Below are 72,089 nucleotides of genomic sequence, written 5' to 3'. Positions count from 1 at the left end.
TAATCCATGTCATAATGAAAAAAATAGACCATAACACCAATACATAACAACAATAGCATAATGTGATTTACTAGTAGCAACAACAATGATCAATCTCCATAGCAGCAACATCATATATCCATTCACTCTGAAACAACAACAACAAATACATATCTCCATAATGTACTCTCCAATAGAAAGAAACATATAGAACACCAAAAACAATGCAACATATCTATGAAGTATACATGGAAGCAACAAATCCATGATGACAGATCGATAGTATGACCAACCATACTCCACTGAAAGCAATCATATCCATGGTTGAATATAAGCTAAAGCACATAACTGCCAATGCCTGCTTGCCACATGCAAAAGGCTACTCCACATGGACCACGGACTATGACCCAATGATATGAAACAAAATACATGTCCCCATAGGCTTATTACATGACTACAAGGATGATAATACATGGATGTACAATTACATCAATAAGCCCATATATGGCTGAACTATGGTTCACATGACTCTCTCTCAATGCATGCATGAATCGTAGAAATCCTCTCTATGATAAGTATGAGATTATACATGAATAATACATGAAATACATGAATGTAACAACACTACTAACAACCCATACAAAAACTTTACTAACTCTCATGACTCATTATGCAACATATGCCAAACAATGGCTCTCAATACAACTCTCTCATGAATGCGTGTCTAATATAGTATCAAGTGCATAAAGCATATGATAAGCAACATCATAAAATAGCAACATATATCATCATCATGAATACCAATTATCCCTCTATATAAATATATGACAACAACAATAACCATCATATGGAGCATGATAACTAAACTATTAGTAGCAATAAGAAAATGATGTAATGATAACAACAACATCACATAAACAACTATAAATATCATCCACCATCATACTACTCCATAGCGACATCAAATGCAAAATATCACCATCACACCAATCTCCATGGCACCAACACATGCATAAAAATCATCAACCCAAAATGCATGATGCAAGCCACCTTCATGTCAACTCAAATATGCAACATATAATCTATGCATGATGAAAACATAAACATCTGCAACTGATAAATACATAGCATGAGATGTATAACCAACCCCTCCAAGAAACCATAATGCCATCAAAATATTGGGAGCATATAAAGTGCTCCCCCTGAATATGTACCATCTCTCCTCCTGATCACACCTCAACAAAAACATCAATAGTAAAAATAAAATCCATCATCATGAAACAAACATGATCAAAGAGATAACCATCACAAATAACTACATGCAAAAACAAAGAGTGCCATATACTCCCCCTGAGCCTATGAAGGCTTCACATCAATTTTGAAGTCTAAAATATATGATCTCTTCTACTCTAAATCTAATGAAGAAGATTACTCCCTTGGTCTCTTCTTACTCTTCACTCTACCCTTCAACACATACACATTGTCTGGGGCCGTGACTCCTCTTGCAATTACTCTCTTTGATCCTTCTATCGTGATGAAGCAACATTTGGAGTTTAAGACCACTTCCTTACCTCCATCAACCATTTGGATCACACGTAGAATGTTGTTATTAAGACCCTCAATGAGCCATACATGTTCAACATTGGTTGTCTTTTCACAAAGTTTGGCCTTGCCACTTCCCAAAACTCTTGTTGGTTCACTTCCTTCAAAAGCAACATAACCACTTTTGAATTTATTCAAGAAGTGAAGTTTTCTCTTATCTCCTGACATATTATGAGAGAATCCACTATCTATATACCATTTTAACCCTCGTCAAGTGAGCAAAGAGTAATACCACATTTTCCTAACAGTTCTTCCTTTTTCTTCCACAAAGCTCCGGATGGGTTCATTTGTTGTGCATGTTTCTTTCGCTGCTTCTTATGTATTGATGGTCTCATGGATCTTAGCATTAGGAAATCCTTGGCCATGCATCCAAGTTTGTGACACATATAACATTCTACATGACCAAGATAAGAAGCCAAAGGATCTGAATTGTTGTTGTTGATGCTAGATTTCCATATTCTAGTTCCAGTTCTACAATCAATGGCTTTATGCCAAAAATTTTTACATGCATAACATATACCACTAAACAAACTTGTATACCTAAAAGAAGATCCCATTCTTTTCTGTCCAAACTACTACATGGATGTGTCTAATTTTCTCCTACAAAAAGTTGCTTTCTCCTAGAAACTCTGATTTCTCCTTTGCATTCTGCTACTATCAAGTCTGGAGCATATGATTTTCTTGGCATAGAATATCCTTTCAAAACTCTTCCTTGGTGTTGATGAAATTGCTTCCTCTTTTCTCCAAAATTTTCATGGCTACTCACAAATTTCATTGTAGTATTCTTTGAATTTATCTTCTTAATTTTTCCAACATTTGAATTTGCATCTCCTCTTTGAAGGTTAGAGCTAGATTTTCTCACTTCTATGTTTCTCTTAACCTTCCCAAGCTACTAGTATTTCTCTTTAATTTGCTTTCTCATTCTTTCTACTGCATTTTCAAGTGCCTAAACATAATATTTATTTTCCTTTTCTTGTTGCATATTACATCTTCATTTATTTTTGAATCCTCTAGGTGGGTTCTCAAGGTAGTGAGATCCTCCTTGAGATTTTTCTCCTTCTCATCACAAATCTGCAACACTTTTTTATAATCTCTACATGCAGCGGTTAGTTTATATACTTGAGCAGATAATTCCTTGATCACAACCATTGTTGACTCATATTCAACATCAATGACAACAATATCCTTCTCATCATCAACCTCAAAAGAATCCTCAGAATTATGATTAAAAAATTCCTTCAAAATATTACCTCGTGACACATCTAATTAAGAATTTGTAGCTTCTTTTAGAATGGACTAATTTTCTTCCTTCTTCAAATTATTTGGCTTTTGAGACATTCTTCTCTTAATTTTGGCCATGATCCACGATCTACTCTCCAAGTGGTTAAGATTCACAAAAGAGCACTAGATCTAATACCAATTGTTGGAAATATATTCATTACTGGGGGTTGGGGGGGGGTTGAATCAATAATGGTGGCCTTTGTATCAATTTTCACCAATTTTTAACTTTTTCCTCAAAGTCTATTATCCATGCACATTCACAATATTAACTCATCAAAATGTATTAGCAACAATAAACTAAAACCATAATCACCATGTGAAATATCAACACATGCAAACACAAGAACACAAGTGTTTCTGATGGAAACCATTTCGGGAGAAAACCACCCTGCTACTACCGTGTTTCTCAATTCTTTTTATTAGTATGTTAAGAAAATTGTACATGGATTAGCTACACCCATAACTGGAAGACTTGGATTACTCTACAGTATGTTGGCATCTATCAATTCATAAATCTGTTTCTCTTGGATCTACAGACTATCATCTGCTAGAAGCTTCCATGACCAATGATCCTCTCCCAATCACCAATGGGCTGTCCAACTCCTATTGGATGGAGAAAAGTCTTCCTACTACTGAATCAACTAAATCACTATCTCTACTAAAGCCTCCACGCCTTCACTTCCTCCATGCGAACCACGTTTCATAAATGTTTTATACTGGGTTCTCAATTCTCTCAACAGGAGAAACCCAACAACACCATTGTTTTGCACACAAAAAATGAATGAAAATCTGACCCAGAGGGGGAATTTCTTCGCTCCAACTCACACCAAAATAATTTTCACAAACACATCTCAAAGCTCCCAAATTTCTGCCACAACCAACACATAAAATCTAAATCTTCTAATCAGCTCTATCTCTGATTTATGGTCACAAAACTATGATATATCTCTGCATAAATTATGTGAGCAATTGCTACATACTCTGCAAACTCAAAATTCCCTCACAATGGCATACTCAATCACTCTCCAAGAAACCAACCAAATGAAATCAAATCCTTCTTATATTTAACATTCTGTGAGATGATTAACTCCATAAATGCAACAAGTTATGGAAGACTCAAAAAATCTGGTTGAGGAATACTTATTGACCAAATAAATCACTATTCACTAGCCCTTTGATATATTCAACCTTTATCAACTTCTAGAGTGTCCACAATTTTTTTCCGACCATATGCCAAAAAATCCCAATCAATAACATTGCCACAACACCAAAATTTGCTGAGTAGCACGAGGAATGCAGAGCAAACCTCATGAAATCCCTTAGTTTCTCCCTTATTACCATCCTATGAGTGATTGGATCTACAACCACTCCCTTTGGCCTGCCTCCATGTGACTGGCACTCTCTAACCTCTCGCTTGACCCATCATGCATGAGACTCAGGCTAAGGAGACTCAAAATCATGATTCTTCAGCTCAGAACTTGCCTCAACTTCTTCCAGAGCTTGAAAAACTTCTGTAGGACCTATATAAGTATCTGGAACCTCTTAAAAAATCCTACAAATCACTGCAACATCACCAACATCATCACAAGTCAAACTAGGTTGACTAGGATGCCAACCAACAACCAACCTAAGCATCTAAGCCATCAAACTATTCTTCAACATCTCTGCCATCAATATGTAGCTCTAGAACCTGTCAAACATCCTCCAACATCTGCACAACCATCACAAGCATCCACAGAGACATGTATATCCTCTCCAAGCCCAAGGTACAACATGTCAACATAAGAGACCTAATCCAAGACATGGAGACCATGGAGACCTAATCAACAAGGCTCCTCAACACTAAATCTTGAAGCAACAATCACCATCTGTATGCAACAACATGATCATGAAGATTGTCATTATGGGAAGACCTCCAATATAATGCAAACACACCATCATCATACCAAGGACCATCTATGCTCATCTCCAAGCTAGTCCATGCTAGTAGACATGAGGACCATCTACCATATATCCATCATCATGTTAATCATCAAACACCTTAACCATCTACAACCACACATACATATGCATATCCAACACACCTGCATCCCAAGAAACCAGGTTGATATTAATGACAATCAAACACACATCTACAACAATACATCACACATCGATTCCAGCACTATTGTCATCTCAATGAAATCTATCCCCCTAGTACAAGTTAAATAGATCATCAAGAGGAGAAATTAGAAAATCAAGACATAAGAGAACCATATGTATTGCAAGAAGGTAGTTATGAAGGAAAAAATTATGGTGCAAGGTAGTTCAGAAGGAAAAAATGATGGTGAGTTATTTTTTAGCTATGTTTTAGATGGAACTTTATGTTAGCCATGCATATTTGAATAGTCAAAGATGATGATTGTGATAGAATGATGCTCCTTGAAGCTGCACTTGATTCATTCCTAGCTATAATAGAAACATTTGACTCCTAAAATTGACAAACTAATATTTATAAACAAAGATAAAGAGAAGTTATTGTAGATCTTTGATGTCAAGGAGTTTTAGTTGAAAGAAGAAATCATCATCTTGAAGACTTAGTTAGAAGAGGAAAAAATGGTTGTGTTAGGAATTTGGCATTGTCTGAATGGTTGGTGACACTTGGTATGATTGGAATTGATGTCAACTTTATTTGCATTGATGTGCATGGTGTTTCAAGTTCAGGGGGAGTCCCACGTTTGCTACAATATCCTATAGAGAATCATCATAGTAGTAGGCTTATTGTAGAAGCCTTAATATTATGACTATGATGGTTGGGAGTCCCATACTTTGCAAGATATTTTTCCTCAGAAGATTAGTTGAGAGGCTCTTTGAAATGACATAGATGTATAGTGTTGTCAAAGATATTTCCAACATATTGAATTTTGAAAATGGCCTCTTGGATCGAGAAATATTGTTGGTCAAAGTTTTCAAATAAGAATGTCAACAAACATGGTTCCATGGCTCAAGGTTGCAGATAACCTTCGTGTGAAATATCTTTGTTAAAGAAAGTTTGGACTTAGCCATTTTTGAAGTAGGGTCGGGTTGTGCAGCAAATTTACTAAGTTAGAGGTTGGTCCGTGCAATGGATTTTGGCAAGATAAAAAATACCAACCCTTGACCCCCGACATATGTGGGACTAGCTACCAAGTCAAGTCCATGACTAGTTGGTAGTTGGCCAAGTCGAGACCAGTCAAAGGTCAGGCCATGTAGCAGATTTTGGGAGGAGAACAAAGCCCCCCTAACCCCTGACCTAGGTGGGACCCAATACAGGCAAAAAAATAGTAGAGGTGACATAGATGGAAGAGTGTGATTGACTTGTGGCGATGTGTTGACAACAATGTGGAATATGACATCAACATGACGTGGCAGTACAAAGGACATGTGGCAGGAAAAATCAACATTTTTGGGTGGCATAATGGGCCAAATCTAGGTGACATGTGTCACCATATAGAAGGTGCCACATGGCCCAGATGATGCCAACATAACATAAGTTAATGATGTGGTAGAACCCTGACGTTTGTGCTAAGGGGTTGTTTTGGGAAGTTTCTCTTGTGTATTTGTTTTTCGACATTGAATGAATAGATGAGACAAAAAAATGAAAAAGGAACCAAGTTAGGCCTACAGGTGAATCGAACGTCTGAGTTAGTCAGGCCTACAAGTAAGTTGGGAGTTGAGGGAAATGTAGGTTCATAAGTAGGTCAAGCGGGCTGACTCACAACCTCATAACTGACATTGAAAGGTGTACGTAGGATTAATTTTTGTAGTGTTTTTCAATGTTAAATATTTATCAAGCCTCCAAGTCTAGTTGTGAAGTCAGAGGAAAACATAGATGCATAACAAGTGAAGTGAGTTGACCCATGATCTTCCAACCCCCTGACCAACATTGAAAGGCATGCTTAAGAGTTAGTTTCGCATGGTCTTCCTGTGTTATTGGTGAGTCGTGACTTCACTAACTATGGCATAGGAGTAGAGCTATTTCCAGTATTAACGACGATCGTAGTTGACAAAGACAAAACAATGAGGACCATGACTTGCAGATCTAATTTACTCAAATGAAGCAATCTGCACCTAATATTTCCAGCATTTTATGAAGAATTCAATGGAAAATATGGCTGGGTGTAGAGGAGATGATTACAAAACAAGAATGCCATACCTGAGGTACAAGTTGATCATTGTGGTCAGTTTTTAAGAATGGAACAACTCATTGGAGTGCATGATTTGACTGAGAATTAATTCTCAACATAGGGAAACACTAAGAAGCCCATTCTCTGCATTAAATTATATAACGCTCAATCAAGGAAATAAGGACCATGACCTACAGTATATTAATGGATTCTGGCACAGTCAAACTTGAGTTCTCCTCATGCAACAAAGAGATAAATGAGAGAATGAACCTAAGAGTAATGGATATTAAATCAATCTCAGAAAATCCATGTTGTGTGTACAAGAAAAAATGAATGGAGGAAATTGTTGAGTATGCAGGTGGATTGAGAATTAATTCTCAGCATGGAAAGACTGCTAGAGCCCATTCTCAAATTTAATACAGTTGTAGTGGATGAGTATTTGGATGTAGAAATATAATGGAGAACCTTACAGGAGTATGCAGTCGAGTAGAGTGCAGCACAGAGCGAATCTTGTTGAAGGACCACAAACATTGTGTGTGAATTATAGTACAAATTGCATCCATCCCTGAGTGACATTTGAACAAAATAAAGGATTGTTGTAGTGTAATGTGGGGGAAGCATCTTTGTTTCCAGTAAGTTGAGTGGAGAGCTTTGAGTGGGTGTGTGCTAATAAGAAGACGCCAAGTGTGTCTGGGCTACTAAGAAGAGGCTGATAGTGATTGTGCATATGTAGAGGGAGAAGAGAAAAGATATCCATGTGAGAGTGTATGTTGCTACAGAGTGGAAAAAGTGCAGTGAGGGTTGCGTATTAGTGAATGTTATTGAGCAGAATAGTGGGTTACTATAAAGTGAAAAAAGGATAGAGAATTTTGCGTGGGACAAAGGAAGAGGTTAAAAACGAGATGAAATCATGCAGAGTGGCTGCCAAGTACATACACCTCAGCTTGGTTATTGGATTTGTAATAAGTCCCCACAAGAATTTGTCCATAATTAATCCTTTAGTATTTAGAAGAATCCCTTCCCTTCCTACCACCCATTAGGTTGTGTTTTGAAGCCCCATCAAATTGAAGAATCTGTGATTCAGATTTTGGCTTCCATTTTACAAATTATTGCGGAGAGAGGCATAGTAACCATTCAGGGATAGACTTTTTCTGATATGAAGAAAGGGGACTGGAAAGGGGAGAGACCCATGGAGAGAGCCATTGTCATTCTAAAGAATCTAAGGAGTGATCCAAAGATGATGGATTAAATTCATAATAGAAGGAGAGGGACTTTAAGGAAGTATGTCTTGTGGGTACTGATACTGAATCAAAAGTGGAATTTTTCTTGGATAGCCATATCTGTTGACGTAGGTATTTGGGGAGAGTAATCTAGATTTATTTAAGAGATGATTTTGTCCTAAGGGAGCTCGAGTAGGATTTTTTCCATGATGAGAAGAGGGATTGGATTTTAGAGGGCCCATGGATTCTGGGGAAGAGAGGTGTAAATGAAACAATCCACACTGATAGGGTGAAAGGACATGAAAGAAAAATATGGTGGAAATATTCTTCTAATTTTTCATAGAGAAGACATCTTCAAGGCCCAACAATTTCTCATTTTTTAAGATTTTCTACTCTTAAATTTTTCTTGTGCAATAAGAACAGAAAAAAGGAATTCAACTTTGGGATTTCATTAGATTTCCATATCTTGCTCCAAATTGAGGATTTCGCTAGAAGCTAAGATTGGAACATGAGCGTTTTATAGCCTTATCTAACAGAGAATGAAGAATATTTTCAACCCCTTTTGTCCATGGATGCTTGATTGAGGGGAGAACTTCTAGTGATATTACTCTTCATAATTTCTCTAGCAGGCTCGATAAAGTTCAGAATCTCTTCTAATTTCCAATCCCTCTAGATGCCATTCTCATTCCAATGCGAAAGATGAGCTAGAGTGACTATTACCACCTGCTTTAGATGATTGTGCAATAGTCATAGGGAGTCTTCCTAACACAGAGGTTGACATCCCAGAATTGAGTTTTCCCATAGATTGATATTACTCCCATAGCCTAGAAACCAAAAAATATGATCGCTAATTAATGTAGAGGAGGAGATGATCAATCTCCAAATCGTGGATCCTTGAAGGTGCATTTTGTCCAATTGAGTGGTGTTGTACCCTTATAGATATTTGACTAGAAAAACTTGAACCTACCACACATATGGTTGGGTTTCTAACCTTTAGAAAAGCTTGGCCTCCATTTCAATATTTACCAAGGAGGGTTCCCATATTTCATGAAGCCTCGATGCTCTGATAGTGTGCCAATTCAGCAAGTGGAAATTTTTGGTGTCTATTTTACCTCTTTCCTGTAATATCTTCCTGAGATAATTTATTGTCTGGTTGAGTGCATACTTTGGTAGTAATAAAGTGGAAAATTGATAGATAGGAATGACAAAAGGGACTGCCTTTACAAGGACTGTTTGAACTTCCACATTAAGCCAACTAGCCCCCCAATTTCCCAATTTGGTTTTCACCTTATCTAGAATGTTCTGCCTAGTTTTAGGTGATGTTTTCTTGAGATAAATGGAACCCCAAGATATTTAAATTAATTCTATTCTCCATAAAATTTGTAGCCCAACATTTCTCCAATTTTATTTTCCTTATAGGTTTGTGTGTTGCAAGTAAATATTTGACTTTTTAGGTAATTTGTTAGACCCCTAGAGGCTGAAAGAAACCTATCTAATGTGGATTTGAACCTTTTTGCTATTAGCAAAGGTGTCCCCTTCCCCCACCCAAACATGATAGTGTCATCCAAAATTTTTCCATGATTGATGCTTCTTATTCCTACTGAGAATGTCATGCTTCGAAGGCACGAAGATGATATTTCATATTATAGATATCGGATAATGGAGTTCGCTAAAATGATATATAAAAATGGGGAGAGAGGTAAACCTTTCCTTAGAGCTCTAGATGCTTTGAAGAAGTTAGCCACTCTTCCATTTATTAAGGGAAAAATCCATGGGAAAGATATGCATAATGCCACCCACTAGATAAATGTTTCACCAAAACCCATTTTCCTCATGACTTCAAACAAGAAAGCATGATGCACTCAATCAAATGCATTAGCCATTTCTAGTTTAATTATCATGCCCCGATCTCATAGTCTCTAACTAGAATCCATCGCTTCTTGAATCAATATAATATTATAAAAAATTTCCCTTCTTCGAATCAAACCCAACTTGGTTAATGGAGATCAAATGAGGAATGAATTTTTTAAGACAAGAGGCCATGATTTTTTAGATAATCTTATATGATATCTTGCAAAGAGAAATCAGGCAGAAGTGGGAGAACGAGGAGGGATTAGTCTCCTTGGGAATTTGGATTAGAAATGAGGAGTTCATTCTGCCACCCATGAATAGAAATTTGAGGAATTATATGATCATTATACAAAGGTATTAGCTGAGGATATCCTAGAAAAAATTATAGAAGATTGTAGAAAATCCATCGAGACCCAGGGCCTTGTCTGGACCGAGAGAGAAAACAACTTTCTTGATTTCTTCTGTTGTAGGTGGAGATGTGAGCTGCACATTCATATCCTCATTGATAATCATGGGAACATGTTATAGCATATAATCCTTGTTATCCGAAGCTCTAGGATAGCCTTCTTGGTACAATTCGTTGAAGTGAGAAGTGGAAACATATTTTATGTCTTGGAAATACAAGATTTTCTACCCTTGAAATTGAATTTCCGAGATGTTTTTTTTCTTTTCTATAAATTTTTCTTGCTTGTAGAAAAAATTAGTGTTTTTGTCTCTAGTTTGGAGCCAAACATTGCGAGATTCGAGCCTCCAAAATTATTCCTCTCTCCTTAGTAACTAATGATAGTCTTTGAATGTTTCAACTTTGTTGTACATATAAAATCTTATGATCGAGTCATTTTATATTTTCTCTTGAGTTGAGATCAATTTCTGCTCTATTTCCACTATACTTTCTTGACTCTTGGTCTTACATTCCTCCAACCACTTTTTTATGCAATTTTTAAGTGTTTTACTTTAGATTCCCAAACCACTATTGGAATACCATTCACCCAACTTGACTAGGAATCCTTAAGTGGATCAGTAATCTCTGAAGTGTGGAGCCAAAGAGGGGAGAAAAAAAAGTGAATGGGTTGATAATTCATGGGGGTGAGATAGAGATATGTTGGCTTGTTGGGGCCTGACCTAGGTTCAGAGTTAATTAGCCAAACAAATCCCTGTACTACTGGCCCTTTCGGCAATAGTTCATGGAGCATAGACTGAGGTCTCACCCAAAGTAGTATGGGGGGTGCTGGAACTAGGTTTCCGCACCCTTGAGATGTCTGAGAGGTTGAACTGGTCCAACTGTCCCTTCATGCAAGTTGCCTTGCGCACTTTCCAAGCCTTCACGCCCTAATATAATTGCCTTCGCTTAGCCCTAACTAGGGGTTGTGGAGCTTCTGCGCTGCTGGAGCAGTGCTATGTGCTATTATCCTAAGTCACACCTGAGATCTTACTTATCTTCCTATGCTTGGGCAATTATCTTCATGTAAATAAATGTATTATGTTATATTTATTTATATAACACATTCATATGAGTCTATGTAGCAAATAAATAGTTTACTTGCAATTTAAATCCAATCACATATTAAAACAGGAAAATATACATAGAAATATGGGAAACTTCTCTTTATTAATTCTTCCACCGGTTACAGACTTGACCTTCCCTACGCACTCAGCTACAGGGTTCTGTGCACTCAGTTGTGGACTACTAGGCCTCTGCGCACTTAGTTGCAGAGTCTTCTCCTACTCTAGGACCCAAAGACACACCTTACACTTCGACTCAGTCTCTTAGACTCCTCATGCTTCCATTCTATTAGTTATACTCTACTCTACACTAAGAGCCTTGCTCTATTTATACAATCCCATGGTCTACGGACCATGGGTAGGTCTATCAAGTTGACATTACATTAAAAAAACAAGGGTGAACAACCTTGTGACTCTATTATGACTTCGTTCTCCGCACCCATAATTCACGGAGCTTTTACAAAATATTTGGTCAAAACCTGGGCTTTAAGCCCCAAAACATGCCTTGGGGGGATTCCATGCCCAATAGGCCCCCAACACAAACATCGTGACTCACCCTCGAGTCACTTTGTCGGCGCAGAGATCTTTGTGCAGAGTCCCTCCAACTCTGTCTGAACTATTGCAAGGTCAGCAACGCACTGAGCAGCTGCCTGCTGGATCTCCTATACACATTTTTTCGAGACCGCGGTGTCATAAATTCTTCCTTGCATCTGTGACTGTGTTCCTTGCATTTGTGCCCTACCGCAACCACCTATTCTTTTAGTGCTTTGGCATGTTGCATCTGCGTGAGACTCTGAGTGAGGGCTAATCTGTGCAGTTCCTTTCACGCTATCATACTGCTACTGGAGTGCTCATGCCTTTGTCTCTAAGTGCTAGATGTTGGGGTCCTCCTGCAAATTCGCGAGGGCCTCAAAGGACTCCTCCAACATTCTGGTGCAGTCTCGCACTGCACTACCAATTTCATCCAGTCTCGTTGTAATAGCGCTGGCACACTGTTCTCTGACTTCTGGAGGGGTGGATGACTGTGCCTTTAACCACAGCTCGGCGATCTGAAGGTTCAACTCTAGCTAAACCTTTGTCATTTCCTCCCACGCCTCGTGCACCCATGTTGCTAGCTTGTGGATGCGTGCCTCTGCTAGTGTGTATGATGGGATGGCCAGCTCAGGGACGCTTTGACAAACTTCGTCCAGTACTTGTACCAGCTCTTGATTCTGTGACACCACTTTGTCACGTTGCAAGCTCAGCTGTTCCATGTTGATTTTCTGCTCGCTTAGTACTTGCAGCGCGCAACTCTCCCTAGCCCACAGTTCTGCAGTAATCCCATCGTGTAGAACGTATAATGTCTCCCGCGGGAGTTTAGCCATGTTGATGTCGATACCCTTCAATGCACTAATTGTAGGCCTGTCAGCCTCATTTGTTGTCACCAGTGCCCCTTCCGATAACACTATTGTATTTGTCACCTGGGCGCACAACATCTGCTTTGCTGTAGTTGTCCCAACTACAAGGCTGGTAGAAAGGGTACCAGCCTGAGGAGTGCACACCTGCAACTTCTGCAGTTGCGCTTTAAGGGCCCCCAACACAATTTGGTTCTCCTACATAAAATTTTGGAGGGCCTTGGAGGTGACATCACGCAGTGTCTCATCGATGTCGTGCAGATCATCCTCAGTAAGGGTGATCGGGTCAGTAGACAACTTCGATGCCTTGACCTTCTTGCGTGTTCCTATTCACTCAGTTGGGTGCTGGCACTTCAACTGTGTTGACGTGGTTTGTGGGTTTGCACCTCCCTCTTCTTCCTCTACTTCCTGCCCATCTGAAGGCGACTTTTGGCCCTCATGCGCCTTCACGGCTGCCTCCTGCGCTGCTGCTGCTGCCTTTTTCTGTTCAACTATTGTTTGTGCAGTGTCCTGTGCCTCTTGTGCTTCTGCTGCTGCTGCCTCCTTCTTTCTCTTTTCTGCCAACTGTGCCATGTGCAGTTTGGCCTTCTCTTTCTTCCTTTGCGCCACAGACTTCTCCATTGCTGCGATGTCTGGAGCGCGCCACTCCAGCAGCCATCTCTCCAATTCATTAAATATTACATCGTCTGTGACCACAAAGGGTAGCTCTATCCATATCTTGGCCGAGTCCTTGTGCGCTTTGATGTATATGCTGTGGAGGTCTGCCTTAAACTCTGCAAAACTTTGCAGGCTATTGTAGACAAAGGGTGACAACAGCGGCTTGCGGTTGATCCCCATTCTGAGGTTCCTCTCCATGCACACCCAGAATATCTTACTTTCGCAGATCCTAATTGCATCATTTGTGGCCCAAAGTGAAGCGTACTTAACGGCCTCTCGAAGATCCCTGTCAATTGTGGGGAATTGACTGTCCTCCGACAATTCCCCTGCCATGAGCACTATGGACAGTAGAAGCCATGCATAGTGGAATCTTTTGCCTTGTTCCTAAGCTTCTCGACAATTCTCCAAGAATTCGTTGTAGAGGAACTCGAACCAGTTAAACAGGATCCTCTCCGCGCACTGCTAAGCAAGTGTTACCATTGGCGCAGGTACCTCGTCCGCGCGGCACTTGCACATAACCTTTCCTACCATAATTTGGGTTACCACTCTTACTTCTTTGTCGTTGATGATGGATATGGCATAGCCCCTCTTTTTCTTTCCAAGTTTATACTTTTTCTTCATGGACTCCGAAATGGCCAAGTCACTGCTTTTCCCCTTTGAGATATCCACGAGGTCCTCTCCTTTGCATGGAAGCCGAGTGGTGTGATGAATCAAATGCTCCATGATGGATATGGGCTCCTCTAGCCACAAACACCCACCATACACCAGGCATAGCAGCTGCCTGATGAGGAAAGTTGTTATGGGGGCGTGGTGGAAATGTGACACCCAAAGAAGGTTTAGTAGCCCTACCTTTTCCACTTCGCGCAACCACTTTCGTGGCTCTAATTCTTTAACCCCCACCACGGTGTTTTGCTTAGGATTCATAAGCTACATAGTATCTAGGTGAGGGAACTTCTCGTGGTCAGCGAGATCCCAATCTTCAAATTTTAAACTAGGCACCCATCCCAGGTGGAGCAACGCTCTATGCTATTCCCCTAAGTCGCACCTGAGATCTTACTTATCTTCCCATGCTTACGCAATTATCTTAGCATAAATAGATGTCTTACATTATATTTGTTTATATAACACATCCATATGAGTTCGCGCAGAAAATAAACAATACACTTGAAATTTAAATCAAATCACATATTAAAGATAGAAAAGATACATATAAATATGGTACACTTCTCTTTATTAATTCTTCCAATGGTTATAGACTCGACCTTCCCTGCACACTCAATTGCAGGGGTCTGCGCACTCAGCTGCAGAGCATTCTCCTACTCTATGACCCAAAGACACACTTTACACTTCGAATCAGTCTCTTAGACTCATCATCCTTCCATTCTATTCGTTATCCTCTACTCTACACTTATAGCCTTGCTCTATTTATACAATCCAAGCTGACATTACATTACAAAAACAAGGGCAGACAACCCTATGACTCTATTATGGCTTTGAACTCCGCGCCCATAATTCGTAGATCTTTTACAAAATATTTGGTCGAAACTTGGGCTTTAAGCCCCAAAACATGCCTTTGGGGGATTCCATGCCCAACATGGCCCCAACAAAAACATCATGAATCGTCCTCAAGTCACTCTTTCGGCGCGGAGATCTTTGCATGGAGTCCCTCCAACTCTATCTGAACTGCTGCAAGGTCAGCAACACACTGAGCAGCTGCTTGCTAGATCTCCTGTACACATTATTCTGAGACCTGGCAATGAAACCATTTGTTGGATTGTTGGGGCCTTACCCAGGTTCAGAGTTAATTAGCCAAACAAATCCCTATACTACTAGCCCTTTCGGTAATAGTCTGCGAAGCGCAGACTGAGGTCTCACCCGAAGTAGTATGGGGGGGTGTTGGAACTAGGTTTCCGCACCCTTGAGATGTCTGAGAGGTTGAACTAGTCCAACTATTAGTCCCTTCGTGCAGCCCTAACTAGGGCCTGTGGAGCTTCCACGCTGCTGGAGCAGCGCTTTGTGTTATTCCCGTAAGTCACACTTACGATCTTACTTATCTTTCTATGCTTGGGCAATTATCTCCGCATAAATAGATGTCTTACATTATATTTATTTATATAACACATCCATATGAGTTCGCGCAACAAATAAACAATATACTTGCAATTTAAATCCAATCACATATTAAAATAGGAAAAGATATATAGAAATATGGTAAACTTCTCTTTATTAATTCTTCCACTGGTTACAGACTCGACCTTCCCTACACACTCAGCTGGAGGGGTCCACGCACTTAGCTGTGAACTACTAGGCCTCTGCACACTCAGCTGCAGAGCCTTCTCCTACTCTATGACCCAAAGACACACCTTACACTTCGACTTAGTCTCTTAGACTCCTCATGCTTCCATTCTATTAGTTATACTCTGCTCTACACTTAGAGCCTTGCTCTATTTATACAATCCCATGGTCTGCGGACCATGGGTAGGTATATCAAGCCAACATTACATTACAAAAACAAGGGCGAACAACCCTATGACTCTATTGTGAATTCGCACTCCGTGCCCATAATTCGTAGAGATTTTACAAAATATTTGGTCAAAGCTTGGGCTTTAAGCCCCAAAACATGCCTTGGTGGGATTCCATGCCCAAAAAAATATGAATAGGGCATTGATCAGATCCATTCCAGGGAAAGATAAAGGATTGGGGAGGCAAGTTCATGGAAAGAAAATTATCATATACTAGAAGAAATCCAAATGAACAGTAATATGATTGATGAGGCTCATCACTGGGTAAATATATGGACCTTAATACACCTCCAAGCTCACTGAATTCAACTCTTCTCATAATTCCTTACATGTTTTAATTATATTTTTCTTAATGAGATGAGTAAAATTAAGATGTTATGTCTAGTGGTCTAATGTGCATTAATTGTAGGTTTTTGGGAGAAAATTATGGAAATTATGGCTAATTAAGGTGCAAGAACTCGAATGAGAAAAGAAGGAGAGATTATAGGAGATGGATCTTCCTCATTAAATCCTAACTCATTCGAATATCCTTCAATCAAATTACACTAGCTCAGAGTTGCAAGTAGTCGAGTCATGAAGATCATTGGCAGCAGAGCCAGTGATAGTTAAAGAACCAATTCATCTTGGGATTGGGAGCCAAGCCTTCCTATATTTAAGGAAATTGTTGGAAACTTCAGTTGTATAAATAATAAGGCCTAGAGCCTCATTATGATTCATATTTTTTATGCAAGATAACTAAGCACTTTCGAGTTGAAGGATTATGCCAAAACACTATTATGTATTTTTTGATATGTTAATGAAAATGATCATTTCCTTGATCCAACATTGAGTTGAATCAGAGGGCTGAAGATCTTGGGTTAGGGTCCAACCCTAGCAATAGAGGTTTCTCTTACTGTACTTTTATGCTTAGGTTATTTCATAGATTACTTGTTGAATTAATTTTGGCATTGTTTCCTTGCAAGTATTAGTGAATTTGATTAGTTTTCTTCCATTTGTGCATAGATTTAGTAGTAGCTTTAGAGAGATAAAGGAATACCAAAAAGGCTAATAATAGGTGGTTCTTGCCTCACTCCTCCCTTTAGGGACCATGGTTTGAAGGCAAAACTCCCATTCAGCCCCAAAAAGACAGAATTATGATTTCTTATGAAATTTAGGGTTTTCTGCTAATTAGGCTAGCATCTTTCAGTTTTCAAGGATAGGTTGCAGTTGTTATTTTTGATATCTCCATCTTGGTATTAGATTTCATGGTGTTTCACAATAGGATGTAAGTATTTCCATGCATGAACTAGGCAAATGAATGATGAATTTCTGTTTTCTTATGTTGATGTAGATCTTTCTTGTTTTTACATGATTTATGGGTAAATGCCAGTGATATGTGTATTGCAAGAGTCTCAAGAGTGTAGGAAGAATATCATGTCAGCATCCCCAGCCTAACCTCATCCATCCATAATCACCAAAAGCCACTAAGTCCATAAACCGAGTTATCTTTTCATAATACCAACTTGCCATGCTTGTTGAGCAAATCCAACCATCCTATAAACTTTGGTTTGAGTTCTAAGGAAGTCCTAGCCACTTCCTTACCTTAGTCCTTCCATAACTCACCTTCCCTAAGCCCTATACCACTGTCTAAATCACTCCTTTTGCTTTTAGACTGATCCTGTAGGAATACAGGGGATCCTGTAGGTGCATTAGGAAATCTTGTAGTGTAGTGGCCTATTTTGAGGCCGATTTGTGAAAAATGCATCAAGAAAGATAGGAGAAGACCCTTGCTTGCCTCTCAAGCCATATGACCTTTCACAACCATCTCTCTCCACACCTAACCCACCTTCCATACAATCAAGAAGAATTAGCATTCATATTTTCACAAAAAGGACAAAAAGAAAAGGTTGATGTGTTCATTCATATAAACAGTAGTAAAGTGTTTGATTAGATCAGATTGCATGCTTATGATAGTTTGGGTTCCACATGTGTTAGTTTAGAATTCTTCTGAAGCAAGATCTATTAACAGATAGCTAGATGAGTGGTGTGTTTTAATAATTTCTTTTAGTCTTTCATTATTGTAGTAGATAATATTTCAATTCTCTTAATTAGGGAAAATTTCCCCTTTCTCCATTGGTAATCAAACTTCTTCTAAATCAATCGAAGGTTGGTTTGAGAAACCCTAGTGGTCTATCGCCAGCTTGGCAGTGACAAATAGTGGATCCATTGCATCTATTTGTGTATACAACACTGTCACCTCCAAGTTTGTACAAATCCCGGGTTGATAAAGTAAATTTGGTAGCCCCAGGATTTGCAACATTCTTTCTACAATATTGGTGCTCATCACTTTTTGGTGTTGTTTTCAGGGAGGTCTGAGTAGATGTGATTTCTGCTTTCTTTCTTCCATTTCTTATCTCTTTCATTATGCTATTAGCTTCATTTTTTCAAAATTGGTTGTAAGTTGGTTTGCTTTCCTTTCCATTTTGCAAGTGAGTTCATTCATCAATTAGCTTCAATTCAGTTTGTCATTTCAATTATGCAATTAGTCTTAAAGCTTGAAGAAAAAAACAAAATAAAAACACTTCTTTCATGCCTCATAGGAATAGGGATAACTTAGGAAAGTTTCTACCAAATACCCCAACCACTTCAAATAACCAACTTTCCCTCTTCTTTAGTGGCTGTGAATTGGAGGACTCCTTAAGAGAACAACCATAGATTTTTGAAGAGCCTATAGGGGAAGAAGAAGAAGAAGAATTCATTCCAACTGACCTCATGGATGAAAATAGAAATGACAGAGGAGATAGAGAAATAATTGAGGGTGCTTTTCCCATCATAGAAATTAATGGGGATGCCAAGATGAAAAACATAAACCCCTATTCTCTTCCTCACTTCCATGGCCTAACCTCAGAAGATCCACATACTTTCTTGTTTGAGTTTGCTATCATATGCAGAACTTATGATTACACCACTAATGAGCAGAAGTTGAAATTATTCCCATCCACTCTCAAGGATGCAACTCTGCGGTGGTTCATGGGTCTACGTGGGGATAGTATCACCACCTGGGCTCAAATGCAGCAAGCTTTCAACAACAAGTATAGGGACTACTGCAGGTCCAAAGACACTAAAGAGGAAATTTTTAGAATGACAAAAGGGCTAGGTGCACACTTGATCCTGAGTCACTTAAGCTAGTCCTACTTAGGGGGGTCAGGGAATATCTTCTGGATACCCTAAACCTGCTATCAGGAGGGGACATCTACCAGCTACCCTATGAAGATATCAAGAATATCTTTAAGAACCATTCTAGGGCATTTAGGAAAAAGGGTAGGGGTAGTTAGACAGTGGCCAACTCATCCTCTTCCAACACATCTATAAAAGGTGAAATTGGAAACATGTTGGAAGATTTTAAGAGCGAAATTCTGCACACCCTTGCCATACATATGGACACTATGAAAATCAAGAGAAAGTAGGAGGAAGTAGAGAGAGAATTAGCCATCTTCTTCCCTAGATGCACAAGGAGGCACCCTAGCAATGAATGTCCATTAAACCCGATAGAAATATGCTCGATCCGTGAAGAAAACCACTCATAGACAAGTGCCCTTCTCTACCTGGACTAAAAGATGTGTATCAGGGAACTAAAGGGGTGAATGAATAGCTCTGTTACATAAATCAAAGAAGGCCTCATGGGCCTCAACCGTACCAACAGGGCATGCAAGGGTCATCCTATGAATATTACAACCCTAGCCAAAACACATTCATTCCCCCTTGGAGGGCCCCTACTCATCCCTCCTGGTCTACACCTTCTCCCTGGTCTTTTGCACGTCAATACCATCACCAGCAGACCAACCAACCATTTTAGCCATATAATCCTCCATAGCCTTAGTGGAATGCACCACCCTAGGGGTGGAGGCCCCCATACAACAATGCTCCAGCTTTATTGCCTTCACCTCCTACTCAACCACAACTTTTACACCCTACTCCACCTAAACAACCTCATATGCCATCCCAACCAAATCTAAACCCGAACAACAGACAGACACAGCGGGTCTATAGTGGAGAGACATCCTACCCTGCTTATGCTGTGGAAATTTAGGAAATCAACCTAAGGTCTAGGAGGGTACTCCCCGACAACCAACCTCATTATCTACCTAGGGAGAATGAGTAGGAAAGAGAGGAACAAATTCCTAGAGTGAATGCACCACCCTTTCCTGAAATATTAACTCAGTCAGTCCAACCTCCCCTAAAGGAGAATGAACTTTTGGGTGAATTGAAAAATCTATGTGTCAAAATTCTACTTCTCCAAGCCATTAAGGATGTACCTATTTATAGCAAAATGATTAAAGAGAAGTGTTTCAAACATCTAGGGAGGCAAAAGAGAGACAACCCTAACATTCATGTCATTGGATAACTGTTCGACTTAATGCTGGGGTAGGTAATTTTCCCAAAGTATCTATATATTGGAAGCCCTGTAGTAGATGTGCACACCAATCACACCATTTTTCCACACACCTTGATTGATCTTGAGGCTGCCATTAATGTGATGACTAAGGGCACCATGCTCAAGCTGAAGCTCCAAGGTTCATTAAGAAAGACAATGACAATCTTGCAGTTTGCAGACCGATCCACAGTAGCCCTTGAGGGGATTGTTGAGGATGTGATGGTCTCCATTGACTCTTGGGAGTATCCTCTAGACTTCCTAGTTCTCCAGCCTAAGGCCAAGTTCAATGGTTATCTTCTCATACTTGGGAGGCCTTGGTTAGCCACTGCCGATGCCTACACTAGCTGCAGGGCTGGAAACATGACTATAAAAAATGGGCATCTATCCAAGCAATTGGTCTTGTACCCTTCTACTCAGCTATCTTTAGAACATGATTTACCTTTATGTCTAGAAGAGGAGGAAGAAGATGAAGTCTACTCCGCCCAACTCTATACCCTAGAAACTGCCAAGGGAGGAGGACAACCTGATGAAGATGATTTGATTGAACACATCCTCCAAAATCCAACTCCCAAAACCTTATCTTTAGAAGAATTAGTGAAGGAAACCAAGAGCAACCATCAGATTAATATATTCTTAGCTGATTCAAACCCTACTCGTGTCAAGACAATAGAATTTGGCCCTGAAAGAACTCTGAAAATCAACCCCTATCTTTCTGTACACCAAGAAGAATAGTTATGTAACATGCTAAGGGAGCATTTGGATGCCTTTGCTTGGAATTACAAAGTTATGAAGGGAGTGCACCCCTTGGTGTGTACTCATCACATTTATATCAAAGAAGGTTGGAAACCAGTCCGACAACTGCAAAGGAGAATGAATCCAGCTCTCAAGGATATAATCAAAGAAGAATTGCAAAAGCTATTGGATGTAGGATTCATTTACCCTATCTCAGACAGCGAGTGGGTGTCTCATTTGGTGCTGGTCCCAAATAAAAATGGGAAGTGGAGGATTTGTGTTGATTACAGAGAGTTAAATAAAGAAACAAAGAAGGACCATTTTCCTCTACCTTTTATTGACCAAGTGTTAGATGGCTTGGTAGGGAAATTTTTTTTTCTCTTTCTTAGATGGGTTCAATGGGTACAATCAAATCCAGATTAGCCTAGAGGACCAGGCTAAAACCACCTTCACCTGTCCTTGGGATAATTTCACTTATTGGGTCCTTCCTTTTAGTCTATGCAATTCCCTTGCCACTTTCCAGAGGGCAATCCTGAGTATCTTTGCCAAGCTAGTCCATGATGTAGTAGAAATTTATATGGATGACTTTACACCCTATGGGTGTGATTTCTAGGAGGCCCTCTCTAACTTGGGTAAGGTTCTAAACAAATGCATTGAAATGAAGTTGTCCCTAAGTCTTAAAAAATGTGAGTTCTTGATGACTGCAGGGACTGTTCTAGGTCACTCAATATCCCAGGAAGGACTGCAGGTAGACCCAAATAAGATAGCCATCATCAAAAGGGTCCCAAATCCACAAAAACAGAGGGATGTTAGAGGCCTTTTAGGTTTAGTCAGATACTATAAAATATTTATAAAAGATTTCAGCAGGTTAGCTTCTCCTTTATTTGAGTTATTGGCCAAAGACTCTGAATTTTTATGGTTAGAAAGTTGTCAAGAAGCCTTGGACACCCTAAAGGATAAGTTAACTGCTACACCTATTCTCTGAGGCCCAAATTGGGATCTTCCTTTCCATATACATGATGATGCCTCTCACAAAGCCATAGGAGTAGCTCTGGGCCAGATAGATGACAAGCTAACTTATTCCATTTACTTAATCAATAAGAATCTGTCAAAAGCTGAGCTGAACTACACAATGATTGAAGAAGAGCTCCTAGCTGTTGTGCATTCATTGAATAAATTTAGGCATTACATTACTGGTTACCAAACATTTTTACATACTAACCATGCTACAACTAAATACTTGATGAATAAATCTGATGTAAATGCCCAAATTATTAGATGGTTACTTTTATTGCAACAATTTTATTTAACAATTATTAATAAGCCTAGCAAGGAGAATGCTGTTGCAATTTTTTTATCTAGACTAACTTTGGCTGTAGGGGAGGAAGGAAAGGTTGATGATTAGTTACCAAATGAACACTTATTCACCATTTCAGTTCTCTCTCCATGGTTTGCTGACATATAAAATTACTTGGTGTCTGCACAGTTTCCACCAAATTTGTCCTCCAAGGAAAAAAGTAAGATCGTAAGGAAGAGTGCCCAATTCACTTGGATTGCGGGAAATTTCTTCAAGCTAGGCCCGGATCAAATTATGAGAAGATGTGTCAGGGAGGAGGAAGTGTTTGACATCTTTCTGACCTGTCATGATGGGCCTTGTGGAGGTCACTTTGCAACCAAAAGAATAACATTCAAGGTACTACAAGCTGGTTATTATTGGCCCATTTCTTCACCAAGATGTGAGGAGGTATACCAATCAGTGTGATCGGTGCCAAAGGATGGGGAAACCTACCCCAAGGGATGAAATGCCTCTGCAACCTCAAGTGACTTTCGAGCCATTTTACAAGTGGGGCATGGATTTCATTGGGCCCATTGACCCTCCATCTAGACAGAAGCAATACATCATTGTGTGCACTGACTATTTAACCAAGTGGTCTGAAGCAAAGGCCATCAAAGCAACAATAGAAGAAAAGGTGGATGAATTCTTAAGAGAAAATGTCTTTTATAAGTTTGGGTACCCTAGAGAATTGGTCACTGATTAAGACAGTGAATTAACATCTCACATGATTGAGAATTTGTTAAGCCAGCACAAGATCAAGCACAGAACATCCACTCATTACCACCCACAGGCTAATGGGCAAGTGGAGGTAACCAATAGAGCGCTGGAAGGAATTCTGACCAAAGTGATTAGAAACAATAGAAAGGATTGGGAAGATAGATTAGTTGAGGCCACTTGGGTCTACAATACCACCACGGGTTCACTCCTTATGAGTTGGTATATGGGAAGAAAGCCCTACCGTCCATTGAATTTGAATACAAAACCTTAAGAATAACAGCACAACTGGATCTATATCTCACCAGGGCACAACAATAAAGATTGCTCCAGCTGAATGGGTTAGATGAATTTAGGATGCAGGCCCTCCTACACACAGAGGTGACTCAAGTTGAAAGGAAAATTTGGCATGATAAGAATATAAGGGACAAACAGTTTCAAGAAGGTGATTGGGATTTTTTGTATGATTCCCAGTACAAGGATTTTAAAGGTAAGTTAAGGAATAGATGGCTAGGGTCTTATGTCATAGAAAAATGTCATGATAATGGTGCTGTATAGATAAGAACCATTGATGTAGAGGATATCCCTTTACTTGTTAATGGGTATAGATTAAAGATTTACAAGAAGTCCTAGTCAAAGCAAGAATCCATCAATAGCATCAACATGATAGTGATGGTGGTGGAGCAAGTCTCAACTTCCACCCCACCAAGTCCCTGAAAAGGAAAGGAAAAAAAATAAGAAAAAAGACTCAGGTGAAAACCTCCATGAGGCACCCGAGTCCCATTGTTGGGTTGAAAACCTCTTGAGGCGGCCCAAGGGTGTTTAAAAAAAAGAGAGAAGAAAATAAAAAGATCTATGGGTGAAAAGAATCATTGATGCAGAGGATATCGCTTTACTTGTCAATTGGTATAGATTAAAGATCTACAAGAAGCCCTTGTCAAAGCAAGAATCCATCAACAACATCAGCAAGAAAATGATGGTGGTAGAGCAAGTCTTAGTTTCCACCCCACCAAGTCCCTGAAAAAAAAAGGAAGGAAAAGAAGAAGAAGAAGAAGAAGAAGAGACTCAGGTGAAAACCTCCATGAGGCACCTAAGTCCCACTGTTGGGTTGAAAACCTCTTGAGATGGCCCAGGGGTGTTTAAAAAAAGAGAGAGAGAAAAAAATAAAAAGATCTCTAGGTGAAAAGAATCATTGATGCAGAGGAGATCCCTTTACTTGTCAATGGGTATAGATTAAAGATCTACATGAAACCCTTATCAAAGCAAGAATCCATCAATAGCCTCACAAGCCTCCACAGTTACCAGGGAAAGTTGACAGGAGGTTTCAACAAGAGAGAACCCACAAACACAACAAGGATCCACCAACATCCTCATGTAGTGGAAATTTTCACAAGGTACCAATGGATGGGGTTCCTTGAGAGGATGAGAGGATACGATGATGATGTGGCCAGAGAATTTTCCCTCTCACTCATATCCCTCACTAGGACTAATGCCACTAGTATGGTGAAAGTCTTATCAGTAGTAATTACCCCTGAAGTTATAAGAAGAATCACTACAATCACTTTAGTGTTACCATGGAGAAAAGAAGACAAGGGTAACAACACCCTTACAAAGAAAAGATTCTTTTTATAAGGGGAGGAGCCAATGGAGGAAAAAAATCGGGTTAGAAGAGAAATAATTCCATACCCCTGGAATGAAGTCAGTTACCACCTCATTAAATACATATCATGTGAAGGGAGATACAATGTGGTGTATGGATACCACTTTAGAATCCTCCAAGAACTGAGATTTGGAGAGAACATACCTTCTCAAAACAGATTGAGTATACCCTATTTCCTTCTACGATTAATGATAGACATGAGCATCAATGTACAGGAGGGAAAAGATCAAAAACTATCTCATCATGGGTTGATCAAACTCATCCTTGAAGATGCTCACAAAACCTAAGACTCCCTATTTCATGGACAACCTTCAGAGACATGTAGGCAGGAGGAGAAATTCAAGCTCTTGAATATGACAAAAGCCCCACTACTAGTGAAAATGAAGAAGAAACAAAGGAGGAAAATAAAAAAGAAACAGAGGAGGAAAAGTAAAAAGAAATAGAGGAGGAGAATGAAGAAGAGATAGAGGAAGAAACAAAATAAGAGATAGATGGGCAGAGTGAAGAAATAGAGGAAGAAGAAGAAGAGGAAGGTGGAGACAAAGAAGAAAATGAGAAGGAAAATGGAAAAGAGGGAAAAGGATAGAAGGATGAGCCAAAGTTTGCAGTTGAAGGCAGAGAAGGAGAAGAATCACCAAGGGTATTTCCAAAGGCCACATAGAAAGAGGTAGAAAATACTCTTACTACCCTAAGTACACCTATCAAATCAAAGGGGAAGAGGAAAAGACAAACCCCACTGTACTTCAGGACGAGAAAGAGCACTAGGATTAGACAAGGGAGGCCTCAAACCACCACCAAAACTCCAATTGTCAGTGAGGATTCACCAAGGAAGCAAGAAAAGGCAGCTCCTCTAGAGAAAAATCAAGTAGAAGGATCATTAGAACAATCCTCTCCCAAATCTCCCATCACTTATGTTAGGAGGCCTATCACAAGGTCAACCTCATCAAAGGGAAAAAGACATAGACAGACCTATAGGAAGTAGAGGTCATCCTACAAGAAACTCTGTCAAACCTACAGGAAACATAGAAAAGGGACCAATAAGGTATCACTCAACAAGAAACAAAGAAATAATACCAAGAACTGAGAAAACCTAGTCCACAAACAAACCTCAGCTCCTACTACATGTTCATTGAAGGAGGTAGGGTAATCCCATAGAACTTTTCTATTCCCCTATTATTTGAACTTGAAAAAGAGAGGGTAAGGACACATAAGTGGATGCAAATTGCCAAATCTAAAGGGGTGGATGATGTAGGCCACATGGAGGAGAAATTGAAGGAGATGGGAAGAGAACTGAGCAGCATCAGGGACAGAGAAGAAATGATGAAATATCAGTTAGAAGCAGAGAATGCATGGCTAAGGGGACAACTAAAAGAAAGGAAAATCCAGTTGGAAACTATGGCCATATTATCCTTGGAGGCAATCTAGTGCAGGAATCCAACAAAGTCTTATGCCTTGTATCTCAAGGAACAATGGTTACAATTCCAAATCGAGACTCTAGCACAAAGAGGAACTATGCCCTTCTAGGACTATAGACAATTCATTACTCTTTGTGATCAAAGCACCTTGGAAGATAGAGCAAAAATATTTGAGTTTTACTTACAAAACTTGTCCTTGACATATTTAAATGTGTGGGACCCAAATTCAAAACTAGGGGACTTGCAATTGATGGCCTTAGCATCATGGATGAATCATGAGGAGGCAAGAGCTACAGAGATAAAAAAAGGTAATGGAAAAAGAAGAGACATAACCCCTTATGATCAGAGCTGAACAATCTAACCCAATGGTTGTCATCAACACTCACAACCTCATTGCAAATGATCCCAAGCTTGCACCTAGGTACCTTGCTGCACAAGAACAAGCAGTCACACACTTTGAAGACATGTTCATATTTCTAGGAGATGACAACATGAAAGCTTTCCAAAGTAGATGGAGCACCTTGCCTTACAGCCTAAAAATCATAGAATACCATTCTCCTGACAAAATGAGAGAGGCACTAAATAGAACCCCCATGTATAAGCAGGCTCTCCAAAGACTCAAATTTAATTGGATTGGATTGAGGCTCAGTCCACCATTGCTTTTAGGAATGTTGGAAGGAATGAAAGAAGAAGAAGAGAGAAAGAAGTGGGAAGAGATAGAGATGAAGGAAATATTTTATTCACAGGAAGAGGAGACTACAACAGAAGCATGGGATGTCAGGGAAGCCACTAGAGCAATGAACGACATGGACATAGATTAAGTTGCTCAGAGGATGAGCAACACTTTCAGTAGGGGCTGATGATGAGGCTCATCATTGGGTAAATATATGGACCTTAATACACCTCCAATATTACTAAATTCTACTCTTCTCATAATTCCTTACATGTTTTAATTATATTTTTCTTAATGAGATGAGTAAAAGTAAGATGTTACGTCTAGTGGTATAATGTGCATTGATTGCAGGTTTTTGGGAGAAAATTATGGCAATTATGTCTAATTAAGGCACAAGAACTCGAATGACACAAGAAGGAGAGATTATAGGAGATGGATCTTCCTCATTAAATCCTCATTCAGTTGAATATCCTTCAATCAAATCACACTAGCTCGAAGTTGCAGGCAGCTGAGTCATGAAGATCATTGGTAGTCGAGCCAATCATAGTTAACGAACTAGTTCATCTTGAGGTTGGGAGCCAAGCCTCCCTAGATTTAAGGAAGTTGTTGGAAACTTTAGTTGTATAAATAAGGAGGGCTAGACCCTCATTAGGATTCAGATTTTTTATGCAATATAACTAAGCAATTTCGAGTTGAAGGATTGTGGCAGAACACTGTTATGTATTTTTTGATATGTTAATGAAAATGAGCATTTCCTTGATCCATCATTGAATTGTTTCAGAGGGCTGAATCTCTTGGGTTAGGGCCCAAACCTAGCAGTAGAGGTTCCTCTTACTGTACTTGTATGCTTAGGTTATTTCATAGATTACTTGTTGAATTAATTTTGGCATTGTTTCCTTGCAAGTATTAGTGAATTTATTAGTTTGCTTCCATTTGTGCATAACTTTAGCAATAACTTTAGAGAGATAAAGGAATACCAAAAATGCTGATAACAGGTGGTTCTTGACTCACTCCTCCCTTGAGGGACCATGGTTTGAAGACAAAACTCCCATTCAGCCCCAAAAAGATAGAATTCTGATTTCTTATGAAATTTAGGGTTTTCTGTTAATTAGGCTAACATATTTTAGTTTTCAAGGATAGGTTACAATTGTTATTTCTAATATCTCCATCTTGGTATTAGATTTCATGGTGTTGCACAATAGGCTACAAGTATTTCCATGCATGAACTAGGCAAATGACTAATGAAATTTTGTTTTCTTATGTTGATGGAGATCTTTCTTATTTTGACATGATTTATGGGTAAATGTCAATGATGTATGTATTGTAGGAGTTTCAAGAGTGCAGGAAGAATCTCATGTCAGCAGCCCCATCCTAACCTCATCCATCCATAATCGCCAAAATCCACTAAGTCCATAAACCGAGTTATCATTTCATAAGACCAACTTGCCATGCTTGTTGAGAAAATACAACCATCCTACAAACTTTCATTTGAGTTCTGAGGAAGTCCTAGCCACTTCCTTGCCTTATTCCTTCTATCACTCACCTTACCTAAGCCCTATACCACTGTTTAAATCACTCCTTTTCTTCTGGCCTGATCCTGTAGGAATAAGGGGATCCTATAGGTGCATTAGGACATCCCGTAGACATCCTATAGGATGACCTGTAGTGGCCTGTTTTGAGGACGATTTATGAAAAATACATAAAGAAAGATAGGAAAAGACCTCTACTTGCCTCTCAAGCCATCTGATCCTCCAAAACCACCTCTCTCCACACCTAATCCACCTACCATACAATCCAGAAGAACTAGTATTCATATTTTCACAAAAAGGACAAAAAGAAAATGTTGATGTGTTCATTCATATACACAACAAAAAAGTGTTTGATTAGATCAGATTGCATGCTTAAGATAGTTAGGGTTCCGTTATCACTCTAAAATTTCCCTAGAGCTGTTATGAAAGAAATGATAGAGGTAACCAAAAACCTACTTTCGATATCAGCATCTGGCCTTCCTAATGCTAAGAGAGGGCTCTCTCTTTATGATTTAACTTTGTTTAGTTAACTGATTTTAGGTTAGTTATTTATGCTCTGATTGGGTTTTGATTTTGATTTGGTGGTGGAATAACTGACTTAGATGGATAGAGGGATGTCTTTTACCATTGGGCTATGGGGTTAAGTGTCAAGAAAATAGGAATGGATCAAGTTCTAAAGATAGTGTTCACAGGGTAAGGTAGCTAAGTAAATTCAAATATTTTAGGCTAGATGGTGAAGTGGTTTTCAATCAGGGTCAAGGAGAAATTAAGGGTTCCTCAAACCAGATAATGAAGGAATTGGTAGGGGTCAATCAAAACTAGGGAGAAATGAAGGATTCCCTACTCTGGAAATCAGAAGAAAACATTAAAATGATTAACTGTTCAAGACAGAGTGTACTTAAACAAATTCTGTAATAAATTTCTAGTTATTTCATACAAATTTAGATAACATGAAAGTATGTGAAACACTTAAGAGGATAACAATTTTACAAATAGAAAATACTTCTCCAAATTGGCCCAACACATGAATCCTGTAATGAAATGTCTTTATTACTCAGTCTAGTCTATTGAATTGAAAATATGATACAAAGAACCCTTAGGTTTCAGATCAATACAACTATAGAAATGTCAAGCAATCCACACTCTATACTTCGAATTATGAAGTATTATACAAAAAGTATTACAAAATATCCCAAACTGCCTTGGGAATTATTCTAGGAAAAAGAAATATCTTCATGCAAGAATATAGAGACCGATATGTAACTGCTGCAAGCTATTCTTGTTTATTAGGCTCTGCCGTCAGATCTTTTTCTATTTTTTCTCCTTTGTTGTTGGTCTTCCACGTTGACTGTTCTTTTTAATTTTCCCTTTAATTGATACTATTTCATCTAATATTCTTTGACTGGGCTAACCTCTTGCTTTTCTTTGACTGTTCTGTATCCAGTTTTACCTTGAATTTTCATAGTAAATCATTTAACTTTTCCCAAGTCTCCGTGTCTCATAATTTAATATTTACCATTCTTCTATAGACTTCATCTTCTTCTGTGTATCTTGCAAAGGTAGGCTTGTTCACAAAAATGTGTTTTACCTCATGCTAGAGGTAAAATAGGTTCTCAAAAGTTTCGTACAATACTTTTCCTGTAGGCATCCCTTTCATAGAGGAATTATTGGCTTGATTTCTTGCCACTTCTTTGATTTTCTTGTCATAGTCTTCATGTGGCATTAATATGTCATTTATTACCAAGGGATTTGATAGACCTTTCTGCCTCAAAGCATCAAACTTAATCATGAACCTGTCTATAACCAACTCCATAGTTTGGCATTTGTCCTCAAGCTGCATCATTAAGTTCCTCTTGGTGAGCACTATAGTGCTAGTCCTGTTAGCTATGTCCAGCTCCTGCAATTCATATTTGTTCTTGGAGTTAAGGAATTGGGTTATTCTTGAGGCTTCTTCTAGCATATCTCCAAGTTCAGCCTTAACTCTTTGAATTTCTTCAGTACACTCTTTGACTAAATCATTTTGTTCAAAGATGACTTGCATAGATGGCGAAATATCATTGACATAGTCAATGATATTGGCCCATAGCTGTCCTTTTGCTTATGAAAGTGGCTCCTTCAATGTTAATTCTTTTTCCAAGATCTTTATCCTCTCAGTCAACCTGTTTGACTTCTGTACTTCATTTTTCTGCATAATCTGGGCCAATTTCTTCTCATCTTCTAGACTCATCTATTCTTTGAGTCTATTTATTTTAGTGGTTTGAATGGACATGTCCTCCCTGGATTTGACCAGTTTACTTGCCTCATCACTTGGCTGAGCTGCTACTGTTGTTGAACCTGTTGCTGATGTAGATGATGTTGCAATTGGAAGTGCAATAGCTAGTGGAGCTGTGGGGGCCAATGAAGCTACCAATGTTGATGGAACTGCTGTAGTGATTGTAGGAATAGTAGGGGCTATGGCTGTCTCAAGGTTGGTATGTTTCAGCTGTATCAAATTGTCCAATTCATTTTCCATTTCTTTCATTTGAGCATTTAATTGGAGAATGAGATCCATCATTTCTTCATGCTGGGTTTGGCTTTCTAGGACCTCCTTGGTCTGTGGATGTTCTGAATGAGGCAGCTTCAGTTACTTCTTCAAATCAACAATATCCTCATTTTTCCTTTTTATTAGTTTTTTTGCACCCTTGAAATCATTGGGATTATACCCAATTTCAACCACCAAGTCTTCCAGTGACTTGATTCTATTGTCCTTGGCCTGTGAGGATGCCTTTTCTAGCTTTAATTGTGCTATGATGTTATCCAGTGAGCTTTGAAGTTTCTACACAGTCATTGCTTTGTTAGTCATGGTGGAATCAATCATTTCACTAGCTTGTTTAGGGAACTCAATTTGGTCAATAGGATGGACATCCCTAGACAAAACTTTAAATTTAGTCTTCTTGTAGTTTGATGATGATCTGGGCTGCTGGACTGTAGCCTGCATAAAGGTCATTCACATCTTACTAGTCTTAATGTCAAAGGATGACATTAACCTATTTTGATTGGCAGGTGTTTGTTTGAAGTATTGGGCATAATTTTAAGCCTTTAATGCCTCATTCCTCAACTTGATTTCCTTTTGCTTCTCTTTTATATCTTTCTCTTTATCCACTGGCTTGCTGGATGAAGAGACTTCAATGCTAAGCTGTTTTTCAATGATTTGAGTGTTTGAGGTGGAAGGCTGATGAGTTTCTTCTAAAACCGCTGGACCTTTACTCCTTCCCACCATTGTGTCAGTATCAGTGATTTCAACTGTCTCAATGGTGTCTTCTTTCTCAGTTACAGGATTAAGCTTGGGCCTTTTCCTGTAACTCATCTCAAACCTATCATCTGTAGTGTCCATCCCAGAGCTAGAACCTTCTTCTCGGGTTCTTTTCACATTTCTGTCCTCATTGGCTGGAGTCTATAAAATGGGAGTAATATTCATCTATTCCCGTAGGGCTAGAACCAACAGAAAAGAACTAGTATCGATCTCCTTTTCCACATCTATTAAAGTACTCTCCACATCTATTAAAGTGTTCTCCAAGCATTCTCATTGGTTGGGATATCTTTCAATACCTGGCATGGGCTCATGTATGAAAGGACTTAGCTTGAATTCGAGCCTTATTTTATTTATGACTCCATTAGGGTCATACCGCCACATAAAACTGCTTTTGAAGTTCATCTGCTGTAAGATTTTGTCTACCTCTTGTCCAACTTCCCTATTATTACAAATAAAACGACCCAATTGCTTTTATATTTTAAAATGAGTCTTCTTCCTAGCTGACAGGAAATTAACTTCATCAGAGTTTATGATTTGCCTAAAATACTCTAATGCAAATATCCTCATGGGGAGGTATTTGGGCAGCTTGTAGGGAGTGCGTTGGCATCCATATATCATGATTTCTGTGTGGTCCTGATATAGATACCAGTCTCCCACTCTATTGTTGTTGGCCAACTGTAAAACTCTATTAATCTCATCATTGATCCTAGGTTGATAGCTATTGGTTAGCATGTTTACAACTGGATGAACAAATGAATCAATGAGCTCTTTATAAGAAAAAACAGTGGAATATCTTTGGATCAATGGTGTCCAAAAGATGATAGATCTTGGATTTCCCTTGGTGTCTAACTTTTGGATGCTGAATGGAAACTTCTCTAACTAAAAGTATAAGAACATGTGAAACAATATTGATGAATATTTGAACACTCTCTCATTTGGTAATCTGATAAAATGTTCATGGATTCTGTCTGCTATAAATCGAGCAAAGTTGTAAACTGTAGCAAGAGGCTTGCCTAGGCAAAAGATAGAAAGGAAAGAAAAAACAACCTCATCCACATGCTCATCAGTGGTGTACCTTAGAATGCAAGAGAGCATGGTTATAATTTGTCTGTCTCTCTTAGAGAAAATGGTGGTAGCATATGGAGGAGTATCTGTCAGAGTATGAGACTCTTCAGTGATGAAAGTTTGAAAGATCTAAGCTTCCTTGGTAAAGTCTAGCTTGGTGTAGAGTTCAAGTAAGCCTTCAATGGAAAGTGGGGTCTCATTTGGCCCTGGTTGGATCTACAACATTTGATTTTTGACTCTACAGTAATAGTGAATAAAACCTGTTGGTAAGGGGAGACTATGGCTCTTTGACTAGGAACATAGCAAGCTTGGCAGAAGTGGATGATTTCACGGAATATGTGTACATGTGGGAACAAGTACTTGGGAAAATTTGATTCCCATAGGTGAATGCCATCATTCTGGTTCAAAAACTTGTCTTTACTCCAACAGTGAAGTTTTAGTAGGTGGCCAGGGGAAGCAGTGTCGTTGATTTGAAATTCTCTATTGGCTAATGGGAGGTGGTCAATATCTAGGTGAGGGGTTTGCAGAGGTCTTACATCCAGAGAGCTTTGGGAAGCCATAGTTTGGTTTATTCAACTAAATTACCTTCTCTTTGGCTTTAGTAATAAGGTTAGAAGGTATGGAATAGTGGGGAGGGTAATTACAATATGTAGAAAAGGGGTTTTGATGCATAGTAGGTTTTTCTTCAGTTTAGCAAGGTTTCTTAATTAATTTAATTAATTAACCCTTTAATAATTACTGTGCATAGCTCAAATTTATAAGGCCATTCTAGTTCTTTCAAGAATACCTGGAAATTGATGATTTGGTGCATAGATAGGGTTCTGTGGTAGTAGCAGAGGTTTCTGAGGCTTCAATTGTCAATTTGTTGTTTGAATTTGGTGTTTGCAGTGTCTTCGGGTGGCAAAAGTTGGTAAAAATGGTTGCACAGAGGTTCAAGGTATCAAAATTATTTAATAGAGGGTTGCAACGAAAATGAACAAAAAGAGAAAAATGGGGCTTTTTCGGCATTTTAACCAACAACGGTTACATTTTGGTGTGAGAATTGGCAAATGAACAGTGGAAAGTTTTGCTTTTACGCGGGGAGGTGGTTTTAGGTCATATTGCACCGCTTTTGGGTGTGGGGCGGTATTTTTCATGAGCACACAATATAAGCTGGTGCCGCCACGTAGCCAAATAGTGCTCGGCCAAAACCACAAATCTCAGGTGCCTTTGGACCGTTAACTGTCGAATTGTAAATCTGCCCGATATTGATATGCATCATTAGATTTAGAGGTGGGAGATCGGAGGGATATAACACGGTGAAGTTGCATGAAAGGAGTTGAGACGTGGTTGACGGGGCTCGAGGTTTAATTACAATGAATTGTAATTAATTGAAAAGTAATCACGAGATTTTAAACAGAAGCAATGGGTTAATAAAGGTGGGGACCATGGTTTTATATGGTGGATGTTTTAACTATACACCAAGGTTTGGTGAGTTAAAGGGTGTCGGGGAATGATAACGTGGGGAATTATAAATCGGGACTTTAGGAAATAACTTAGCATAAAGGGTTTTAGTGGGTTTTTAAGGGGAAAATGGGAAATTAATATGGGGGGAATGCATTATTTGTGATGGGAATAGGTTTCACACTAGGGAAAGGGGTTTTAGGAAGGGGAAATGATTTTTGAAGGGTAATCTCTAGGGAAATGTATGAAACCAAGGGATAAAAGGTCAAAATGAGGGGAAAGGGTTTTTTACAAGTAATGAAGGGATATTAATAAAATAAGTATGTGGGGGTCTAGTGAAATGAGGGGAAATTAGTAAATAAGCTTTAGTGAATGTCATTTCTCTTGGAAAATTCCTCCTACACATCAAACATAGGATTAAGCATGATGAAAGTTCTTTTTGACTTAGCAACCTTGTGCACTTACAAAACTTCTTCTACCTACCCTTTATTTACCGTAGCATTTTCTCTTCGTTCATTGGGTGCATTTGAACTTGCTGACCCTTTATTTCTTTTTCTTTTGATAAGAAAACTATCTAATTCTAACCTTATAACTTCCAATGGCTCAGATTAAACTAATGAGATCATTATTATTCTCTACTTAACTACTGATCTGCCAAGATTAAACAGTTTGGCTAGATCTTTATTCTCTATCTATCAACATTAAATTTAAAGTGTGAATGAATCAAGATTAAACTATTTGACCATCATGGATTGTGGCATTTTTGACAAGCTGTACACAATCGTATTTTGCAAAATAAAGTAAAAGGTAGTGGAATTTGAATTTGCACACTTTCATGATCTATTCTTATCTCTTTTTGGGGTTCATATTTTTTACTTTTTTGATCTTTTTCTTTCTTTTTGTCCTTTTATTGTTATTTTAGGACATACCCTCTTTACATTTTCTAATATGGGAAAACATTTGCAGAAAAGCAAAGGTATGTACACTATTACAAGACTTAACATAGTCAGTTAAAAATTATGAATCCTATTATTATAGGACCCTAATAGTGGCTCCATATGGGGATCGCATTTCCTGGTGAAATGTCAAGAACTTTAATATCAGTAGCCTTTGAAACTTTGACTGTGGTTGCCTTGTAACTGCTCCTTTATGATCTGCTTTATTCATACATATGATGGTACACCTTTCAAAGCTTAGGGCCTTCTCTTCGGGCTTCAACCTCAAAAGATTACCATCCAATCCAATCTAAACTTTGCAATGTTATATACAATGAGAAAAGTAAACAAATGAAGTATTGTTAATCTGTGGATAAGTAATGCTTCAACATTCTACCATTGACTGGTCCTCCTGGTAGATCTGTTCCATCTAACTGTCTCAAGAAAAATGCATTGTTACCTCTGTAACCATAAATGATATAAGGGCCTTGCCATAGGAAATCAAATTTACCATGTTTACCCTTTTCTTGTCTTCTGGAATCCCATTTGAGTACTTTTTCACCTATGTAAAAATCATTATCTTTGGATTTCGTGTCAAAAATATTTTTGATTTTATCCTGGATCACTTGTGATTTGACATAGACTTCTTCTCTCATTTGCTACAAATGTATTGTCTGATTTATCCTCCTTTGGATATCATTTAGTTCTACTTGCAACTCTTGAATCATTTTCATCACTGGTACTCCTAAAGAGGAAGGAAAAACAACATCCATTCCATATACTAGTTGATAGGGAGATGTACCAATGGATTTTTTGGTAGTTAGTCTGTCTGCCCATAAGGCAATAACCAACTTTTTGTTCCAGGTCTTCTTGTTGTCTTCTAGCATTTTCTTGATGATATTAACAAGGCTTTTGTTTGAGGATTCTGCAAGTCCATTACCTTGAGGGTAATAGGCAGTGGAATGGCCAAGGGTAATGTGATATTTGTTACAAAAGTCTATCATTTTCTTGGATTTGAAAGAAGCTGCATTATCAGTAATGAGCTTTTGTGGGCATCCAAACCAAGAAAGGATGTTGTTCTCAAGGAATGAAATGATGACAGAGTCTATGGCTTGTCTAGAAGGGATGGCTTCTATCCATTTAGTAAAGTAATCAATGTCTATCAAAATCCATTTATGCTGTGCCGAGGAGGACGGATGAATTTCCCTAATGAAGTCGAAACCTGATTGTTGAAAAGGCATTTCTATGGAGATGGGTTTGAGAGGTAATGGTAAGAGTTTCTTTTTTCCTTCAAATATTTGGCACTTGTGACAGGAGATCACATATTTCTTGATATCTGCAAAAAGGGTGGGCCAGTAAAAACTTGCCCTTAAAATATTATTGGTAGTTGTTTTACAGTATAGGTTTCCTCCACAATCTCCTGCATGAAATTCTTGCATAACTTTGTTAGCTTCATCTTTTAATAAACAATTCAATAAAATGCCACCATTATCTTTCCAAAATAAAGCGTTGTCTATGATACAATATTTCATTGATTTCATTTTCAAAAATCTACCCTTCGTTCTAGATAAACCAGGAGGAGCTTGTAGGTTTAGTTAAACAAATATGATATCTTCATACCAAGGTGAATCTATGAAAGCTTCACTGATCTATGGAGTCACCATCTCTTCCTCATCATCTAGGGCACCAATGAAATTTATATCTAAGGCCTGATGGTTTGATTCAGCCATGAGTTTAGCTAAACCTCGGCCTTTGATAATTTTTGTAGGCTTTATTTCTATGTCATATTCCAAAATGGTGGCAATCCATTAACCTCTCTTTCCTTCAGGCCCATTCTGTGTTAAAATGTCCTTCACTACATAATTTGGAACATATGCAATGATGTGTGAGTATAAGATGTACACTCTGAAATCTTTAATAGCTTTCACTAAAGCAAGTGCTTGTTTTTCCATTATGTTGTACTTTAGTGTAGCATCTCTCAAAGATTTGCTGAAAAATGCAATAGGTTGCTCATAACCTTGATCATTCTTTTGCAACAAGACTGCTGCAATAGCATGTTCTGAAGCAAAAGAAAAAATTATAAAACCTTTTCTGAAATCAAGACTTATGAGGACTGGTGTTTGAGTATGGGCTTCTTCGATTGCCTCAAAAGACTATTTAGCCTCTACTATCCACTTAAGTGCTGAATATTTCTTTAACATGTTATTTAATTCTCTGATTAATTATGCTAAGTTAGAAATGAATCTTCTAAGAAAATTTATTTTTCCTAAAAATGACTATAATTCTTTGATGTTTCTAGGATGAGTGATGTTTAGGATCGCTTTTATTCTAGCTGGATCTATTTTGATTCCATCTTTTGGTATTATGTGTCCCAAGAGTTTACCTTCTTCTAGACCAAAGAGTGTATTTTTGGGATTCAAGGAAATGCCAAATTTTCTACATTTAATAAAAACTCTTCTTAGGTGATCTAGATGTTCATTATCTAATTTGGAAAACACTGTGATGTCATCTTGGTAAACAACTAGAAAGTCATGGATTTCTTTTACAAAAGCTATGTCCATTTCTCTTTGGAATTTTTCTCCGACATTCATTAATCCAATAGTCATCTTTAAATACATGAAAGTGCCTTGGGGAGTAGTAAATGCAGTCTTTGCTTGATCCTCTGGTTGAACTAAGATTTGGTTGTATCCAGAGAATCCATCAAGCAATGGAATTCTAGATAACCCTACTACCCTCTGAAGAATGTGGTCCATTTTAGGGAGGGGATAGTTATCTTTCAGTGATACTTTTTTCAAGTTTCTGAAATCAACACAGAGTCTGATTTCTCCTATTTTCTTTCTAGTAGTGACTGAATTAGAGACCCAATCTTAATATCTAATTGGTGCTATGATTTGTGCATCCTTTTTACTTCTTTTTCAATTAATGGCATAAGAACTGGATTAATTCTCCTAAGCTTTTGTTTAAAGGGTTTCTGATCTTCTTTGATGGGTATCTTATGTTGAATAATGCTGGTATCATAAGACTTATGGTCTTCATAACTCCAGGCAAAGACATCTTGAAACTCTTTGAACATACTTATGTATTTCAACTTTTCATCTGGAGGTAATGCCTTGGATATTTTGATAAGCTTGGGTTTTTCTTCTGTTCCTATGTTACATTCTTCTATGTCTTCTCTTAAAGGATCCATTTTTTGTTTTCTAGCTACATCACTTGAATCAAACAAATATTCTAATGGGACTAATCGTTTAGGAAAAAAGTTATTTTTAAGGTTTAAAACCTCAGAATAATCATTGATTATTTCTTCTATTTCTACTTTTTCTAAGTTATCTATTTCTACTTTAGTGAATTTAGTGGGTTTATCTACATCTAAAACATTTATATCTATCTCACTATTTATGATGTTATCTACTGTACAATCAATATCTATGTTACAGTTTTGAAACTCTCCCTCAGCATTCATGAAATCATAGATTTAAGAATCTTGTGAAAAATATGCCAATATTTCAGATTATTTGGTATAACTGGCCTGTGTCTTACTTATGCAGTGTACTTGTGGTTGGGCTGAAAAGGTAAGTTGCAAGTGCTAGCAAAAGTAGCCAAACTGTGAGCTTGCATGTTCTATTTCCTAGGAATAGCAGCAAAATTAGTTTTAAGAAGGTCCTTAATTAGATCTAGGATAGTCTCTCTGTATTGGCTAAGTCTGAGATTATTCACAGAGTATTCTCCTCTACTTTGTTTTATGATCAATTCCGAGTCTCCCATGATAGAAACTCTCTTGGCTCCAATTTTTCTTACAATTTGTAGTCCTAAGATTAAATCTTCATACTCTGCCACGTTGTTTGCGCATTTAAAGTTTAATCTAAAGGCATGACCTTTAGAGTGATTATTTTCCATGTTGTGAATCCAAACTCTTGCACCTGCTCCTGATCTATTCACAGAGCCATCAAAATTTAAATGCCATAGAGACTCATGAAATATGTTTTCACTATCAGGTGCTTTGTATTTTTCTTCCATAGCTGTGATCTCATTTTTTCCATTGTCTGAATTATACAAAATAAATGAGTCCATATCAGAATGCATGGAGTAAATTGGGTAATTCTGTGGTTTTTCTGAACTACTTACCATGTATTTCATCAATGTTTCTCTGTAAATATTTCTTTGCTGAACAAACATAGAGATGGTGGCATATGACATGTCTAACTATAGAGATCCCTACAATTTTGCTCCCCATGAGCGAGATAATAACATTCCATACTTGGGTGGGATATCAACAACTACTATGTCCATAAAAATACTCTTTGCTGGGCACTGGACTAGAGTCACACACAAATATTTAATCAGGCCAAGGCATTTGACATGGCTAGAATCAAAGGAAAAGAGGTCCTTGTAGGAACTGGTGATATCTAAGTTTAAGTTTTCCATGATTTCTTTAGGTATTAGGTTATGGGATGCCCCTGAGTCTAGCATAGCATTATGTAAGATTTTGTCATGAACATTTAAGCTAATGTAGAATGGAGGGATACCCCCTTGTTGATGTTTGCCATTTACTTCTGGGCCAAATAATAACTCAGGTTGATCATCATTAAGGTTTACAACATCTTTGCGTTCACCTATGTTTAGTGTTTTAGTGATTTGTGCATTGTATGATTCATTTTTCACTAACTTTATCAAAGGAACTGATATTTTCAATTTGGCTATCTCAGTTTTTATGTTGAATGGCAATCGAGTTATTTTTGGTTGTATGAGATCTTCCTTAGAAATTGTGGTCTATGTACTTTTATCTTCTTTATCAACACTCGGCAACTCAGTTTGTGTACCAACAGTTTTGTTTTGAATTTTCTTATTTGGAATAGTTTGATTAATAGTTGAAGTTTGAGTTTTAGTGGAAGTTATATCTACAATTTTTGGGTTGGAAGTCTCCTGAGTTCCTATAGGGAGAATTTGTAGAACTTTCGTCATAGGAGCTTCTGCTATTTTTTTAGTTTGGGTTTAGATTGTTTTCTTAGTGAGAATCTCAGTATTCTTTTTGCTTCTAAGGCTATACTACTTGTGAAATTCATAGATAGTAGATTCATAGCCTTGTTTGTAGTAAAATGACTCTCCAAATTCCAATTGTAATTGTTGTAACATGTACAATTCCTGTTCTTCCTGAGTAAGAAAACCAACATCTTAATTTTTGATCCCTAATAGGTTTATCTGGGTATCTTCCTCTTCTTCATGGTTTTGTGAACCTTCAGCATAATTTTCTTGGAAGGGTGGTCTAACCTGTTGATCAGGTATATCATCTCTTGTTTTTCCAGTATTAGGATTTTTCCTGAAGTTGGGATCTCTAATTGGGGGTGCTTGTTGATTTTCCCACTAGGATTTTTCCATATTTTCTAATCTATCCATTATCATTTCTACACTTTTAGTTAAACTATCTATTTTACAATATGAAGTCGATGGTTCCTCTTTAATGGTAACTCTTTTCTCATTTCTCATCCTAGCTTTCTTAGCTAATAAATTGGCTTATACACTAACGACATTACTTTGCATCTGTTCCAATGTTTCAGGGTTTCTTTCTCTCAATTAGTAAGACATATCAATGTCAAAACCATCAGGAAATTTGATTAGTGCTATGTTTGGTGGAGGTTTAATATTTGTATGGATTGCATTATAGATACTGTTGAACCTAGTACAATAGTCCTGAACAGAGTCATTGGGAGCTCTTCTAATGTTTTCATATTCAGACAATATTTGTAAAGGGTTTTTCTTTCTTTCCCATCTATAAATAAATAGTATATGGAAAGCAACTAAATCAACAATATGATTAGCAGGTAAACCTTTAAACCATTTCTTGACGTCCCCTGCTAGTGTTTGCATAAATAACCTCATTTTCACATCAGACTCATCAATCTCATGTAACTCAAAATAATCAGTCATTTTATTAACATGCTGTTGGGCAGTATACTGACTAGTAGCATCAAACAAAAAGATTTCACTTTGGTAGTCTTGGGGCATGACATGTAGTTGAGCTGGTAAGACTAAAGGTGCATATCTATCTGCCATGGCTAAGATTCTGGTTTGACTCAGGGGAAAGGTAGTGGTGCTTGGAGAAGAACTTGAGATGGTTGTAGATGAACTAGATGAACTTGAGATGTTTGGTTGGGGAGGAAGCTAAGGTATGAATGGTTTTGGGGAGTGAAGTGTAGTGGATATTATAGGTGAGGTGGTAGTGAAAGAAGTTGTATTTACAGTTTTTGAAGACTCTATAGAAATTTCAGGGGTAGCAACAGTGAGGGCAACTAATTCAACTGATTGTTGAAGATAAGCTTCGTCTATATGCCTTATCAAGGTTGAGGTTAAAGCTTCTAGTTTATCAAAAGTATCCAAAACATGTTGATATAAATATAGATGTATAGGAACCTTCTTTGACTCAATAAATTGAATAAAATTGGGGTCTATTATAGTATCATGAATTGAATTCTCAGGTTTTGTTTGGAACAATGAAAGCTCAAATGATAAATCAAATTGAATATCCTCTAAACTTGATAATTCTTTGGGGAGTGAATTTGCTTTAATTAACTGACTACTAATTCCTTGAGTTTCTACCTTTTTTGGTTTTCTTAAAATTCTGTCAGGATCATAAACTATTGTAGCAGGGTTTGGATTTAGATTTTCCCTGGTATAGTGTGTCCTTTTGGAAGCCAGATTTTTAATTTTTTATTTGTTTTATGAAACTTTTTTAAGAACTCTAAAATAACCTTAAGGTGCAAAATATGAGATTTAAGATTTCCTTAAAGTTTTATTACACTGAGGACTATTCCCCATTGGAGTCACCAATATGTTATCACTCTAAAATTTCCCTAGATTTGTTATGAAAGAAATGATAGAGGTAACCACAAACCTACTTTCGAGATCAGGATCTAGCCTTCCTAATTCTCAAAGAGGCCTCTCTCTTTATGATTTAACTTTGTTTAGTTAATTGATTTTAGGCTAGTTATTTATGCTCTGATTGGGTTTTGATTTTGTTTTGGTGGTGGAATCACTGACTTAGATGGATAGAGGGATGTATTTTACCATTGGGATATGGGGTCAAGTTTCAAGAAAACAGGACTGGATCAAGTTCTAAAGATAGTGTTCACAGGGAAAGGTAGTTGAGTAAATTCAGATCTTTTAGGCTGGATGGTGAAGTGATTTTCAATCGGGGTCAAGGAGAAACTAAGGGTTCCTCAAACCGGATAATGAAGGAATTGGTAGGGTTCAATCAAAACTAGGGAGAAATAAAGGATTCCCTACTCTGGGTATCAGAAGAAAACATTAAAATGATTAATTGTTCAAGACAGAGTGTACTTAAACAAATTTTGTAATAAATTTCCAGTTATTTCATTCAAATTTAGATAACATGCAAGTATGTGAAACAATTAAGAAGATAACAATTTGACAAACAAAAACTACTTCACTGAAGTGGCCCAACACATGAATCCTGTAATGCAATGTCTTTATTACTCAGTCTAGTCTGCTAACTTGAAAAAATGGTACAATGGACCCCTAGGTTTCAGATCAATACAATTATAGAAATGTCAAGCAATCCACACTCTATACTTCGAATTATGAATTATTTATACAAAAACTTATTACAAAATATCCCAAACTGTCTTGGGAATTATTCTAGGAAAAAGAAATATCTTCATGCAAGAAGATAAAGACATATATGTAACTGTTGCAAGCTGTTCCTGTTTATTAGGCGCTGTTGTTGGATCTTTTTTCTGTTTTTTCTCCTTTGTTGTTGGTCTTCCATGTTGACTATTCTTTTTACTTTTCCCTTTAACTGATACTCTTTGACTGGGCTGACCTGTTGCTTTTCTTTGACTGTTCTATATCCAATTTTACCTTGAATTTTCATAGTAAATCATTTAACTTTTCCCAAGTCTCTGTGTATGGTAATTTAATATTTACCATTCTTCTATAGACTTCATCTACCTCTATGTATCTTGCAAAGGTGGGCTTGTTCACAAAAAGGTGTTTTTACCTCATGCTGGAGGTAAAATAGGTTCTCAAAAGTCTGGTACAGTACTTTTATTGTAGGCATCTCTTTCATAGAGGAATTATTGGCTTGATCTCTTGCCACTTCTCTGATTTTCCTTTTATAGTATTCATGTGGCATTAATTTGTCATTTATTACCAAGGGATTTAGCAAACCTTTCTTCCTCAAAGCATCAAACTTAATTATGAACCTATCTATAGCCAGCTCCATAGTTTGGCATGCGTCCTCAAGCTGCATCATTAAGTTCCTCTTGGTGAGCACTTTTTTCACCTCTAGTATAGTGCCAGTCCTATCAGCTATGTCCAGCTCCTACAATTCATATTTGTTCTTGGAGTTAAGAAATTGGATTATTCTTGAGGCTTCTTCTGGCATATCTCCAAGTTCAGCCTTAACTCTTTGAATTTCTTTAGTAGCCTCTTTGACTAAATCATTTTGTTCAAATATGACTTGTATAGATGGCCAAATATCATTGATAGAGTCAATGATATTGGCCCATAGTTGTTCTTTTGCTTGGGCAAGTGGCTTCCTCAATGTTAATTCTTTTTCCAAGCTCTTTATCCTCTCAGTCAACTTGTTTGACTTTTGTACTTCATTTTTCTGCATAATCTGGGCCAGTTTCTTCTCATCTTCTAGACTCCTTATTTGTTCTTTGAGTCTATTTATTTCAGTGGTTTGAATAGACATGTCCTCAATGGCTTTGACCAATCTACTTGCCTCATCACTTGGTTGAGTTGCTTCTGTTGTTGAACCTGTTGCTGATGTAGATGTTGTTGTAGATGGAAGTGTTGTAGCTAGTGGAGCTGTGGGGGCCAATGAAGCTACCAAAGTTGATGGAACTAGTGTAGTGACTGTAGGAATAGAAGTGGATGTGGTTGTCTCAAGGCTGGCTTGTTTCAGCTGTATGAAACTATCCTATTCATTCTCCATTTCTTTCATTTGAGCATTTAATTGGAGAATGAGATCCATCATTTCTTCCTGCTAGGTTTGGCTTTCTAGGGCCTCCTTGGTCTGTGGATGTTCTAAATGAGGCAAATTAAATTGCTTCTTCAAAGCAACAATATCCTCATTTTTCTTTTTTATTGGTTTTTTTGCAGCCTTGACATCATTGGGATTATACCTAATTTCAATCACCAAGTGTTCCAGTGACTTGATTCTGTTGTCCTTGTCCTGTGAGGATGCCTTTTCTAGATTTAACTGTGTTTTGATGTTATCCAGTGAGCTTTGAAGTTTCTACATAGTCATTGCTTTGTTAGTCATGGTGGAATAAACCATTTCACCAGCCTGCTTATGGAACTCAATTTGGTCAATAGGGTGAACATCCGTAGAAAAAACTTCGAATTTAGTCTTCTTGTAGTCTACTGATGATTTGGGATGCTGGACTGTAGGCTGCATAAAGGTCATTCACATCTTACCAGTCTTAATGTCAAGGGTTGACATTAACCTATTTTGATTGCACGTGTTTGTTTGAAGTACTGGCCATAATTTTCAGCCTTTAATGCCTCATTCCTCAACTTGATTTCCCTGTACTTCTCTTTATCCACTGGCTTTCTGGATGAAGAGACTTCAATGCTAAGTTGTTTCTCAATGATTTGAGTGTTTTAGGTGGAAGGCTGATGAGTTTCTTCTGAAACTATTGGACCTTTACTCTTTCCCACCATTGTGTTAGTATCAGTGATTTCAACTGTCTCAATGGTGTCTTCTTACTTTGTTACAGGATTAAGCGTGGGAATTTTCCTGTAACTAATCTCAAACCTGTCATTTGTAGTGTCCATCCTAGAGCTAGAATGTTCTTCCCTGGTTCTTTTCACATTTCTGTCCTCATTGGTTGGGGTATGTAAAATGGGAGTAATATTCATCTGTTCCTATAGGGCTGGAACCAACATAAAGGAACTAGTATCAATATGCTTTTCCACATCTATTAAAGTATTCTCAACATCTATTAAAGTGTTCTCCAACCATTCTGACTGGTTGGCATATCTTTCAATAACTGGCCTAGGCTCATATATGAAAGGACTTAGCTTGAATTTGAGCCTTAGTTTATTTATGACTCCATTAGGGTCATATTGCCACATAAAACTGCTTTTGAAGTTCATCTACTGTAAGATTTTGTCTGCCTCTTGTCCCTCTTCCCTATTATTACAAATAAAAGGGCCCAGTTGGTTTTTTATTTTAAATTGAGTCTTCTTCCTAGGTGACAGGGAATTAACTTCATCAGAGTTTATGATTTGCCTAAAATACGCTAATGCAAATATCCTCATGGAGAGCTATTTGGGTAGCTTGTAGGGAGTGAGTTGGCATCCATATACCTGATTTTTGTGTGGTCCTAATATAGATACCAGTCTCTCACTCTACTGTTCTTGGCCAACTGTAAAACTCTCTTAATCTCATCATTGATCCTAGGTTGATAGCTACTGGTTAGCATGTTTACAACTGGATGAACAAATGAATCAATGAATTCTTTATAAGAAAAAACAGTGGAATATCTTTGGATCAATGGTGTCCAAAAGATGACAGATCTTGGATTTCCCTTGGTGTCTAACTTTTGGATGCTGACTGGAAACTTGTCTGACTGAAAGTATAAGAACATGTGAAACAATACTGATGAATATTTGAACACTCTCTCATTTGGTAATCTGATAAACTGTTCATGGATTCTATCTGCTATGAACTGAGCAAAGTTGTAAACTGTAGCAGGAGGCTTGCCTGGGAAAAATATAGAAAGGAAAGAAAGAACAACCTCATCCACATGCTCATCAATGGTGTACCCTAGAATGCAAGAGAGCATGGTTATAATTTGTTTGCCTCTCTTAGAGAAAATGGTGGCAGCATATGGAGGACTATCTGTTGGAGTATGAGACTCTTCAATGATGAAAGTCTAAAAGATCTGAGCTTTCTTGGGAAGGTCTAGCTTGGTGTAGAGTTCAAGTAAGCCTTCAATGGAAAGTGGGGTCTCATTTGGCCCTGGTTGGATCTGCAACATTTGATTTATTGACTCTGTAGTAATAGTGAATAAAAACTGTTGGTCAAGGGAGACTATGGCTCTTTGACTGGGAACATAGCAAGCTTGGCAGAAGTGGATGATTTATGGGAATAGGTGTACCTGTGGGAACAAGTACTTGGGCAAATTTGATTCCCATAGGTGAATGTCATCATTCCGGTTCAAAAACTTGTCTTTACTTTGGCAGTGGAGTTTTAGTAGGTGGCTAGGGGAACCAGTGTCCTTGATTTGGAATTCGTTATCGGCCAATGGGAGGTGATCAATATCCAGGTGAGGGGTTTGCATGGGTCTTACATCTAGAAAGCTTTGGGAAGCCATAATTTGGTTTATTCAACTAAATTACCTTTTCTTTGGCTTTAGGAGTAAGGTTAGAAGGTCTAGAACAGTGGGGAGGGTAATTACAATCTGCAGAAAAGGGGTTTTGATGCACAATAGGGTTTTCTTCAGTTTAGGAAGGTTTCTTAATTAATTTAATTAATTAACCCTTTAATAATTATTGTGCATAGCTCAAATTTACAGGGCCATTCTGGTTCTATCAAGAATACCTAGAAATTGACAATTTGGTGTGCAAAAGGGGTTTTGTGGTAGCAGCAGAGGTTTCTGAGGCTTCAATTGTCAATTTTCTACTTCAATTTGGTGTCTGCAGTGACTTTGGGTGGCAAAAGTTGGTAAAAATGGTTGCATAGAGGTTCAAGGTATCAGAATTGTTTAACAGAGGCTTGCAGCGAAAATGAGCGAAAAGAGCAAAATGGGGATTTTTTGGCATTTTAACCAACAACGGTTACATTTTGGCGTGAGAATTGGCAAATGAACAGTGGGCAGTTTTTCTTTTATGCAGGGAGGTGGTTTTAGGCCATATCCACCGCTTTTGAGTGGGGGGCAGTATTTTTCGTGAGCACGCGATATAACCTGGTGTCGCCACGTAGCCAAACAATGCTCGGCCAAAATTGCGAATCTCACGTGTCTTTGGACTGTTAACTATCAGATTGTGAATCTGTGCGATGTTGATATGCGTCGTTGGATCTAGAGGTGGGAGATCAGAGGGATATCACGCGATGAAGTTGCACGAAAGGAGTTGGGATGTGGTTAGCAGGGCCCAGGGTTTAATTACAATGAATTGTAATTAATTGAAAAGTAATCACAAGATTTTAAACATAAGTAATGAGTTAATAAAGGTGGGGACCATGGGTTTATATGGCGAAGGTTTTAACTATAGACCAAGGTTTGGTGAGTTAAAGGGCGTCGAGGAATTATAATGTGGGGAATTATAAAGCGGGACTTTAGGAAATAACTTAGGACAAAGGGTTTTAGTGGGTTTTTAAGGGGAAAAGGGGAACTTAATAAGGGGGGATGTATTATTTGTGATGGGAATATGTTTCACACTAGGGAAAGGGGTTTTAGGAAGGGGAAATGATTTTTGAAGGGTAATGTCTAGGGAAATGTGTGAAACCAAGGGATAAAAGGTCAAAATGAGGGGAAAGGGGTTTTTACAAGTAATGAAGGGATATTAATAAAATAAGTATGTGGGGGTCTAGTGAAATGAGGGGAAATTAGTAAATAAGCTTTAGTGAATGTCCTTTCTCTTTGACAATTCCTCCTACACATGAAACATAGGATGAAGCATGATGAAAGTGCTTTTTGACTTAGCAACTTTGTGCACTTGCAAAACTTCTTCTACCTACCCTTTATTTACCCTATCATTTTCTCTTCATTCCTTGGGTGCATTTGAACTTGCTGGCCCTTTATTTATTTTTCTTTTGATAAGAAAACTATCTAATTCTAACCTTATAACTTCCAACGACTCAGATTAAACTGATGAGCTCATTATTATTCTCTAACTAACTACTGATCTGCCAAGATTAAAGAGTATGGCTAGATATTTATTCTGTATCTATTAACATGAAATTTAAAGCATGGATGAATCAATATTAAACTATTTGACCATCATGGATTGTGGCATTTTTGACAAGCTACACACATTCTTATTTTGCAAAATAAAGTAAATGGTAGTGGCATTTGAATTTGCACAGTTTCATGATCTATTCTTATCTCTTTTTGGGGTTCATATTTTTTACTTTTTTGACCTTTTTCTTTATTTTTGTCCTTTGATTGTTCTTTTAGTACATACCCTCTTTACATTTTTTAATATGGGAAAACATTTTAAGAAAAGAAAAGGTATGTACAATATTACAAGAATTAACATAGTCAAGTCAAAATTTTGAATCCTATTATTATAGGACCCTAACAGGTTCCACATGTGTTAGTTTAGAATTCTTCTGAAGCAAGATCTCTTAACATATAGATAGATGGGTGCATTTTAAGCATTTCTTTCAGTCTTTAATTACTGTAGTAGATAATATTTCAATTCTCTCAATTAGGGAAAAATTCCCCTTTCTCCATTGGTAATCAAACTTCTTCTAAATCAATAGAAGGCTAGTTTGAGAAACCCTAGTGGTCTATCGCCATCTTAGTAGTGACAAAGAGTAGATCCATTGCATCTATTTGTGTATACAACACTGTCACCTCCAAGTTTGTACGAACCCCGTGTTGATAAAGTAAAGTTGGTAGCCCGAGGAGTTGCAACATTCTTGCTGCAATATTGGTGCTCATCAATGAATATGACCTTGTATTTGTTATCCCATGTGTACTTATATCTAAGGAGATTAACATCAAATCGACCAAGACATTGCATAATATCTTCCATTTCATCTTGAAAGGGGTATCTGACCACTGACCCTCCTCTTATTTCCTTTTGATTCAAAGTTGTATTGAAATCCTCACTAATTATGAAACTATGCCCAAATTCTCTATTCATTAAATCCATAAGGGATTTCCAAAATTCTTGTTTTTCATGAAAGTTAATTGGAATATATAAATTAATGATTGAAAATAATTTATGGATGTTGAGACCCTTGACGGAGGTTGTAATAGAATGAGTATATTTGATAGTATTGAACAATTGCATTTGATTCGGGTTCCATAGAGTGTAGAGTCCTCTAAAGGCTCTACAAGAGTTATCCACCACAATATGGCTTCGATTCCATAGTTTGTTGCATTTATATGAGACTTCATCCTCACCCATGTTTCTATCCTAGAAGAGGGATACTATAGGATTATACTTTGCAATCAAAGACTTTTCTTCTTCCATCCCTTTTCTGGATCCAAGGGCCCTGCAATTCTAGGAGATTATGTTCCTAATTTACCGTTAGAAGAGGTTTTCCCTCTATCAGGACCTGTCATAACTCATTTTTTACCACCCATGTTTCCAAGACCCGTCATCTAATGAGGAATTGTGTGCTAGAATCTATTTTCCTTGCTCTTTTACATTTATTCTATTTGGGTTTCTTTGTTAGATTTGCACCTTGATTTTTGAATTCTCCCTTCTAGTTCCTTTTTTTTTTGAATTGGAATTTATTATAGGAATGATGTTTTTCTTTAGATGAATGGAATTCTTCCTCCTCTTCCTCAGATTTCTCCTTATATCTATTGTAGAAAGGTTCATAGGAGGGGATGGATCTTGCTTTTGGGAGGACTAAGGCTCCCTCTGTGAGGAGGGAATTATAGTGGTTTGCTAAGGGGATGTCCTTTTGCTTCTCCTTCTGAGAGAATTTCAAAGTGGTTTCCCCCATTTCTGGAGATTCCTTCCCTATAAGGACCCTTTGATCAAGGTCCATTACTACTCTTTCCTTCCCCATGTTTCGAAAGGGATTTACGAGCAATTGAAGCCACCATTTTTTGTTGTTGAATGGTTTATTTTCTCTAATTAGCATATTGTTATTACTCATTCTACTTACCTTACTAATCCTCGGGTGGTTGTGACTTAGGGTACCCTCTTACAAAGTGCCCATATTCATGGAACACATTGCACTTGAAAGGAAACTGCTCAAATCTACTTCTTGCACATGGGTTCAACTATTGATGCAAAGGTTGATTATTGTCAGCAATCCTTTTTCTAGATCTACCTTCACACATATACACACATAGGAACATAGGCCATTCATGGTTTTGCACAATATATCTACTTTCCTAGTGAGTTACCTATTATCTTGAAGGTAGCATCATTCTAGTAGTGAAGTGGAAAATAGGGGAGTTTTTACAGAAACTGGGACTACTATTAGGATATCATAATATGGGTTAAAATTAGGGTTCAAACTATCAATATATAGACCTTAATCTCCCATGTAGTATGGGTCACTTCTAAAGATCAGATCTCATTCATCCTTAATCTAGAAATAAAATGTAAAGAAACCCTTATCATAGAAGGAGGACACAACTTCTCCCATGATCAAGGGTTTCCAGTTCTTTTCAATGTAGATCTATACTATACAGGGAGAAGGCTATACTCATAAAATGACTGATGAGACCCCAATATGGAAGTTGAAGGGCTCAAATCTTGTCTTGAGTAGCACTAATCTACACTTTTGGGATATAATCCAGTTTTTTGACAAAATGAGAAGGGCCCACTGTTGCGGGTGGAAACACCCTAGGGTCTTGGGTTGAAAACCCCAACAGAGTGGAGGGCATACATCATAAAGAAACATGCAGACAAGTAGTCTAAATGCTTAAACTACTGAAGTAGGAAGAAGAGTTATTACCCAGAGGTCCTACGTTTGAGGTTGATCCCACGGGGTCCAAACCCTCTGCTCCATCCAATGCCTTTAGAACCCACAACTTATCCAAACAAATAATATACAACAACAATAATAGAAAGCATGTTCATGATATAGGTGTTAACTCATATAAGAATGTGAGCAAAATGAGCATTAACATAAGGTTTCATATATAAATCATAACATAGATTAATGCATAAACACAATAAATATCAGGAACAAAACAACATATATTTATTGATGTAAGCTAAATGAAATGTGGAAAAATACAACCTAAGTCTTCCTCCAGCTCCAAGCAGAACCATCCTCTAGATCCATCCTTCCTCCTCCGTAAAGGTACACCAGGATGTCACACAAAGATGATGGACACCTCAAAGAAGGAAACAAAGGTTTCCTATAACTTGGGAGTGCAGGAGGCACATGGATTTCTTTAGACTTGATCATGGAGGTAATAAACTATAATATCAATATCTCATCCCTCTCCCCCTTTAGGCCTTCACATGGAGGTTTATTTATACTTCTCCAAATTACATTTTTTACTTGGGAAACAGTTGGGCCACAAGCTATAGTAGGTGAGTAACATGAAAACCCTGTAAACTCCGCCCAAATTTAAGGAGATTATATATTTTTTAGTGTTTTAACACATATATGCAGGTTGGGTATAGATTGACCCACGTGTACACACTTTTTATATAGGGAAACATAGCTTATGGGAATTAAAACACTATTTTTTAGAATTTGGACCAAGTCTAGAAGGGAAGGGTTTCCCTAGGCCATAACCAGAGCATCAAAACTACCAAGGGTGGTAAATGGTTCTATAATAGATGCCCCCTAATATATGAGGTCAGAAGGGGTACATGATGGCCGAAATGTATTAAGTGTATAGAAGGAATCCTGCCAAGACCTGAGAGGAGTTCAGCGTAATTCAGCTTGCTAAGCTAGTGAAAGAGATCAGAAAGAAACCTACTCTTTGAGGTAGGCATACCCATGCTCAGAGATAATAAAGCATGTCTGCATGTCAAGTAAAAAGACAGATCCAATATGTATACAAGTATAAAAGATTGAAAATACATAGTGGATCATCTGATCATATCCATAGAAGTACATGTCTCTATATCACATATAAAGAACTGATCAATGATGCTGAAGTAAAAATTTGATCACTGAAGTCATAACGCTAATCCAAAAAGTACTAAGTTAAATGGTGGAACAAATGGTACTACACGCAACTCAGGTGCCAACATATAGGATGTCACTATAATGAACTGCAAGATATAAGGTGGATGGTGTTAACTAGCAGAAACATGAGAAATTGACAAGTGAACCAAGAAATGCTAATGCAAACCTAAGGTCTTCATTGGACGTCACGGTAAATTTCTACACAATGGGAATAAATGACCTAAAATCGACCATGTGAGAAATTGTTTGATTACTGGTCATTGATGTATACCGTTAACAAATGCAAGACTACTCACCGATAATGATGATGAGAGCCAAGGTAGCTAGTACAATCTAACAAGTGTGAATAAATGAGTTGAAGTTGAACACATGGAAGAATCTATCAATCATGAGACAATGTTGTTTTCCCACTGTTGATAGTGAAGGAGACTGCCACTAATGACTACAAACCCTAAGTTACTGCCAAATGGACTCTAGACCTTGTTCCCAAAGCAATGAGTTGAAGTTGACGGGAAAAGATTTGATGGAAGGGAGGCATTAATACATCCTTCATCAATCCAGCATGAGTTTAACCCATAGGCCAATAATGTGGAAGGAATCGAATGAAGAAATATGTAGTAACCCAACCAAAGAACGTTTCCAGTGTACACAAGATGTAGCTAGCACACGACAGAAACACTCTAAACCAACCAATAATGAAAGCTAACATAGAGGCGAGGAATCCACCAATAGGGTCAAATGGAAACCAAAGTACTACACGAATCCCAATGTGTCATAATGAATGATGACATTGAACACAAGGGAAACCACTCAGTCAAAGACCCCTGATACTGATCAATGCTGAGCACAAGGTGACCTATAAATAATGAAAATAGGTCTAGGGTGCAGCTCTATATCTGCTCTCAGAGCAATTTTTCGTAGTCAATAAGAGCAAGACCCACCAGAAAAAAGTTAGTGGAGACCTTCTCAAACCAGCACGAGCAAAGGACAAAATAGTTGATGTGAACATGACTCTGACAACCAGGGATGACCGATTGAAAATAGGACAAGAGACACTGCAGAAAGGCTGACTCAGGTTTACTTCCCTTCAACAAGAGAATGAGTCAAATGTGACTACATGGAAGCATATGATAACTTTGTATAAGTTTGTCATGCAAGAGGCATAAACAAACTCTCCATATGATTGGAAGAGATAACCAACTAGAGGAGTGCTGATTTAATAACAAGGTTAAAGATCTCCTAAGTCAAACTAAAGCCAATCCCAATGGAGAAAATACTTAATTTTGAGTGCTTTGTTCGAGGGTAACACAACTGAATCTAGCTGCCATAATTATGGAAATAATGTCCCATTCCCACTCTTTTTGGAATATATTATTATTATTATTATTATTTTTATTTTTTTATTTTTTTATTATTTTTTTTATCTTTTTCATATTTGTAAATCTTGAAAAAGAATAAAAGAATGCCTATGGTACAATGGAAAGAATGAGTCTCCAAATACAGATGCGCTAGTTCCTAGGAGGGGAACATTCTTATGCTTAATGCAAGGTGATGAAACTGGTCAATGAAACTCAAAGGAATGTTCTTTCCATGGGTGAAAAGGTGTCAAGTTGCAGAGGCGAGGTGATTGCAAGGTTGATTTCACAAAAGACTTGGTCAAAAGGTGGCTTAAAAACGAGTCCAAGTGAAGTCAACTTAAGGCCAAAATGTACAAATGGTCAACATGAAATGAAGTAGTACAAATCAACACAAAGGAGTCTCTAGGGTTTAATGCCAGAAAAATAGCGAAGAAGAAGGAGAATGAAGCTTCATTGCAAAAGTTGTGGCGGGACTAAAGAGGAATCTTGAGCCTAAGAACAAGAGTTCAACATGGGTGCCAGGTGACAACAAGGTACTATCTAGGGCGCCCATGATAAGGTAGGCTCTACCACACAAGTTATGGCACTTCTAAGCATTGAGAAGGTTCTACATCATATCTTGGTGGGGTCGATCCTAAGGCAAAAATGGGAAAGGAAACTGATAAATGCATAATGTAGGTGAAGAACCTAACCTATATGCCAGTTTCGAGAACCAATACTTGTTAGAATGGATCAACCATAAAAATGTCCAAAGGAGAAGTCTTCCAGGTTCTGTAGACATAATTAGGAACACTAGACAAGAAGTTAATACATCCCATATATAAAATTCAGATAAAAGACTGTGTTACAAAATACAAAGCTTGAAAATGCATACCTTATATGTACAATATGGTACAGGAAACCACGTAGCCTTGCAACTTACGCATAATAGTTCTTCTAGACAAGCCCCTTGTAGGGCTCAGGCCAAGGACTCCTTTGGTAGTTAAAACTCATGGCTTCAAAATGTTCCTCCTATGAAGGAAAATCAAACTCCAAGAAATAATGAGAACTACAAGGATAAAAATAGGGAATTAAGGGGTCCCATGTCCCCATAAGAGGAATCACTCGGTTAATTGCCGGGACCAAGTCCCAAGAAGGAAAGTAATATTTCAAAGGATCTTTCTTAGAAGCAATTGAACATTGAGGATTCAATGCCACATAGTTCACCCATGGCGGGGCAGAGTCTAATTAAACACTTGGAAGAAAACAAGGGGTATTCTGTAGTAAATTCAAATTAGGGTGGTGATTACCAGATGCAAGCTGATCAATAGTGAAAATATTTCTGTTATGAGGAAAACACCACTCGAAAGAGTGAAGACATACACCATTCATATCATAGAAAAAATCACACCCAAGTAGAAAATTAAAGTCTAAAGGGCGATCAACCACCATCATATCGATAAAAACAGTCTTCCCACCTAAAGTAATAGGCAATTGAGGAATAACACCCATAGATTCACCAAGCCTTCTATCATAGGCTAACAACTGACTATCAGCTGTCAACAACTTTCGAGAACCCAAACATTTCCAAGTCAAGGAGGATATAATACTTGCAGAGGATCCGTAATCCACCATACAACGATAAACATTTGTGGAATTAACTCTAACCTTTATTTGGAAAGGTGCAGTGGAAGAGGACGAGGCTCAATAAGAAAATACCAATCAAAGGAGACACTCCTAGAACTTGGAGGGGGTACATTCAAAGAAACCAGAATTATCCCTATACCAGAAGACTCTGTACTAGAAATCAAGAAGACTTTGTTGTTAGGCACTTCAGCCCCCAAAAGAGGAGTGTAATCAGCTAGAGATTGCACTAGCTTGACCACTTTATCACCAATGGTTGATGAGACTGTTGAGAAACCACAACAGATTTAGGAGTAGAAGAACCTTCAGACTTGGACCATATCCTTTGTACCTCTAGAATACCATAGCATAAATGAGTAATATGGTATCCCTTACATATCTTACAAGGGAACTTAGGTTTAAAACTTCTACATTTAGGTTTCCGATCAACATCCATTCCACCAACATGACTAGTAGTGGTTGGTGGAAAGTCCCTAACATGACTCGTAGAGGTTAGTGACTCTTTCCAAAGAGAGATAGGACTTGTGCCCCCAACCGTACTTAGAGAAGCAGGTAAGTCAATAGAAATATGACTCATAGAGGTAGGTAACCCATTGCTAGTATGACTTGTAGTGACTAGACTTATGCCCCCAGTGTGACTTGTAGCGGTTGAAAGCTCATCTCCAACATGACTAGTAGGGGTTGGTGATGTATTATTAGTATGACTTGCAGTGACTAGACTTATGCCACGAGCAGGACTTGCAGTGGCTGAAAGCTCATTGCCAACATGACTAACAGAGGTTGGTGATGATTCATTTCTAGTATGACCTGCAGTGACTAGACTTATGCCCCCAGCATGACTTGTAGCGGCTGAAAGCTCATATCCAACATGGATAGAAGAGGTTGGTGATGATGGTATAGCACTATTCTTCTTCTTTCCTCTTTCTCTTCTTTTTAGATATCTTATTACAAGAGGGAGGAGAAATAGGAATCCTAGATTTCTCTTTTAAAGAAGATGAACAATTAACACCCATTTAATTCCCTTGAAATAAAGCATTCATCTAAGAAGCTTCAAGAACATCTGGAATATTTGGAGTGGACCACAACCAAACTAGTAGTCCAACATTCAATCCAGGAATATTCAAAGTGGCCATCAAGGGGGTACCAATGTTTCTAAAGAAAGGAAATGCAGAAGGATCCCCTTTAGGAAGGGTACCTTGGTTGGTCTCCACGGAAATATTGGCCATACCAAACTCATTCGCATATTCTTCCCTTACGAGAATGTACAAATGAATTTCCAAGGAATAGAGATGCACAATCAAAACCTTTTCCCTTAAGGAGGCAACTCCAAAAATTTAAAAATAAAGATCAAAAGGCTTTCAAGATCAGTGAAGTGGTAGGTCAGTCACTCAGAATCTAAGGTCCAGAAGTGACAAGACAAATCCACCTAAAGCCAACTAAATCCAAAGAGAAAAGATCACTCGACTATAAAGTCCCTAAAGATGCAACCAATCAAGCAACTTCTAAGTATTTACGCTCCGGGTGATGAGGACTGGACACCAAAATACACAAAAGTGAAGTAAGGGACCTTCCGAAGATAGTTTGGGATAATAACAGCCCAAGACTACCAACGAAGGTAACAAAAAAAGTTACGCTGACCTCCAGACAAAAGCCTTTGCTCGTGTAAGAACCCAAGCTTCGCAAGGGTACCCTCGAGAAGTAATAATGAACATGATGCAACTTCTGCCTCAGGTGCCGCAAGATTCCCCTCCACAGCCACCACCTATATGATCCCTAGGAATAGCAACTATGGGCACCTGTTCATATCAAAATCTGGGTGGAACAGTCTCGGGGCGAGATCCAACAAGTAGGACATGGGGTATCTCTCTTCCTTGTCTTCACTCTCCCTCATGCTTGACTCACAATCACGGAGCTTTCCCAGTCTTTCTAACAATGCTGGATTTCACTCATTATTCAACATCTATGTTTACAATTTGAGTGGCCTTGGAAAGTTAACTCTCCACTCACCTATTCCAAGGCCCTAAAGAGTTAGACTTGTTGGTGTAATTAATTACAAATCAAAAAATGTTCTAGTTCTTTTTAATTAAGCACTTGATTTTAAGAGATTGTTCTTTAAGTCATGGGTAAAATAAGAATGAAAATTATGGTGTTTTGATGCAAAAGAAATCAATAGAAACTTAACTATATGCATGTAGCTATTTTTCTTCGATGAAAAGGGATTTCTATAAAGTTCTACAAATAAACTTGTACAAGAAAATTTTTCTTTTTTCTAGAAAAGACTCTCCACACACTCAAATTCCAACAAAAAGACTAAAATGGCTGCAATGCAAACTATATTAATGCAAACTATAATGATGGTGCATGGATGCTCATACAAGAAGAAAATGTGTTCCTTCACAAGATCAATAGGCCAACTTGACTACAAAGAGGGCACAAATCCAAAGACAAACTTCCCTCGAAACCAAGCAAAACCAATTGAAAAAGTTCACAATTGCTCAAAAACAAAACAAAAGAAACCAAAAACAAAAACTTGAAAAGAAAAAGAAAGGCAAAAGCTATGTTTTTTGTATTTTTCTTTTAAAAACCCAAAGAAATTTTTGAGGTCACAAAAGACTACTAAACTTTAAAGATCAAGAAAGAAGCATAAAGAGTCCCTGTACTTCGCAAGTTATGAAACTCATCAATAAAATGAAACTTGAAACGAGAAAGGACTACAAACTTGAATTAACTTATATGAATAGTAGTATAAAAGACTTCAACAAACCAACATAATGTCAAGAAAGACTCTCAAGATTGCCAAAGAGACACTCAAAAACCATGAAAAACAAAATAGGTCAACCAAAAAAGAAAGCAAAGCAAAGAAATCTGAAAGTTGGGTTATAAACGAAACTAGAACCAATTTCTTGTTCTAGAAAGCCAAAACAATGAAGAAATTCTAACAGAAGCCTTGAACCCAAAATGCAAACTGAAACCTTACTAAAAACGAAATCCTAGGTCAACTAGGTTTTTCACCGAGAAGAAGATTCAAAATTGAAAACTTGCAAGAAAGCAGAGCTTTAATGACAGTGAATGACTAGAAAATAGCAAAAGTCACTAGGCAATAGACTTAACTGGGCAAGATATTTTGAAAAATTAATTCAAAATTAGGTATACGTGACTGTGTAAAGGCATAGAGGCGTGTAAACATGTTTCAAACATAGGAAACTCACATATACACAAGTCTATTTGAGGAAACAAGCGTATATACGCTACTGTATCCCTAAAAAAACGCATATAAAAAGCTCAATTAAGAAAAACAAAAAATCAAGGCCTAATCCAAAATATCAGACTTAATGCCTGGGAAGCCAATAAGTCACTAACACTATAAAAACAAGAAATCAAGAAAACATACCTTGATCAAGAACAAACAACCCAAACTAGGGAAAACAAGAATGTTTTCCCAGTGGAGTCACGAATTTTGTTGCGGGTGGAAACAACCTAGGGTCTTGGGTTGAAAACCCCAACAGAGTAGAGTGCATACATCATAAAGAAACACGCAGTCAAGTAGTCTAAATTCTTAAACTACTGAATTAGGAAGAAGAGGTATTACCGAGAGGTCCTACATTTGAGGTCAATCTTGCAGGGTCCAAACACTCTGCTCCCTCCAATGCCTTTAGAACCTGCAACTTATCCAAACAAAGCATATACAACAACAATAATAGAAAGCATGTTCATGATATAGGTGTTAAATGATATAAGAATGTGAGAAAAATGAGCATTAACATAAGATTTCATATATAAATCATAACATAGATTAATGCTTAAACACAATAAATATCATGAAAAAAACAACATTTCCTCATTGATGTAAGCTAAATGAAATGTGGAAAACTACAACCTGAGTCTTCCTCTAGCTCCAAGTGGAATCGTCCTCCGGATCTATCCTGCACAGGCCTCAAAAGTCCTCCTCCGTAAAGGTACAACAAGATTTCACACAAAGATGATGGACACCTCAAAGAAGGAAACAAAGGTTTCCTATAACTTGGGAGTGCAGGAGGCACAGGGATTTCTTCAGACTTGATCAGGTATGTAATCAACTATAATATCAACATCTCATCTCTCTCCCCCTCTAGGCCTTCCCATGGAGGTTTATTTATACTTCTCCAAATTAGTTTTTTTAGTTGGGAAACAGTTGGGCCACGAGCTATAGTAGGTGAGTAACACGAAAAACCTATAAACTCCATCTGAATTTAAGGAGATTATATATTTTTTAGTGTTTTAATACAAATATGCGGGTTGGGTATAGACTGACCCACGTGTACACACCTTTTATACAAGGAAAAATAGCGTATGGGAATTAAAACACTGTTTTTTGGAATTTGGACCAAGTCTAGAAGGGAAGGGTTGCCCTAGGCCATAACCAGAGCATCAAATCTACCAAGGGTGGTAAATGGTGCTATAACACCAATTTTCTAAAAGTTGGGGCTAGAAGCTACTAGAGAGTTGAAGGTTGTAATCTCTCTAGCAAGGGTGGAATCCTGGGCTGGTTCAACCATGGCTGGCTTCCCGACTAGAGAAGCACATAGATCAACCTTTGAAGGAATTCCATAGAGCAAAAAATTAGCCGAAGAGAAAAACAGAGAGTGGGCTAAGCCTCTTACACCTATGAGACTGTGATCATTCCTGAAGGCCCAAGCTGCAAAGTAGGCTCAGCCTCTCCATTCGCTGTTAGAATGATCTATATTAATAATATTAACTATATTACGATAATATAAAATAATAATAATAAACCTAAGGGAATAATGTTAAACCCAAGAGACCATCCTTATTATAAACCCTAGGGATTAATCAACCCATTTTATTAATATTATAAACCCTTGAGATTAATGAAGTGAAAGGATTAATGTTATAAACTCAAGGGATTGACGAACCCAATAGATTATTAAAATTATAAACTCTAGAGATTAATATTATAAACCTTTGGGGAATTAATAAAGTCAAATGACTATTAATATCACAAACCCAAAGGATTAATAATATTATAAACCCCAACAAATAATCAATCGAAGGGATTAATATTATAAACCAAAGAGATTAGTATTATAAACCCTTGAAATTAATATATAAAGTCAAGGGATTAATAAGCCCAAAAATTAATACTATAACATTTTAATAATAATAATAACAATAATAATAGTTATAATAATATTGTCACAATGGTTACTATTATAAAACTAATAGATTAATACTATAACATTTTAATAAAGTTACTAATAATATATTGTTTTTAATAATAATAATAATATTATTATTATTATTATTATTATTATTATTTTTATATTTTCTTATTTGGAAAAAAGGTATAATTTATTTATGATTATATTTATTATGAAATTATTTTATAATAATATTTATTAACATCTTAAAATAATAAAAACTATTTTTTTTTATTATAAAAAGCTAATATTATAAAAACTTAAATTTAATAAAAGTAAATATTACATAGATGTTATATTATAAAAGCTATAAAATCTCTAAATCTACACCTAAAATTACAAAAGCTTAAGCAGTCTCATTTAACCCCCCCACACACATAACTTAAAATTATAAAATCTTATCGACATGATAATTAATATTTTAAATATGAATTAAAATTGAAACTCATTTAGGCATGTAATAAATTAATGAAGGCACATAATAAACTTAATGAAATTGTGTGCATTGAATTTCGTTTGAAAAAATTGTGTTGAATTCCATTTGTCCTTAGAATATGAACGACGAATTATTTCAAGGAAGAAGTCACAAAACCCTATCATTTTTCCTCCATGTTGTCATTAATTCATCCACTCTAGAAAACATAAGTGGGCATAAGTTTCAGAATAGATTGCATAGGCAACGACGCATGTAATCAAGCAGGCAGATGACTTGCAAAATGGTTGAACATGTGTAGAAATGCACGTTAACATATATGTTTTATAACCCTTTTTTATATAGTTTATTTTTCACTAATTATATGTAGTTATTAACAACATGCACAGTAAATTATTAACCATATTTTGTAAAAAAATAATTCAAGTATGGTTTAAATATGTGATTTAGATATGTAAAGAAGTTAATAGTGTGAATATCATCGATTGATGTAGTTTTTGGATGACTTTTTCATTGATGTCAAACCATGGAGTTGACTAGGTTTGACTTTGACCAAAAACACCAGTCATTGATTTTAAATGGTTAATGAACACTTCTTAGTAATTGTCAAATTATATCAAGATAACAACTATATTGTTGGATGGCTGAAAACCCAAGTCTTAGGGTTTGGGTTCCCTTGACAAAGGATGTACCGTAAATTTATCGAGATTTTTTAGTAGGTAAAATAATGGAGTTTCGGTCAGAGATATATGTCATTAGATTCTCCCCAATGAGATGTTTCCGTTGATATATGGTATGGGTTATGGTTCTTCCTGGTTTGAGAGAAAATTGAGGTTGAAGTTGAAGACCCAGTTTTGTGGGCTAAAACTTCACGGGGTAGAGACATGATACCTTATTTACCAATGGTTGTCAATATATGACAGGTATTCTCATTGTAATCTCACCACGTATAAATTGAATAAATTAAAGATCCAAAGGTAGTAAACCAATGAATGACTTCACACTCGGGCATGACCATATGCATTAAGCCAATCCTTGACTTCAAAATTTAGTATAGTTTAAGGAAAAACACATTATAAATAATAATAATAAGAAGGAAGGTAATTGAATCAATATTTACCCCTATGTAAAAGTAATCTTAGAGTCACTATTCTTAAATATAATGGGTTTCCTACACATTAAAATATACAATGGGTTTCCTAAAAATTAACAATGGGTTTGTAAAACTTACCTTATTCATGATTTTAATTTAAATAAAACTAATATTTAATTTCTCTCCAAAAAATTCCTCCAACTTCTAGTTGTTGAAACCCTCTATTTCCAACGTTTAATATATGTGCTTCAATATACTCCAATATTTACATTAGGAAACTCTTCCTAAAATACAAAATGAACTAATCCTAAATCTACTCACATACAGGCACTGACTCTCTTACTTAGCTCACAAGATATAAATTAATTAAATTTTTATAAAGCCCCTTCATCTCCAACGACTAGTTTTAGGAGCCCCTAATGAGCCTAATAAAAAACTATAAAAGAAACCAAATTCAAATTTCTAACCATAACATTCTCACATCATTTTAGTTATGAAATTTCTAGCCTAGCTTTGGAAACTCTCTGTGATTTTCAGTCTACTTGTGGTTGGGATCTATGAGGAAAATAAAGTGTATACCTCTTGAGGTATAAGGACAACAAAGTTTTTTTTGTAAGGATATTGCCTTGTTATCTCTTGATCCATATTTCTTTAAGTGAATTAAGACATGTGTAGTTTCAAGGTTAAAACTTTCCTTTGGTCCCCTTACAAAGTTGTAAGTTCTGTTCATAATTTTATGGATCTGTTGGTCATGTTGTAGGCATAAAATTACTAGTCTAAAATAACTAGAGTCATGGATCTCCTGTGAATCGTTATAGACCTTGATCACTTTATAAACATTCAAAATGGAGTCTTCAAGAAATCCATGACTTTTGTGGTGTGGTTATGTTGTAACAGACTCTAACATAAAATAATGATAAGTCTACCTATATTCATATATGTGTGTGAGCCCTCCTTGTAAGCCGAAATCATTTAGGGCCTACTTGGTTGACATCTAAAACACCTTTTTGGAAAATTTAGATTTGAAGTCTCTTTGTTTAGGCATTCATATCTATAGGAGCAATAATTTTTCACTAGTATATGTTTATTGTAACAATAGTTTAAGACTAAGGGTTTTGTCAATGTTTGAAGCATAATACACACATTGGTTATTGGGATGATGGTACATTAAACTTTGACACACTGTATCAGCGATCTAATAATGTGTATGGATAGTGACATGTGTCAATACATCGATCCCCTTGTCAATATATGACATTGATTCTTATCACAAGGAAATGGAAATACAATAATATTAAATTGAACAATTTTAAGAATCATGCACTAAGCCAATTATTGATTCAACATCTTATTGAAAAACCTCTCATTGCAATTTTGAAAAAAAACACAGTGACATACTTTATGTGATATTACAAAAAAGTAAATGATATAACAGTAACTAAACATAAAAAAGACACATATATAACTATGAAATATATCTATACATATATATATATATATATATATATATATATATATATATCTATGGGCTTTTAAGTGACAATTAGTAACACAAATAACATAGCACTTATTTTATGTGACCTTGTAGTAATAGACTTAACCATGACTTGGAATTTGATATTACATTCACAGTGATTTGTACATCAAATTTGTGAAAAATAGTCATATACACAATGAACCTATCTACCCTATAGTGACATGACCTCGACATTTGACTGTACTTAACTCTTATATCATATTTGACTAGGACTGATACATTAACATATTGACTGTGACACTTGTTGATCAATGACCTTTATTCTATCTTGACTTCAGTGAACTAAACTTTGAAGCTAGTAAACATTGGTCCACTTATCTTGTTAATATATTAAACTTGTTGCGTGGAAAAACATAAGTAATCCAACTATTGTGACCTTGGTTACCTTCATAAACTATAGTTTGACATAATCCTCATAATTGAAACTTGACATACATTAAGTATTTTTGAAGTAATCAATTAATTGGACAAGGAAATTGTTCAAGTAATGCAAGGGTTTAGTTTGGTCCTAGGGTTTAGTGTTTCATCCTAGGGTTTGGTACTAGAGTGTTACATGCTAGGGTTTCTTTGAAGAAAAGGGTTGCATGTTCTTAGAGAAACACTTGGGTAAATTTGGACATAAAATAGATTGGAGACATCTAGGATTCAATATAAGAAGCATATTATTTTAACATTGACTTGTAAACTTGTTAATTGATAAGACACATGACAATGATAAATAACATGTCTGTATCAATGTATTGAAATAGGAAAAGGGCAGAAATGTTTAGACATATGCTGGTAGTTCTTTGTGGATAGAGCTTGAAAGAATTGGTAGCAGGTCATGGGGACGACTTGAGGCACCTTTGTTTGTGCCATCATTTGATAGCAATGCGAGATGGTTGTAGAATCATGTGCAACTTGATACAGTGTGGCAACAAGATATATTGAGTATTGATGCTTATTCCATTTGTGAGAAACTCAGTGCAGTGGCAACCAAAAGATGTGTAGTGGCCTATGTGTGCAATGACAGTGGTTGTGCATTGATGACTATTCATTCATGAGAAATGACATGCATTGATGGCCAATGGTTGTGCAGTGATTTGTAGTGACATTGATACACAATGTGAAGTGATAGTGATGTGTAGTTAAAAAATGATAGCTTGATGTGTAGCATTGTGCGATGATCGTTTCATGGGAACAGTGATCAACATCTACCAAAATTTGACACTTATTCTACAATTATTCAGAGTATAAGGGATCTAGTGTGAAAATTGTGAAACATGATCTACTGACTCTTCTAGGTGATTGGAGTCACCTTTAGGTTATGTCCTGATAACACTTCATGGTTGCAGGGTGGTGCTAGGGTAGGTTGTGTCTTACATAGGGAATTGTGGCATCTATTTAGTTGTGGCTGAGAAACTAACAAGGCAGCGAATCATCCTTTCCTACAATAGCTGGTAATTAGAGTGTTGGGGCACTCATCAGGTTGTGGCCTGATCTACAGGGTGTTGGGGCGTCCTTTTGGTTGCAACAATATATTAGGGTCTAGTAGTGTCCTATATGTTGTAGCTTGTAAATTAGGGTGTTGACAACTCCATTAGTTGTAGCAGAAATATTAATTTAATCAATTTTCTCTTAACAAGGAGAAGACAATTACTAAAGAAACGTTCAGTGGTTTTTTTACCCGGAGGAGGTTTTCCACCTAGAAATGTTTGTGTCCTCTATTTTATCTTTTTGCGTTGTTGTATGGTGTTGTCTATTTTTTATTGTTGTTTATGATCTTCTATAAAAGAAAAATAATAATAACTGAAGATTAATTAATGCTCTGAAAAATATTAAAAAGTGATAATTTCTAAGAAATACTGATTCACCCCCCTCTCAGTATTTCCAACAATTGGTATCGGAGCTTGGTTCCTTCAGTAACAACATACCTGTTGGAAGGTAATTTTGAGAGCATAGAGATGGGAAAGTCAAAAAGGAAAGTTGCAAGAATTTCAATGGAACATAAAAGCATAAAAAAATCTTAAGAAAGTGAGTATTGTGTACCAACCCTTGATTTTGATAAAGATAATCACTAGATATGGGAATCGAGGATGGAAGTACATTTGTAGGCACATGGAGTATGGGAATCAATTGTTTCTAGAGACACATCTACTGACAAAGCTAAAAGGTACAATTCAAAGGCCATGAATGTAATTTTGAATGCTCTACCAAATTATGTGAAAACAAAAGTGGGTCAATGTTCAACAACTAAAGATCTTTGGGAAAAGCTTCATAATATTTATTCAACAAAGCAATCATGTCAAGATGTTATTAAAAATTTGGATCCTTCTAATTATGATGAAGAAATTGGAGAATTGAGTAAGATAGAGTTTCAAAATCAAGTGATCAAGGTGATAAAAGTACTCAAAAGACAAAAGGAAAGGGCCAGACTTTTGGAATAAAAAATGGAAACAAAAAAAGAAATCAACAAGAAAAATGAAGAATCAGGGAAGATCATTAGCAATCTTCAATTAAAATTGAAAGAAGTAAAAAATCCAGAGACACAATACCTCAAGACAGAATTCCAACAGAAGAAACAAGAACTTGACATAACCTTTAGATAGATTAACAACCTTAAAAAACAGATGCAGGAAGCCAAAATTGAAAGGAAATAATTTGATCAAAGATACATATCCATAGTTGATCAAAAGAAAAAGGAATTAGAAACATCTTCATCATAAATAAGTAGGCTCAGGATTGAAAATGAGAATTAGAAGGAACAAATACATGTTCTCAACAGAGAAATAGAGAAGACCACTTTTCACAAGCTACAGGTTTAGGAGGCAAAAAAAACAAGGGAGATCTTGAAAAGATGGTTTCAAGAAGATCTTGTTAAAAAACAAGATGAACTTGATGCAACACTTAATGAGATAAACAAACTCAAAGGAAAGGACCATTTACAAGTTATGGATAGGAAAAATAAAGAATTCACAAAAAGAACAAGTAAGGCTCCAATTGATGAAGGTACAAGCTCCAAATCTTCACACGGTGAGATTGAGAAGACAACTGAACCAAAGAAAAAAGTTTTAACTCCGAATAATGATGTCAAATCAGTTAAGGAAAAAGGACGACAACAAACTACAACACTGCTTTCAAAGAAGAATGAAAAATCTTCCAGGTATGTTCGTTTATTTAATGGTTATTGTGTTTTGTGTGCTAACTTTGGACACATGGCTAGGGATTGTAAAGTTGTTGACAGGTACAATTATCAGGTACAATTATCTGGGTACACATGTTAATTTAATGGTTATTGCTTTTTATATGCTAACTAAGGACATATGGTTAGGGATTGTGAAGTTTTTGACAGGTATAATCATTATCTGCAAAACCCTGGAAGAAAGTTTGCAGGATCACGAGAGAGGTTCCACAATGATTTTTTTATAAGAGAATACATGCTATATGGGCCAAACATTGAATGTTTCAAATGTGATAATTATGGCAATAGCACTCGTGATGGCAACTATCAGATGGAATCACCTATGGAAAACATTAAATGCTTCAAGTGTCATAACTATGGGCACATGGCTCAAGATTACAGGAACAAGACAGTCTAGAAAAGGAAACAAGCACAGGAAGACCAAGAAGATAAGAAGGTTTCAACAATTATGCTTTCTAGATTCTTAAAAGAAAAATGTCATGAGGAATTAGCAGTTGCTTCAGATAATGACTGAAGTCAAGATGGCCAGTTAGGTGACTCACTATTTTGAACAATCTGGCTTGTTAAATCCTTGAATTTTGTGGAGGGGAAGTCTATGTAGCAGTATATGGCACAAGACTTAGATTTACAGATAGATAGTTTGAACAAGATGGCATTTTCATAACAGGTTCAAAGGGATCATAACAATTGATGGATTATAGGTTCACAATGGAAAGCTTATCTTAAGGTCACAGGTCCAAAGGGATCATAATTGGTAGAATATTAGAAGGGGCTTCTAATTAGGGGGAGCACAGGCAGATAACAGGTCCACATGAAGTAAGTAAATTTTTAAGGGGAGTAACCCTTTGTCATTGATGTCAAAGGGGGAAAGAAAAACATGAGAAGGAGATTGAAATCTCAAGAAGGAGATGAAGCATGAAGGTAGGGGGAGTTTTACTCACAAGAGGAGTATGTATGTTTCCATTAATGACAAAGGGGGAGATTGTTTGATGGTGTTGTCATACATGTCAACCCATGGAGTTGACTAGGCTTGACTTTGACCAAAAACACCAGTCATTGATGTCAAATGGTTAATGGACGCTTCTTAGTAATTGTCATATTACATCAAGATAGCAACTATATTGTTGTATGGCTGAAAACCAAAGTCCTAGGGTGTGGGTTCCATGGATAGAGGATGTACTCCTACTTTGTCGAGGGTTTTTGGTAAGTCAAATCATTGAGTTTAGGCTGAATATCTATGTCATTAGATTCTCCTTGACGATATGTTTCTGTTGATATATGGTACGCCTTGTGGTTCCTCTTGGTTTGTGAGAAAATTTAGGTTGAAGTTGAAGGCCCAGTGTTGTGGGCTAAAACTATAGGGGGTAGATACATGACACCTTATTCACCAACGATTGTTAATATATGACAAAGATTCTCACCATAATATCACCACATATAAGTTGAATAACTTCAAGATCCAAAGGTAGTAAACCAATCATTGACTTCACACTCGAGTAGGACCACATGCACTAAGCCAATCATTGACTTCAAATTTTGGTAGAGCTTAAGTCAAAGAATGCTATAAAGAATAATAATAATAATAAAGGTAATTTAATAAATAGTTACCCCTATGGAAAAGTAATATTAGAGTCTCTAATGTTAAATTTAATGGGTTTCCTACATATTAAAATATACAATTGGTTTCCTAACGATTAAAAATGGGTTTCTAACACTTAATTCTAAAACACCTTATTCATGGTTTTAATTTAAATAAAAATAATATTTAATATCTCTCCAATAAATTCCTCCAATGTCTAGTTGTTGAAACCCTCTATTTCCAACATTTAATCTATGTGCCTAAGTATACTCCAATATTAACATTAGGAACCTCTTCCTAAAATACAAAATGACCTAATCCTAAATCTAAACAGATACAGACACTGACTCTCTTACTTAGATCATAAGATATAAATTAATTAATTTTTATGAAGCCATTTTATCACCAACGACTAGTTTTAAGAGCCCCTAATGAGCCTTATCAAAGTCTATAAAAAGAAACCAAATTAAAATCTCTAACCATAACATTCTCACATCATTTTAGTTCTGAATCTGTATGCCAAGCTGTTGAAACTCTCTGTGATTTTTGGTCTAACTGTGGTTTGGATCTCTTAGGAAAATAAAATGTGAACCTCTTGAGGTATAAGGACAACAAAGATTTTTTTGGTAAGGATCTTGCCTTGTTATCTCTTGATCCATCTTTCTTTAAGTGAATTTAGACCTGTGTATTTTAAGGTTAAAATTTTCCTTTGGTCCCATTACAAAGTTGCAAGTTATGTTCTTAATTTTATGGATCTGTTGGTCATGTTCTGGGCATAAACTTACTAGTCTAGAATCACTACAGGTGTGGAGCTCCTGTGCATCATTAGAGACCTTTATCACTTTATAAACATTCAAGATGGAGTCTTCAAGAAATACATGAGTTTTGTTGTGCGGTTCTCTTGTAACTGACTCTAGCATAAAATAATGATAAGTCTACACATATTCATATATGTGTGTGAGTCCTCCTTGTAAGCTAAAATAATTTAGGACCTACTCGGTGGGCATCTACAACACCTTTTTGCACAATCTAGTTTTGAAGTCTCTTTGTTTAGGCATTCATATCTATAGGAGAAATAATTTTGCAGTACTATACATTTACTTAACAATAGTTTAAGACTAAGATTTTTTGTTAGGTCCCTATACTACTAGTGTAACCCCTTATTGTTATTAGTAAAACCCCCTTATTATATTTTTGTGCCTACATAGTCCCCTATTGTTATTATTGTGCCCCATAGAAGCCCACTATTGTTATTACTGTTCCCTTACATTATTATTGTTATGTCGGCTCTGATTATATTATGACCCCTTAGACTCCTATATATAGAAAGGAGGTCTTGTCATTTGTATCATCCAAGAATTGTTCATTTGTGTAATGTAAAGGAGGTTTCCCCCTCGAAGAGGCTGAATTCTAAGGCGTTGATCTATCTTTTCTATCTTTTTGTGAGTTGGTTTCATAACATTTGGTATCAGAGCTTTGGATTCTAGGGTTTCGCTGCTCCAAACAGGTCATCGTGGTATTTTTGCTATACCTTTTTTTATGTGACGTTTCAGAAGCTAAAAAAAAACCATTTGAGAAGCAATCTTGCTGAATCATGTGTTCGAATTTTAGATCTTGTCTTGCTATATTTTTGGAGATATGATATGCGGAAGTTAGGGTTTTTGCAAGCTCCACAATTTCATCTAAAATAGGTCATCGTGGTATTTTCACTATAACATTTCTACTAAGAAGTTTCAGAAGCTACAGAGAAAACCCATTTGAGAAGAAATCATTCTGAAACTGGAGTCCAAATTTCAGACCTTGTCTCGCTATATTTTCATATATATGATCCAAGCAAGTTAGGGTTTTTGCAGACTCTTGAATTACATCCTAAATAGGTGACCTTGGGAAAATCATCATAAATTTCTCTCTGAGAAACGAATTGAAATTTCATAAGAAGTTACAGAAATAGGACGGACTGTATTTTTCTGTGCATAGTTTTTAGATCCGAAGGTCGAAACAGTGACACGTGGCATGTCATACAAGTTCGCTCTACTGAAACATTATATAATCAGGTCATCTTACAAGATTGGGAATAGCTCTTTATTGGAGAATCAAATTCTGATCAGACTTGCGGGGTTAGAAAGAGGACTCAGAGGGCTACTGCAGGAGACTATTTCAGAACTTTGAGATCTGAAAGTATAAAGTTACAGTCATTTCAAGATCAAGCTCCTGAAATCAAGAAAAGGCAATATGAGAAGTTTGATGGAAAGGATCTAGTAAATTGGATACTACAGATGGAGCAATATTTTGATCTACATGGTGTACTATTGTTACAAAAGGTATGTATTGCATCTTCATATTTAGAACCGGATCAATTTTTATGGTATAAAGGGCTTTTTTCTCATAAACAACTTGTTACGTGGTCAATTTTCACGGAGGAAATGATAGCACATTATGAGGATACAAAGAGCAACACCTTCTTTAGAGCAACACCACAACAATTGGAAGAAAAAAGAGAAAAGGGGCTTTGTTGCAAAATGGAAAGCAAAATTATGGCAACAAGGAAGTCTATCCCTTACAACTATACAGATGGAAATGTTGTTTCTCCTAGCCTTCCACAACCTACAAGGGTTACACCACAACAATTGGAAGAAAAAAGAGAAAAAGGGCTTTGTTACAATTGTGATAACAAATACATTAAAGGTCATAAGTGTGCTAAGAAGAAATTATTTTACATTGATTGTGGAGAGGAGGAAGAAAATGATCAAGAAAAGTTAAAAGAAGAGTATATACACTAGGAACCAACCCCAGAGAAAGAAGAAATGAATCCGACCATATCTTGTAAAGCATTGGAAAGAATTACCACTCCTAAAACACTCAAGATAGAAGGACATATCAAGAAGAAAAAGGTTGAAGAAGTGAAAGATCACATTGAGAAAGAAGAAATGAATCCAACCATATCTTGTAATGCATTGGACGGAATTACCACTCCTCAAACTATCAATATAGAAGGACATATCAAGAAGAAAAATGTTCAATAATTGAAAGATCACATCGAGTCTCAAGAAATCAATCCGACCATATCTTATAATGCATTGGAAGAAAAAATCACTACTCGAACTATGAAGATAGAAGGACATATCAAGAAGAAAAAGGTAAGTGTGTTGATTGATTCAGGTAGTACCCATAATTTTATTGATTGTAAGATGGCTAAGGAATAGAATTGCTTCCTATATCTAGCACCAGAGTGTCAAGTGATGGTTGCAAGTGGAGGAACCATAAATTTCTCTAGAAAGTGCCATAATATCAAGCTATCCATGGGGAATATGTATTGAATAGCCCAATGCTTTCCATTCCAATGGGTGGTGCTGATGTTTTACTAGGAGTCCAATGGATACAATCTTTGGGTACGATAGCTTTTAATTTTCAAGAACATTTCTTGAAATTTTTTTGGGAAGGAAAGGAAGTTGAATTGAGGAGTATCAAAGGAAAAATTGGAAAGATAATCAACTCTAATAGCATGAAAAAGCTTCTAAATAAAGAACAATGGGGTGTAATTGCAAAATTATGTTTAATAGAGGATGCCACATCGAAATCATGTATTTCTCTAGATCTCCAAAACGTTTTGGACAATCATCCCAAGGTATTTGAGACTCCCAAAGGCCTCCCACCTATTTGTAATCATGATCATGCTATTCATTTGATTCCATGAAGTGTTCCTCCAAACATCAGGCCTTACATATATCCATATGCCCAAAGGAGTGGGAATTCATTCAAAAGTTGCAGAAGGTCCCAGTTCAAACAGTATTGCGAAAACTTGACAAGGAAGAAAAAATCATATTGGAACCTGAAGCAGTCACAAAACCGAAAAATCAAAAGCTATGAAATGGATCAATTTCAGAATATCTCATCAAGTGGAAGAAATTATCCACT

The sequence above is a fragment of the Pinus tabuliformis genome, chromosome 7 (genome assembly GCF_031772625.1).
Source record: "Pinus tabuliformis cultivar Carrire ecotype Pingquan chromosome 7, CPIR1, whole genome shotgun sequence".
In the NCBI taxonomy this organism is placed as follows: domain Eukaryota; kingdom Viridiplantae; phylum Streptophyta; class Pinopsida; order Pinales; family Pinaceae; genus Pinus; species Pinus tabuliformis.
Note: the sequence above shows the minus strand (reverse complement) of the source record.